We start from the raw sequence: 59,981 nt of genomic DNA on the forward strand, positions 1-59,981 counted from the left end.
ACATATCAGGAATTCAAATATATGCAATAATATTATGGCATAATAACACCATTCCAATAATAGCATGATATACAAAAAGCTCATTTCGGTGGGTTTAGGTTATAGGACAAAACAGATCAAATGGTTCCCTTTTTCCAACAAACAAAAAACACAGAAGCACAAAAATACACACCAACAGTAACTAACCATTCTCCCTAATTAAAAATACCCTCCTCCAATCCACTCACGCAACAAACATACACATAAGATTCGTCACAAAGGCAGAATAATCACAGTTCAGGCTTCACAGGGGATATTATAGAACTCCTAAATCCATTACTGAACTGTAAATTGAGCACAAAATGCACAGAAAGAGATGAGAAATTTGGTGGAATGGTGTATGGAGAGCAATAAGGACCGTAAACTCTGCATGAACTTCAGCTGAGCTGTGGTTCTACACTGAAATACGGATAATGACACAGTGCTCTCTCAGTCACGGCACGCTGCACTACGCTTCCATTTGACCCTTATCTGTTAAAAAATTATTATTCTTTCTTCTTGTTTGACTCAATGAATGATTTCAATGACAATGACATGAAGTGACTTGATCAGAAGGCAAATGAGCAGATTCCCTTAGCACCACACACCAACAACAGCTGGGCCACAGTGATGCCAAAATAACTGTGTGTGTGTGCACCTTAAAAAGTACTGCAGGAGGTACAACAGAGGGAGCAGCGTTAGAATCGAGGAGAGTAAAGATGCAGAGTATGCAGAGCTTATGGGGACTCACAGTCGAGACAGAGCTTCGTTCTTCTGAAACAGCAGCTCAGGGAGTTGGCTGAGGCGGTTCTTGTTGAGGCGACTGGATGGACAGAAAAAAAAAACAAAAAACGTTGGATTAAGAAATGTTACAGTCAGCTTGGAGGAAATCACCTTCATTCTAAATGCATGTGTACAGTATATGTGTGAAAGGGTGCGCTCTCACAGTCTTTCCAGCTCCTTCAGTTCATCAAACGATCCTCTCTCAACAATACTGATCTGGTTCTCCATCAGGTGACTACAAGAAAAAAAAAGACAGACATAAAGCATAAATGCAAGCTGTAATGCACCACCATCGATTCAGGGACTTATTCATATTATGGTCTTCAAGCAGCACAGACTTTAAAGTTTATCCTGTTTATCCTGAGTAAAATATCAGGATATATTAGTAATAGTGCAGAATAAATTACAGTAGTTACAGCAAGAGGGTGGCATCAATTTTCCATTTGTAGATATTTATGTATAATATTGGTAATTATTTTGTGTGAATCTTGACGCTCTGCACAAACAAAAATGAGAGACAGGCTGTAACGTCATTCACCCTCTCATTAATCAAACTGAAAAGACAAAGCATGTTATTTCTCCCATGGTTGCTGCTGGGATCTTATACTTGATAAATACACTCCACAGACTTCCACATCGTAAACCACTGGTGTAACACTCAATCCCCTCCTGACAGCGACGAGCCCCGGGCTCCCAGCGGGCTGCTAATCTGTTTTGAGAAGGCCTCTGGAGATGTCATTAGTTCCTGGCATGTCATCCTATTCACACCTCATGTCCATCACTGACACTCAGCGCGGTCCTAGTCCTCAGGTTAACACAGGAAACCACCATGAGTGCAGCCTCTCCCAGAGGGCACCGTGTTTCCAGGTCAAAAGGTCACAGACAAACCCCTCCCTGTTGTAAATCTGACTGACACTGACACCAAACAAGCACCTGAGGTCAGCTCATGTGTCACTGCCGAGCCTAAGCGTCATTCTGTTCCCTCCGGCTTTTGATGGCACCGCAGCCGTGATTCCCACATTCTTACGAGACCTAAAACTAGCAAAGAAATGTGGGAAAGAATCTCTGCTGAATGCATCCGACCTGTTGTCCTGTCAGCAACAAGCCTGACAGATGTGAGAAGATAGGGCTCTTCATATTCCAGAAATGTGTCTGTGTGTATTTTGAGCTGAAACACAACAACACAAAACAGGTAATGACTGATTTAAAAAATGTTGGCTGTGACTCACAGGACTCTGAGGTGTTTGAGACCAGAGAAGTCTGTCTTGCTGATGACTGTCAGGTTGTTTCCGTTCAGATCCCTGAAAAACAGAGAGGACAACAGTGGATTAGAGGGCAGCAAGTAAACTGTGGATTAGAGGTCAAATAAGTCATGACATTAGGGGTGGGCAAGATAGCACGGAAGAGAGAAATGTTCATATCAGGACACACAAAATATACACAAAATGTACAGAAGTTACAAGAAGTGCAAGACATCCCATTTGCTTCCTTGACTGGGACATCACATCTACGGCACCTTGAACACTCACATTCTCCTTGGTCTCCGTTGATTTTGGCTTGTAATATAATCTGTACAAATATATTCATTCTTAAACCTCCTTCTTTCATTTAATATATCTTATTCTTTTATTTATTTGTTTTTCCTTTCTTCTTTTCTTTTCATCACTCTTGAAATTTAGAACCTGGCTTCCGGCTCCTCATTGCACTACTCTGGCACAGAGTACCCTCTTATATTTGGACTCTCAGCTTGTTTATGGGGCTAATGATGGTGGAGGTTGGGACTAAACATTGTTCTCTTCTATCTATTGTACAGTACCAATTTTCTGTGTAGAGTTTGTTGACTAAATATAGTCTAGAGGAAAAAAAGAGCAGCCACTTTCCTGGTAATCAGATATCAACTTCTGTCCTGATTAATGTCACAAAGGCAGCAGATTAGGCTCCAGCTGAACTCACTTTCTGCAAGTTTCATTGGCTGTAAAAAGAAATAACACAACCAGCTCTCTTCAGTCACGTTCTTCCACTTTTTACTCTTTCCTCGAGGACACTTTTTCTGAATTTATACTGTAAAAACATTCAGCACATCGTTCCTGCTCTTTGAAGTCATTTTCGCTCAGTTGCAGAAAGTCTTTTCAGAGGGAGTTCACATTCAGGACAATAGCCAGAAAACTAAGGAGGCTGTTTCTCCCAGCCGTCTGCTCAGACATACACTCTGAGACTCCTTCAAAGATGAAACAGCTACTGTTTGACAGGAGTGTCGCGCCGCTCCTCGTCTCACACTGACATACTCCAATCACTTTTTCAAAGGCTCTCTGGGAAGTTTCATGCTACTGCTGCACTCGCTCCGAGTCACTCAGGCAGAGGCTTCAGAGAAACGGCTGAGTTTCCAGTCATTTTGTACACAAACTTTAAGCGTAAACTGTTGCCAGTGTGTGTTATGTGATATTGTACTTAGGCAGGCACTCTATCCAGCACAGTCACAGAGGCTGCTCCTAGCAGGGGGGGGGGTTTAACCCTATGACCTCATTGTCTACTTTGATGGACGGTTGCGAAGAAAGAGACGGGGTGATGTCACTCTTCCCACGAGGCTTTGTGGAAGGAGAGGTAAACTGAACCCTGTGCTCATACCTGTGTGTTGTTTGTGTGTGTGTGTGTGTGTGTGTGTGGAGTGTCATGTTCCTGTACTACTGTAAAGGGTGGAGCAGAGTGTGACCTTGTCCCGTCCTGTATAAAAGAGAGAGAGTGGATGTTGTGGTTTGGGTGTGTGAACCGGATCTACACTTCACCAATGGAAATGCAAAGAAAACACCTGGCAAAGCGGGAAAAGAGAAAAATAACAGAAAATGAGCTCAGCGTGAAAAAATCTTTCAAGCGCTTTCATTTTCCATTTGTTTCCAGTGTAGTTTCTCTTGTATTAAGTGTTTTTTAATCAATTCTAGTTAACTTAAGTTACTATTGAAAGAGTTTTGGTTGCTACAGTCTTTCCTGCTCTCCTCTGGCCATGAAAACTTTCCCTCCTGAATGAGACTTTTTACGATGGAGTTCACACAAATTCTCCTTTGTGTGCAAAAATGGATTCTAAAGTTTGGCTGAAGATGACTTGAGGCGTTAGCTTTCTGACTCACATAAATCAAACAGTTATCTTCCAAAGTTACATTCTTTTGAGCACAAATTTTTTGTTTCCCCAGTGTGTCCTCACACTCAGAGCAACTGTAACACAGGAGGGAATTTTGTGCAAAAAGACGAGAATCTCGATCTCAATCTCTTGATTTGAATAACTCAGACAGTGTGTGACAAATGTGTGTCTGCACACTTTGTGGGTGCATGTAGGAATAAAAAGTATATCTACTGGGACTGACAATGTCCTCCTTGACAATTTCTGATTTTGCCAGGGGAGCAAGTAAAAATAATTTTCATTATCGATGAATTTCTAATCATTTTCATGATTAATTGATCATCGTTTTGTCTATGAAGGGTGAGAAAACAATAATGTAGCTCATTATAACTTCCAAGAGTTCAAGAGCAAAAGGGTCTGTATTCAAAGCCTGTTGCCATTGTTTTTGTTCAGTCTGCTGCTGATCCATCCTGATAAACATCTCCCACCGTTAAGGGGCTTCACTGTATTTTGAGGACGATTAGTTTTCAGTTTTTGAACATGGTGTCCCCACCCTCTCTCTGAGGACTCAGCGGGATTAGAGAGTAGAGAAGCATAACCGCAGGAATTCACGGATGCACAAAAATAACTTCTTTACAGTGAAATTGGTGCCGTCACAGCTTCCTCCTCCTGTCAGTGATGGATTGTCGATGAGCATTATACAGGCCAGTATATCAAGTGTTCAATATGGGCAAAAAAATCTGGTAGAAAGACATGGCAGTCTGTGTTACTTTGGCTGTGACAGCTGCTCAAGAAAACCATACTCTCTGTTAAGTAATTGCCTTGTTCTGTACAACATCACACAAGCTGGTGAAGCAGATTGCTGCACTAGAGTCAAGACGATGCAGGAGGAGGTCGTTCTGATGGACTGGGAGGGAAAGCTGAAGCAGCGGATTGGCTGGGATGGAGGGAGGGAAGGATGGCTAGAGACGGGTCGTGGCGGGGGGTCCAGAATCACTTGCCGGATGTGTGTGAAATTACCCCGACAGTTAGACAGCACAGGCAAAACAAGCATCAGGAACGAGAGAGACGTACAGCGAGCGATGACCACGTTGTCACACATTGTGAAAGAGCGTGTGCGGAAGTTCAGAAACACACCGAGTCTCAAAATATCAGATGTTAATTACAAAGGTTTGTCTTGTTGTATGAGGAGAAGGAAAGAGACACGAGGGAAGAGAGTAACACAAACGCAGCCCTGACGAGGCGTGGTTAATTGAGTTTTGTGCAGCATGGCGAGGTCAGGGGTCAGCTAAGCGACAGACTCCCCTCGAGTGGCGACTCTGCCAAACAATGGCTCATTAAAGCAGAACGCGTCTCACACACACACACACACACACACACACACACACACAATCCCAGCCTCAGTGGGCAGTGAGGCAGTTGATCTGCTCAGCTCTGCTATCCACTGTTAGATGTGACATGGAGGGAGAGCAGGAGGGGAGCGATGGAGGAAGATGATGAGATACGCGCTGTGGGCAGAGAGATAAAAAAAACAGAGATAAAAGACGTGCAGTGAACAGAAGCACTGATCCTGAAGTAGAGCTGAAACCTCGACAGGATTCTCTGTGAGTGGGTCCATAGAGTCCAGTTTCAAACACTGTCAAAGATCAAAAGATGCCGATCGACACTTGGTCTGATTCTGATCTGAATCCTCGCTTATGTTAAGACAGCATTAAACGCTGACGTCATGATGAAATTTTGACGTTTCTAAATGCAAAAACGTTTACAGTCCTCAAACTAAGGTATACGTACTGCTTTGATATGAGTACCAAAACTCAGGCATTATATTGGCACCAGTATTGGAAAATATTTCAAACACTATCACGCCCTACCCTGGAGAGAGCGGACATGTGAATAAATATTATTCTGAGCCTTCAGTACAGCAGGCCCCTGTGCAGACAAAGCCAGACCAGTTATACAGAGTTTAATAAGCTGTCAGCCCTTCTTTCAAGAGCCCAGTTTATACACAGGAGCGTACAGTTACGAGCCTCATCCAATCATTTTGTTGTGTGCATGGAGCATATAATAGTTTTCCCATATCCCTGTATTCTGTTTGAGTATCATGGGTTCTAAATTGATTAGATAAAAATCAATCAAAAGGTCAAAGCTAAACAATATCCAAACTTACACAGGTTTGTAACATCAAAGATACTGAAGAGGAAAACAGGAGACTTGTCTGCAAAGTGGTTAAATATAATGATGTCAAATATCAGCACAAAATATTCCAGCTTGCACACGTGAGCACGCGTGTGGCCAGTCAATGCAAATGGATCATTTTAACCTGTTTTTCAATTGAGCATCTATGCAGGACGAGTGAAGTAACAAGACACACACACGAACATAAACAACATCTTCCATCCCACACAAGCACAGTCTCTGAAGACAGAGACAAACACAGCAACAGTTTTCAGTCTCAGCGGGTCTGAATAAACAAAGAAATCCAACACTTTCGTGCTCCATCACCTATTTTCCATCCAGCAATTAAAACATGTTTCCCTATAAAACAGAGTGTTGGTTTTGTCGAGGTCCACGCTGTCTGGCTACAATGGGCGGATCGACAAACGCCTTGTTTAATGAACAGTTTAGGGATTGAAAATAAATCAGATTCATGAGTTTGTTTAGCTCCGAACGATGGGCTTTGTCTGCTTGGCATCAGTTCGTTTTATTATTTCTGGTCGGCGTGAGTTTTAACCACAGTGTACCAGATGTGAACAACCATGACACACAGTGGCACTGAAGTAAAGCTCCTGGAACCAAGCTAAGCTAACATCGTTTAAATGCAGAGCTGCAGCACCAGCTTAATCTGCGCCCCCTACAGGCAAGTGAAGGAACCCCTGCTGCAGCGGTAACACTTGTGCCCCCTGTAGGCCATGAGAGTCACAGCTGCAGCTTCATCTTTTCTTCAGCGCTGCTGTTCACATGCATGTGCTTGATGTTTCGTATATTAACACAGTCTCACTGTCTGACGGTCAAGTGCATGGCTATTGATGTTTCAAATGGAAATAAACATTTGGTGTTTTAGATCATCAAACAGGAGCACGTTAATATTTTAGTACTAGTACAACGGATATCCATTTCTTCTTCATTTTAGCAAACACATAGTACTTCAAAACTGCACAGACAGCAGTTATAAAAACACGCAGCTAGAAGCCGGGAGTCCGACTGTGTTAAAACAACCCAGAGGGCTGTGTTGTTTAAGGCACCAGTGAGACAGGAAACACAATCTAGAAAGTCCAGTTGGAGTGACAGATTAATGTGTTTAAAGGCTCATCAGATGGCACACTGCACAACCATTTATACTCACAGACAGGATTTTACAACTCTGGAAAGTTAGCATGCCAGCATCTTATTCATCTTTCATCTCAACGGTCCTCAGCTTTTATTGCTGGACGGCCTTGCGTTGCTGAACAGGAGTCCCCTGCATTGGCAACCCAACTGCGCCAATGGACCGGCTCTATTCAAATGAATGAGAGAGCTGAAATTTGTCAGAACACGGCCTGAAACTCACTGTCGACAGCTGCTGACGGATCTGCTGGAGGTCTAAGCTGCAGCTTTTCTGACTTCGCTGTAGGTGGTGTGGTGTTTGGCAGGTGCAGAGCTGGTCTGACAATGACAGACAAATCTACAGCTGCTAAAGGTCAATGAGTGAGTTTGTGAGGTGCGACCCATGAGCTCCATGAGTCACATTGAAAAACCCTGTTTCCATAGTCAGTTTGGATTACATTTAGTCTGGACAAACCACACTGCAGCCATAGAGGAGGTGGACTGATCCATGATCCTAATCACGTTGTCAGGATCTTAGTGAAAACCAGCATTAAAATGGGAGTATCCTGACCAAGACAAACAAAGCAAAGGACAGAAATCTACAAATACCATGGCAACCACTCCAAACACTTGCCACTAACCATTTTTAATACATATTCAGAGCAATTCTGTGCAACCCCGGTGTGGTTTCTTTCTTTGTTTGGTCATATGAGAACAGAGCGATCAGTACAAGATGTTACTGAGCAGGAGGTTTGTCAGACCTTTCCAACCCGAGCCTGCTTCATTTGGACCTAGATCTGACCGTGACCAATATCCCACCCAGACACACGGTAAAGGAGCCAAAGAGTGGCAGCAAATATTCTGCTGCTCGGAACAAACTCATTTCCTGACCAGGAAAGAAGAAGGTTTCCAAGCAGCTTTTATCAATAAATAAAAACTGAAATTAACTGTGTGAAATATGACCAAGTCGACAAAAGACTGCACTGCAGATGTTAAAGCAGTCTTTGTTTTCACCATCACCTCCTTCCTCCTCCTACCCTCAACAACACCTCTTTCATATTATCATCCTTCCCTCTTTCACCTCCATCCTCACCAGCTCTCCTCCTTCATGTTCACTTCCCTGCTTTCTCCTTTTCCTGACAGCCTGAAACAACTCTTCCTCCTCCTCCTGCTCCCTTCTGTTGTTCACTCTCCTCATCCCATCTTTCTCCCCAGACAAAGCACAGTGAATGTGACGAATATTAGCAACCACACACGCACAAATTCAGGTCTAATGACACTTCATTAGCGGCATCTTTCCCACTGAGGGGCTGCAGGGTAAATGGTGAGATGATTATAAGAGATGGACAGAAAAAGAAAGAGAGGGAGAGGCTGGGGTTGGTAATGAAACCGAGAAGTGTGTGTGTGTGTGTGTGTGTGTGTGTGTGTGTGTGTGTGTGTGTGTGTGTGTGTGTGTGTGTGTGTGTGTGTGTGTGTGTGTGTGCAAGAGAGGGAGGGAAGGAGGACTGTGAAGCGATAATGAAACAGAAGAAAGTAATTCAGCTACGGAAAGAAAAGAATTTAGCTACTTTACAACTGGCAATTGACTGAGGTTTTAAGATGCTGCAACTATGTCAGTACATGGAGGTGAAGGTTTTTTTGTTTGTGCATCTCACAGCACTGGAGAGCTATAAGAAGAGACAGCAAGAAACAATGTCCAGGTCACTCAGGATGATCCACAGACGTCGCTGTGTTGGAATTTTCCAGTGAAAAAGGTTGACAGTGATATAACAGTTGTGCAGTGTTGTCATCCCCAGTGAAACCAGTTCCAATCCCCCGCATTAACACAGTAATTCTGAATTTAACAAAGATTTAATAAGCTCAGAGTTGTACTTCTGCACTGAAGTTCATCACAAAATGAAAAACTGATGATCTGCATCTCACACTGTGGGGACCTATAGCTGCCATGTGGGGACAGACATTTAAGTTTTGAGGAGGTTTTTGGTTGTTAGGTTAAATCTCCAGTGAATTAATATAGGACAATGCAATGTCCTCATAAAAGTACTGTATGCTGTGTGTGTGTGTGTGTGTGTGTGTGTGTGTGTGTGTGTGTGTGTGTGTATGTGTGTGTGTGAGAGAGAGAGTGGCTGGTGTCCAAGTGTGCATGTGGCACCTCAGTTTCCCGCTCTCTGCCCACTGGGTCAGGCGCTAATGTTAATCCTCCACACACTCAATTAGCTGCCTCACTGGCAGCTACGCATGATGCTGTGCATGCATGCAAACACACACACACACAAACACACACTTGATTAATATTTTTCTCAATGAGTCATGGCCAGTTTATATAATGATGCATCCAGAGGCAGAAATAAACAGTCTGAGAGCGCAGTGTGTGACTGACTGCTGTGCATTTCAGATGTTTATGTTTGAGTTGTGAGGAGCCAGGAGCTCTGCAGAGACGCCACAGTAAACACACACACACACACACACACACACACACACACACACACACACACACACACACACACACACACACACACACACACACCTGAAATCGATTAGTCAAGTAACATTATTGAACCGATTTGCTGTTTTATGTCTTGTATTTCTCCTTGCAGGGGATTAAACACTTTTGACTTTTTGATCCTGCAGATAATCCAGGTAAAGTACTGTGAATTTGAAAGCTATGGCAAATTATCACAATATTTGTGTTGCTTCCATGTTTATTTACTGTACGTATATTCTGAGCTGGAGTAAAAGTAATACTTTTTTAATTTTTAGCAATACTTTTTACAGTGCAACCACTAAAGAAGTCATAATATGTAACTGATTTTTAACATATTTTGAGGGACCATGAGGGACCAGAGGAAGACAGCCCACAGTAGTTTATCTTAAACGTTGGTTGAGAGTGTTGTCTTAGAGCAGGAAATAACAACTTTTGGATGAGCGGTAACATAACCAAACCGATGATCCTTCAGTCTACGGTTAACACTCTGAATTGCTAAATTGACAAAGACCACCAGCCATCTTTCCTCTGACATCAGAGCGTATACTCACACACTCATAAACACATCCTGAGTGCATTCACACATGTCCTCTCTCGCTGTCTTTCTTGCGCACTTTCCTCTTTTCTCGGCTATAATAACCACGTTCATCAGGGCCCAAAGGGGCATCCATTTTTCAGTGTTGCCATGACAATCCAACAAGGAGGGGGTGGCTAGTTTAACTGCTGCAGTCACCTTGATAAATGACCCTCTTATTGCTGCCTGTCTCCCAGGGAATACTGTGTACACACACGCACACACGCACGCACGCATGCACGCACACACTGACTCTCTCTGCCAGTGGCTAGCTGTCCAGCTGACACACACACTCAGATCACTTTACATGCTAATTGGGCGACAAGCCCTCTAACAAATAGCTGTTTAATGAGTTCCTCCTCTCCACTGCAGGGCAGGGCCTGTCTGAGTCAACAGGATGGTAGAATAGAGATCTGGGAGGAGAAAACAAGGGTTAAAAGGTCACACTAGCTATGTTTACATGCACAGAGTGACCGGCCATTGGACAGTGGTCAGGGCTGAGTTCACACAGATCATAAAAATGCATATCAGAGTTTTGCAGTAAAGGTCTTTAAATGATGTTAAAGCAAAATTCTGAAACTATTTTACCTTTAAATAATAGATTCAAAATTATTCCAATGGTACACTGACCATCGGGAGAATAGTGTCTCTCTTATTCCCATTCTGTGCCCAAATGCCTGTTCTTGTACTATGTAACATGAGTTGCCGGGTGCGATCTGCCGAACAAGTGCGTAACGCTTCACGGCACTATGCCACACACCACCAACTATGTCACCGATTTTGGTGAAACTTAACTTGCTGCTAAAGAAACCACTAACTCCTGCTAACCATAGCTGCTGTTAGATAGTTAGCTCAGTTAGCCGTTCAGCTAGCTGATGCTTTCAGGCTTAGCCGCCTGTATCTTCATGACAGAGGTCTAGAGAATGAAGAGGATGTTGACGAAGGATGCTAAGAAAAGAAAAAGAGAGCTTAACTGTGCAAGAGTAAATCTCAGACTGCCTCTTTGTTCGCATCGCAAAATAAAAGGCTGCAAGACAGACGTCAAGCTGGCCCTCTTGCTGTTTGACTAGTAGGTAACATTAGATGGCTTACTAAGTTATATCTTGTGTTGTTGCACTTGCTTGATGTTTGGATGTGTTAGCAAAGATGTCCACTGGCTAATTTGTAATCATAAGTAATGTAATCGTAAAAAATGCATGGGCACAGCTGTTGATATTCACGACAGGGGTGTATAAAAGAATTGGACTCAGAAGCTTGAAGAGCACCATATCGCAAAAACACCAACTCTTGCATAATGTTGCACTGAAAAACTTAACAAAATGTCTGTCCAGAAACAATGTCTCTGCTGCTCAGGACACTTCACAGATCAACCATGAGTTTACACATTGTTTCTGTTTTGCTTTTCATTTGTGTGAACAGACCCTTTAAGACAGTTGCTGCTTTTTGATCTGAGAACACTTAAAGTCTGAAATTTGGGAAATGTTTTCAGTCTTACTAATAGTCAAATTATCCATCCATCCATCCATCCATCCATCCATCCAGATCAATAACAATTTCATTTCTGTTTGTCAATTACAGATATAGGACATGTTTAGCCCAGCTTAGGACGGACCAGGAACAGCGGCAAACTTTTAACCTAGCCAGAATAAAAATGGAAAATTTGCTTTAAAATGGGTAGAAATTGAAAGTGAAATCAAGACGGGGTATCATTCAGGCATTGCAGCTGTCCTGTGATAATGCCAGGTCGATATGACATATGTCCCTCAATTTGATCACCATGCCAGTTTATCTGATCACGGTGTCGTCAGCTACCGCCAGGATATGTTGAGACCATGCATTGAACAACAGGCCAATCATTGTTTGCGATTTCTAATCAAACGTGAACCAGCAGGTTTGGCCAGTGACCAACTTCTGGGATCACGAATGTCAACAACTGTGCCGTCCGAATGGTTACAGCTGTCAAACTGGGTGAGAGAAGGTAATAAAACTCTGGCATTCAAGTCTTTTGTGCCTCGAAAGGTGTCCTGAATGCCAAATGAGTTGTTTTTGGGATGAATGACATATGATGCTCATTTTGCCTGCTGATACAGGATGATAACATGATACCACGTAGACATGTATAACATGTAGATGGATCCTCGCAGAATCTGTCAATTCTTATGAATTTGTTTCAACTTTTACAACATAAATGACACCTTTCTGCTCTACTAAATAAAACTGTAGGTACATTTATGGCAATAACTTATCTGTCCAGGGTTTTTTTTCATGTCAGTTACTATTAGGTTGTACAGCAAGGAAAACCTTTAGCAGAGAACAGTTACTCTCTCGGCGATGTAAAAAGACAAACGAGGCAGCGGGTCTGCAGGCTCAGGGTTTTTTCCAGGCCATTTCTCTTTGACCAGGGGGCTCAAGTCTTCATCCCTGATCATAAAGCTATCAGCCTCAGAGGGGAAAACATCCTCCACGCTACAGTAAACCAGAGAGGAGGAAGGATAATGTGTCTCTGCTGGCACCCCTGACAATCATCAATTATTCACACACAGGCACTCTAGAACCTGAAATAAACACACACACTTACAATGTACAAACACATACATGTTCACTCTGCACTGAGAGCCCCGTACAGCACAGTGCATACACTTGGAGAGGGACAGAAAGAGACAAAGTGTTTCCTTATTTATCACATGCAGTCCATAATGCAATGTTCGTTATGGTTTTTTTAGGTTTGAAGATGAAAATTTCTGAAGGGAAATCTCCAGTACAACATTTTAAGATGTCTTGGGTGCATCTTCCTTATTTTTTTTAATAATTCGCAAAAAGCTAGATAACTGACCTGATGTCAAAACCCGATATTTCAGTCAGAGTTTTCTGCCAGTGGCCGTTTAACGGAATCAAAGAGCGAGGGATCATTTCTAGAAACGCCAATTTGCACCAACATTCAGCAGTCACACAGGGACAGCAGAACAGGCAGAGAGACCAATTAAGACACCAACGGTATCATCAGCAGACCAGAATGAAGTCAGCGATATTACATTAGGGTTTTTTGAGAGAAGAGTAATAGTATGACCATCACCAAAATTGGATTTGTTCAAGCTGCTTCTCTGGCCATTAAAGGCCAGATACAAGAAACCCCCAGCTGAGGCAGAAATAAACAAAGATGGGTTGAAAATAACAGCTGGTGCATGTACTAACATGATCTAAGTGCCAGTTTCAGTGTGTCAGTAAGTGACAAGATGTTCGATTCCTGGAAGTTTCATCAGAATTAGATCAGTAGGTCAGCAGTGATAGTCTTTCAAAGTTAGACTTTCAATTACAGCGACGTGAATCATTCCTCAAAGTGGCATGAAAAATGGATCTGCAGCGCCTCAGCAGAAAGTATATAGTTGCTTGCAGGTTTCATTTTTTGACTTTTATGAGATGCCATCAGACTTTTTAAATGTTGGAATGCAGTGTGAGCTACACCAGGAGGACAACATGTTTTCCCCTTTGTACTTTTAAAATAGACCTGTTTTACAGGAAGAGGAGCAACATCTGAGGAACAACATACACCAACGAAGAAGATTATATTACACTTTTCTGAACCTTGTGCAGTTACACTGTATAAGCTGAAACACGATACAGAGAAGGACAGAGTAAGAGCTGACAGCGAGAAGAAGAGGATATCTTGGCTTTTTTCACTAAAAGGTGCTGAGGAATTCGCCCACTGTGTGAGATGTGAATTTTGAAAAGACGGCGCTTGAGAGAAAACGGCGATGCCGCAGACCCTGAATCCTGCGAGTCAAGTGGAGAGTTGAAGTCTAAGTGTGTGTGTATGTGCATGCTTGTGTGTGATATGAAGTTAACCAGGCTAATGGGGAAGAGAGCTGGAAGAGAAGAGACACTGCAACAAGCCAGGAAAGATGCTGAAAGTGTGTGCACACACATACACACATAGAAACACTATGAAATGAAACACAGGGTGAGTCCCACTGATACCTCAATCGACCAGCACACTCATTTTCACCCACACACACATAATTGACTCCTTCCTCCACATAAGATGCATGTGTGTAAAACGTGTGTGTGAAAAACAAACACAGATATATGCATGTTTGATTATACTTGTGAGGACCTTCATATCATAATCTATAACCAATCCAAGCCTAAACCTTAAACCTGGTCTTGACTACAAACCCAGAACCAAATTGCTCCTTTAAGTGAGGAGCAGCAATATGCCGTCACTTTGAAGGATTCCCCTCATCTAGCCTTCTGTGAGTATGTGGTCCTCAGAAGTATAGAAAAATATGAATACACACGTGTTCAGTATGACTACTCACAGCCTCTCAGCGCCTCTGGGGATGTTTTTGGGTACGGAGTGGATCCCCAGGCTGTGGCAGTCCACCGTGGTCCCCAGGCAGCTGCAGGGAGCGGGACACGCCTCCACATCTCCAAGTCCAGCAATCAGCACCAGGACACCCCACGCCAGCACCGTCCGCAGACTAGATCGAAAAGCCCGGCCTGGGACCGCCGCCACTGCCGCCATCCCACAGCCTCCTGACCCAGCATCATCCCCGCTTCTCCCAGCAGACACCCTGCTCTCCTGCATCACTCCACCACACTGCAGAAGCCAGCCGACAGATCCTGTCCCTTCCTTTACCGTCCTCCTTCCTGGGATGACTGACCAGCACCACTACAACCGCCTCCAAAAGTGGATGACAATGCTGTAGTGCAAAAGTCCAATGAGCCAAATGCTTGAAGGGGCTGAGACAGACAGCAGCACAGCCAGGTGAAGTTCAGCTCAGACTGAACAGCTGCCACTTGATCCCAAAGTGGCCTTTCAGAGAAAGAGAGACTAGCAAAAAAGACAAATCTATCCTCCCCTTCCTCTTCTTGTCCCCGGCTTTAGAGCTCCCTCCAATTGGCTTCTCTTCTTCTACTCTCCTGTGTGTTCTCTGCTCTCTCTCTCTCTCCCTCTCTCTCGTGCAGGCGTACAGTGTGTTTGCCTCTCCCCTCTACTTTTCATTGAGTCATTGTGCACTGAACAGTGAGCCACTAGAAAAAAAAAAAGAAAGGGGGGGACTCCCTCACTCCCTCTATCTCACACACACAGAGCAATCATCCATCAAAAGCCTTTACAAATAACAGCACAGAGACTCCTCCCACGCCACCCCCCCACACACAAGTCACACACATATATGTACACACACACTCACACACACACACACAGCAGCACCCAGAGTGAACTCACATCTATTCAGTGACAGCAGTAGCAGGAGCCGCCACCTCCAGTGACGGCAGCCTTTTTCTCTCTCTCTTCCCTTCTCCCTTTATCTGTCTATCTCTCTCGCCCACATGCGCTTTCCTCCCTTGGGGGAAGAAAAGAGCCCAAGGCTGCATGGACATGATGAGAGGAGAGAGAGAGGGGAGGAAGGGAGAAAGGAGAGGAAATCATGATCACACTGAAGCATCCGACTGGGAAGCTCCAGAGAAAACGCGAGGGCAGAGAAGGAGAATCAGTTTGTGCAGAGAAACATTAATGAATGTGACATAAAGGATGCAGCAGGGAGTTCTGCTGTGTGTTCAATGTGATCCCTTTTTTTTTTGTGCCACAGCTCAGCGCCAAGACAGCACACCGGGCTGCAGGAACTTGGGTTGGCTGGAGAGGGAGGGGGTTTCTTGTGAGACTGGCATAACTGGAATGCCATAAGCTGCCACAGAGCTTACTCAGAAGTCTATTATGAATTCACTGGCAAGGCTCTGAAATTCAAATGGAGCCTGGCTCAGTTTTTTTTTTTTTTTAATCTCCAAAGAAATGCTGGTTTCAGCTTCTGTGACTGCCAAATCACCAAGGAAAAGAGAGAAGAAGAAATGTGAATCATGAGGGATGTGCTGGAGGGTAAACTCACCAAAACCTAAATCCATCATCCAAACCCATTTTCACCTGATTTGGGTAAAAATAAAAACTGCAGGGGTGCAACACAAAGATTTTTAACCATCCATTAATCTGTTTTTCAGTTGAATCCATCAATGGTTAAGATGTAAAGTGAAGAAAAAAGTGAAAAATCAACCAAGGTGATCCAAAGTTATTCAATTCACATCAATATGAGAGAAGCACATAATCAGATTTGACAACCTGAACTAAACAAATATTTAGGTTTTTTGCTTCATAAATGGACTGTATCAAAAATGTAAATTGTAGCAGTTGTCATATCCATCACTACATCATCAGTGATGCGTTCGCTATATCATGGCGTTATGTGGAATATAATTAGATTTTGTCTGAATAAGAGATTTAGTGTTTGTTTGCTGTACGCCGACCAGCGACTGCAGGGCACAGTTTACCCAGCTTTTTATTTACCACCATACTTGAGTGATTATTGCTCGTGGCCTCACTTTGTCTTCTCCCTGCAGACCCAGTGTGACGGGTTAATTTAACCAACCGCTCTTCACAAGTGATGGAAAACAAATTGGCCACAGGCAGAGCCCGTCTGCAGCTGAATTGAATGACTCATTCGGCGATAATCTGCAACAAAGGGAAGGACGAGATGTTGACATCTCCGGGGGGGTGGACCCTCTTATTTCTGGGGCCATAATAGCTTTCTGAGGCAGGGGTGGGTGGGGAGGTTGGGGGCTTTTCCTCCAGACGCGTCTGAATTGATTTCTGGAAGGACAGAGCAGATGCTTTTGTCTCAGCTCAGAAAACCTTTGGATTTGGAACAGTCCCTTCATTTAGGACGATGATCACAAGAACTTCTAATCCGTCCAACGGGAGAAGACTCCTCTATTCACGAAATTAGCCGTGCTGACAAATGTGGTTAATTTGATCAATTAAGACACCAGATTAAATGGGTGCCAACTGCCCTCCTTATGTGATTATTGCGTTACAATTTCACAATTACAAAGCAGCTGTAAGATCCAACTGTTTCCAGTGCAGGTGTGAGGAAAAACATTGTAATGTGAGATGCTGCTTTATGTGCGAGTACAGCAAATTAATTTGTTAATCTGAAATGATCAGTCAATCAAGCAATTTGTCTATTGACAATACTGGGAACCATTTTGAAAAAATGCCAACCATCACCTTATTGCAGATCCTCAGTTGTGAGGATCTGCTGCTTACATGATAGTAAACTGAACATCTTTGGGTGTGTTAGCCAAACATAAGAAGCTGTTTGGACTCTTGGAAACCGTGACCATGATCTGACATTTCATGAATCAAATAGAAAAGTAACCAGCAGATTACTTAATTATGAAGACCTGTAGTTTGAGTCCCAAAGAGCATCTTTTCCGCACTTCAAACCTGCTGACCAAATGCATAGCTATAGAGATTAAAAACGTGATTTCTGCTCAATTAATGTGCAAACATTTGATTTTTACATTGCTCTTTAAATCCAGGTGGCACGGTGGGATGGCGGTAACACTCTCGCCTCACAGCTAGAAGGTCCCGGGTTCAATTCGAGGAAAAACCGGCCTTTCTGTGTGGAGTTTGCATGTTCTCCCCGTGTTCACCTGGGGTATCTTCCATAAAAATACCCCCACTAAAAACATGCAAGAAGGTCACCACCTGACCAGTGGTGACGAAGAGAACTGGGTCCCCGGCCGCCGGTCGGATGGCAGCTCACCGCTCCTGGTCTGCCGCAGAGGAAGGACGACCAGGATGGGTCAAAGGCGGAGGAAAAATTTCACCAGTGCATGGCGTGTGTGCATGTGGATGTTGCTGTGTGACAAATAAAGGGGATTGTCCCTCTGATTCTTCTTCTTCTTTAAATCGACCATCTCTTCACACATGCCCTAACCATGCCGAGGTGTTAGCTTTAGATTGCTGCTGAAACCAACAAATTAAGGTGTGAATGATGAAAAGATAAATAATTAAAGGAGCATGCTGCGTGCAATTAACTTCACATTAAGTATCATATCAATGTTGACTTCAGTGAGTAGAATGTTCTTTCAGTGTTGAACTGGATTTGTATATTTTATTAAGCAATAGACTTGACCTAAATAAAAGCCCTGCCAGTGTTTTACTGCAGTGGGAAACCTAATGCCCAGCTCTAATTAACGGACCTGTCAAATCAGATTCGCTTTCAATGCATATAGTTATAGTTAGCTACAGGTATAGTTCATTATACTAAGACTAGAGATATAAGTACATGTACGTGTAGCAACAGCAGAGTTTTAGCCATCACTTGGTGTGCTTTGCTTCAAAAGTAAAGGTGACTTAAAGGGAAGCAGAGGCTTAAGAATACTCTAAGGTCAAGATGGAGCATCTATAAAGCAGAAGCATCTCTCAGTACTGCTGAATGCCTACCAGCTCCTGGGACACGTCACTGGTTGAGCCTGACCTCTGACCTTCCTGGAGGGGGACAGACAGAGTTTCTCAATGGGTATCAATATAACCATTAATGTCAAGAAAAAATGTTGATTAAAACTCGATCATAACAGAACAATAAAACCAAACTACAATCTGTATATGAACATGGCTATCTTAAAATTACTAAGATTAATTTTAAAAATGTAAATATACGATACATAATGGATTATATTTCTGCTCATGGAACGTGGAACCAATCAAAATAGATATCTTTAAATGATGTCACATTTAACTGAACACAATCTTGAAAATCCAAGACATGATTTAACTGTTATAAAACTGGCACATAAGGGATTTTATGACACAGGTAATGGTTAGAACAGTTACAGAACCGTTTGTGACGTTTTTCATCACACTTACAACTCCATGTTATCAGATTGCACCCTCTAGTGGGCAAACACAAGCACCACATTGATCTGAAACCTTCTCTCCGGTAGTCTGTTACTGAATACGGTTTCTGATGAGCAATTAATTCCTGTCATGACCTACTGTAGCATTAACACTGGAAAATTCAAAGATACAACGGGAAACATTGAGAAATAAATTCAACGCCACACTTTCTGTAGGAAACAAAAAAGTTTTAATCCAAAGCGGTTCGCCAAGGAAGCCAATGTACATGATTAAGTTATTTTACACTAAGGTATAAAAACAAAGGTTACCACAGTTTAAACCAGATGGTACATCAGTCACAGATGAGTTCACTGACACACTGGAAAAACTGTGTTTTGACAAATGAGAAGACAGAAGTTGGATTTGATCGTCTTTGATTAACCTAATTGATAAGAATTCTGTGTAAAAGTGATGTCGCTCCACAACACTTTCATCTGTTGCGCTCAGTGCACAGAGGAACTCATCAGTGACCACGTACAGCACACAAAGTTAAGATCAGTAACTAAACGTTTCACATTTATGTGAAGAGAAAAACAGACACTTACAGACAACAAGGCTCTGAGGGTCTTTTCAAATATAAAACAGTATTTCACATCATACAGACTGAAGCTGCTCAGGTCTGGGTGGCAAAAGTAAATTTTAAAAAAAAAGGGAAAAAGTGTACCTTAAATCTGGCTCATAAATGTCCCCAGCATAAGACGTTTTTGTTTACCAAAGAGCAATAAATACAAAAGAATCTAATTTAGGTCTCCCTTTAAGCAGGTTTGTAAAACTGCAGTCTATGAAGACTGAGCTGAAAAGGACGAGAAGACGTCATGAGAAGAGGAAAAGACAACATGGAGAAATCCCAATCCAGCGTCAAAATGCTGTTTCTCTGCTGAGGTGAATTCAGTCAGGTTAATTAAGGAAGGAAAAAAAAAGTCCTGCGTACACACCTGTACAATATGACAACATAGTGTAAAACAAAAGGAGGTAAGGTCTTCAAATGTCCATGTGCAACTGACATGTCAGTCACGTTCAACACCTCAATCACTTTCAACAAACCCATCGTTACAACATCCACAACACCTTCAAAACAGGATGCACCAATAACAGATTCCAGTAGCACAAGGCTGAGGGAGGAAAAAAACACAGGTATGGTCTAAGGCAAAAATTCCAGCATAATAATATAACCATGGCACGTATGTTATACATGACCAATAACAGCAAAACTTGACTCCCACAGCTCTGCAGCTGACCTCTGACCTCCCTGAGGAGGAGTTTGGAGAAACATGCAGTTCTGTTTGGGAAACCTGATTTAGTTCCCATTGCTGAAAACCTGGTACTGGTGCATCTGTACTCGCTACACAACATATTGAGCAGACATCTGTTAAGTCAAGCCATGAAGAGTAAAGCTGAAGGAACTGAGAACATAAAAAACACAGTGCCAATATTTAAAGGGACATTAGTAACATTTCTACTCTCTGCAAACACAAAACCGACAATGCAGCTGTGTTTGGAGTGCGTATAGTGCCTAATATTATTATATTTACCCCTAATATTCTTTGTGAGACATAAGGATTTGAATCAGATTTTACACTGTATTTTAACCAAGCAAAAGACTGCACAGCTGTTTGTTTCAAGAGGTTATTGATGCACTTCAAACATTCAGTGTACTTCGCAGAGTTTTATAGAGAAACATACTCAGCACAAGGTCAAAGAAAATACTGTCTCTTTACTCGATCCTTATGTTGTTATGAGTCCGTCAGAAACCTGCCGGAGCTGGTCCAGTCCTCCTTTACTCACACATAATGCTAAAAAAAAATCAAAAATCAATGTCTAGACTCATATAAAAAATAACTCAATCATCACTTATGAGCCACTAAAAGTGTGTGGAGGCGTCTGTATCTGCAGAGGCCCTGCCCTCTACCTGTATTGGCTTATTTTGCTCTGTTCCAGTTTCTGAGTGTCAACCTTGAGGGCAGGACTTTATGTAATGCTTCTGCCTTTAAACAGTTTGGGATGGCACACATTAAATTTAACACTGAGAACAAACAGCTGTGCTGAAACAGAAACGGGTGACGCTGACTGACGTCCAACCAGTTCCTTTCTTACTTTACTCAGATTCATGTCATGAGTATGACCTCTTCTTAACACACTTCAGCCTCAGAGGCTAGAACACACATACTGTGTGAAGAAGAGATGTGACTGTAACAGATTACTGCTCACTTCAACCAGAGTAAATTCATACAAAAAGCCCTTTTTCCACTCGCTTTCTCTCTGCCTCATAATCATCAACATGACAAATCTCTCAACCACTTTTGTTAAAACGCAACAAATGGAGCTTCCATCATCCAACTGGAGAAAAAGTAAAAACAAAACTAAAATGTTAAAAAAAATATTTCATGTCTCATGAGATAATCTGGGAATGTAACGTTTGACACAAACAGGGATCCCATTCGCTGTTTTCATGACAAACAAGCCGGTGACAGTAGTACATGTGATTCTTATTGAATCCTGCTTTTCATATCAGGAGACATTTGAAAAATAAAGCGACTTCTTCATCGATTCTTCATGTGCAGAAATGATCATCCAATCATCACCCAGTTATCAAAGAGTTGCAACTTATCGTACCAAAAACCAAACAAAGCAGTTCCCAAATAGTCTAAAAGCACACACACGTGCACGCACACACACACACACACACACACACACACAACTGTACAACATGTATAAATATTCTACAGACTGTCAGCTCAGTTTGCTAGTGGTCATAGATTCTGATTCAGTAGCTAACAAAACAAGTTTAAAGTGACAACTAGCATAAGCAGGTCTGAGCCAGCGAAGCCAAACCAAAGCAAAGACCCCGGCTACTGTTTAAATGATTCACATTCAGGTGGCGCCGAGTGAGTGTCTATTCAGAACCAGGCGCCATGAAATATGATGAGTGTTGTGATAATGTGTGAAGAGTTTGGTCCATTTCAAAACACAGACTTTCAGCAGATCATATGGTCCCAGACGGTGCTGTCATATTGAGGTTACTACGTAAAATTATTTTATCATGTGTCCAACCCTGTCCTTGGAGTGAGAATCTAAGACTAAACTGGATCAAAATTTAAAAAAAAAAAAAAAAGTTTTGAAAAAAGTTCAATTAAAAGGATGACTGATCAATAATCTGACATTTTGCATTGCTTCTTAACTGAATCATGCTGAAAATATATTGTCTATTAATTCTATCATCTGAATGCTAAAATAATTTAAATTAATAATGAACAGAACTGAAAGAAATTGAGGACTTCGTGAAAGTATTTCTGGAAGTAAAAACGCGTCACATGTTGAAGTCAATTATTATGTAAGACTGATTTGCTTTTTGTATTAATTTATCCCAATCAGATAAGAGCAAAGCTACAGTGGATGATTTAACTGTTAACTGTCCGTACCTGTTTGTAACAGCAGTGAAAAGAAGAGAAGAAGAGCTCCTGGCTTTGGTTTGGCTCTTCTGGCCAAGACGAAAAACTGCTATATATTAGTCACAGTTAAAGTAGACTTACTACGATGAAAACATGATGACAAACAAGAGGAATAGTAATATTAATACTGCCAAAGTCCTGTCCGAGACCAGGAGGAGGTGTTGGGTGTTACACTGAGATCTCCTGAGCAGGAGAGAAACACACCTTGACCACAGAGGGAGAGTCCTGCCGAGATGAATGGGGGGAGCAAACAGAGGTGGGAGGATGGGCAGATGGGGAGAGACAATCATAAATTACACTTAAGCACTGGTGGCTGAAACATTTATCCAAAATTAGAAAAAAAAAATGAGAAAAAGCACAAACCAAATTTTACCATTTGGATTGACTTTGTGTGAATTAATGAACTATGGAGGACACAATAGGAGTCTATGTCCAGTGCAGGCAACACTGTGGAGTCTTGGCTGATGTGTATATTCAGCGGTTTCAACATTAAAAAAAGTGAGAGTAAAAGAGTGTTTGTGATTCTGTTTTCAAGGCCTGCTTTATTTGGAAAGAGTGAGTTTAGTGAACTAAGAATACCGCGGCCGGGCAAAAAGCATGTTTTCACAGATTGGCTGGTACAAAGCAAGTGTTAAGTTGGATGCCTTGAGATGTATCAGCAGCCTCTGGACTGTAATTTGTCTGATGTCAGATGAAGAAGAGCAGAGGAAAACTGTCCTACCGTGGAAACCTTCACAGCTTTTTCTTCCTTGAACATGAAGTCTGGGTTTTTTACGACCAGCCCTGCTTTACCCAACACAGGACCATTTAAAGGGCTGTTCACCTGTACACACACATACATACTCCAAAATAAGATTCTTACATTTGATAGCAAGATAAAATTAAAATTTTGGGTCAGATGAAAGACAAGAGTAAACTATTAGAACTACTATAATACTGTATTATATACTGTGAATTTCCCTTGGGGATGAATAAAGTATCTATCTATCTATCTATCTATCTATCTATCTATCTATCTATCTATCTATCTATCTATCTATCTATCTATCTATCTATCTATCTATCTATCTATCTATCTATCTATCTAACACAAATTCAGAGTGAAGAAAACAGAGATAAGCTAACAGAGAAGATGCTAAGGCGCTTTGGATATTGACATTAGGTATTGTCACCCTCACTGTGGTGAAGAAGAGAAAGGCTCACCATTTGCTTGAGGACGACGTTCTCTTTACCAGATTTTCGTCCTGTGCTGGTGACAGTATCAGGGGAAATATGTCTGAGGCGCCTCTCTGCTGTCACCTGCTCACCACGAGCTTTGCGCTGTTACCAAAGCATCAGGGTGGTAAAAACAAGTCAGAAAGATGAGTTTGGTTTAGAGATTGTTACACACATTAGTTGTTTCAAGGTCCAGTGTGTAGGATTTAGTGGTATCTAGCAGCAAGACTGCAACTCCTTGCTTCACCCTCCTCAGTGGCGGCTAAAAAAAAAAAGCACTCTCTACAGTCAGTGTTTGGTTTGTCCGTTGTGGGCTACTGTACAATCATGGCAACGCAACACAGCGGTCTCAGTGGAAGAGGACCTGCTCCTTCTGTATCTGTGAAGAGCTCATTGTAGGGTTACAAAACTAACAACGATGTTCATTTTCATGTGATTCCAATGAAAACATAACTATGAATATTATGTTTCATTGCTGCCATATTCTGAAAATAGATCCACCTAAATTTTACAAATGTTTACATTTGTGAGGCTAGAGTTAAGGACACAACACTGTCTTCCTTCCATGTTCTTTAAGTTAATGAAAATGAAATGTGGAAAAGATCAGGGTCATTTCTCGATCTTAATGTCTTGATCTTGTCCTCATCCTGACTTTCTGGGATTGGTTAGTACCTTGATGAGACCACCAAAGGAGCGGGACCGGGGATGTTTCTTGCTGGGAGGCGGGGGCGCCTCGCTTGTAGGCGTCCCTGAGGTTGTCTGTTTGACTAACTACATTGAGGAAAAAGAGAGCTACGCTGTTAATATTGAAGATATTTAACATACAATCTCTAAAACAACATGAGTTGCATTTGCAAATGAATGTTTTCAGTTCAGCCAACTGAAGTCTAGGGCAGTCAAAAAGACCGAGAGATGAACCTGTCGGACGAGTTTCTTCTTCTTGGCGGAGTCCGGCATGTTGTGGTGGACATGTCTGAAGAGCTCCTTCAGAGCCTCTTCTGTGTATTGCTGAGCCGGTGATTGGCACTGCTTCTGAGAGCTGGGACCCAGAACAGCTGTCCTCTTCAGGGGCAGCACTCTGCGCTGCGCAGGAGAGCCACTCGACGCCAGCAGCTCCAGATCGTCCTGAGTGAAGAGAGTTGTACTTTAAGTGGAAATAATTTGATGATAGAAAGAAACGCCGCTAAGCATTTTGTGGTGTGTTTATGCTGCATGTTGGAAAATGGTGCTTTGATGCAGACTCCCTCCACTAGCCTTGATCTGCAGGGCCTTGGTCCCAGTGAAATGCACTCTGGCATAATCTCGCAGGTAGACAGGAGCCTGAACAACACACATTAGACATGTCACTCATCCATAGGTTATCCATCAAAGCAGTCACAAGGCCCAATCTGTTTCTGTGGTTCCAGACTTTATATGCATAATGAACAGCAAAGCCAAGTTCATTTTTTTGATGTTTGGTGTGTGTGATCAATAATCACCCTGAAGAGTTTCTGTGAGTGTTTAATGAGGAAGGCCATGCTGTTGTTCAGTTTCTTCAGATTGTCTTTCAGGTCACCGGCTGTCATCTGGAGCAGGACACAATGGAAGAAAAACACTTAATACTGCATGCAGAGAAATTTGATCATAATGGGAAGGAAAGATTTAAAAACAATCTCAATTTAATCTTCAAGGTGCATCAACTGCTAGAAATACATACACTGTGTATCCCTTTCTTTTTTGTGAATCATTTGTATCACCTACCTTGTTCACAAAATATAGTAGAGAACTTCTCATGAACCTGATTTTTCTCAAATCACACACATAGTGGCTTTAGGGATAATGCATGTCGCAGGTTTCAGGCAGTTTTCTTAAAGGGGGATAAGTATTTGTGGTAGACAACAGTGGTCCCAAAAATTTAGCAAAGTAGTCCCGACTATGGATAATTGGTTAACCACGAAGAATATTTTGGACCTTTTATGCAAGTGGGCTTATACATCAAAATTAACTGAAACTGACATCCACAGCCTTGATCTATGATTTTTGTCGTATCTGAGGCCCTTGTACCTGGAACACTTATTATGTAGTTATAAGTTATAAATCTTACATGTCTGGGCCAGAGGACATGTGGGGAAAACATCAGGGCCAGGTTGAAGGCAGACATTTTGTTCTTGTCCTGCTGCTTGGCGGTGTGGTAGAGCAAGTCCAGCAGCAGTTTGAGCAGTGAGCGGTTGGCCTGAGGTAACAGCAGGAAGAGCAGCTGCAGGGCCTCTATTTGGCGCTCCTTGTTAGGTATCGCAGTCTTGTTGCCGTGTTCATCGAACAGAGTCATATCTGGAGGAGGGACAAGGATGGAGGAAACAAAGTCATGAACCAAAATCACCACAAAACAACTGTAATCACATGAGCATTTTAAATCTTCCTTTTGCACTTGTATTGAAGAAAGGCTTGTAAGGACGAAATCTTTGGCATTTTCAACATCTTAACAGATTCGTTTCAGGGGTCAGGCCTTCAGATTGTGCTTTTCAAAATATTTTATACTGTAATGTCTTGCAAACATTGAAAAAAACATAGCAATACTGTTCAAGTATCATCAAGTAAAATTACACCAAAACGTGTGTGTGTGTGTGTGTTTTCACACCAGCTATCTTAAGATGTGCATGGAAGTGTCTGTGTGTGAGCAGCGGCTCGGGCAGCTCTCCCAGGAAAGTCTTGAGCAACGTGGCCACGTCATTGGGATGAAAGTCTCCAGACTCCAGGTCGACATCAGCCCCGCTGTTGAGGAGCTCCTTCAGGGTCTGCTGCCGAACGCTGTTCCCCGGCACCCGAAACAGACCCTCCACATGCAGATCTGAGTGTGTAAGAGCAGGTGGGTAACAGCATCAACACTACTTCCACAAATAGATAAATAAATAAAATGGATTGATTGATTAAAAGTAATTATGTGTATTATGTGTTAAAATTATATCAGATTTTCAGAGGATTCTGTTCTTTCTCCAAACACCACAAAGGATTAAGGAATCTGTGGGTTTTATTTCAATGACTCACTTTTGGTGAGGTACTCAATGAGCTGGTATATCTGGGCAATGCTGCTCTCTGTCAGTGGGGTTCCAAACACAATGCCTTTATCTGTAAAAGCAGGAGGAGAGATGAGAGTGAGCGATTATATTAAAAGCTCCTGAAAGACCCCTCAGAGAAACACTGCTTCCATTTCTACTACATGTGCCTTACAATAGGACAGTCTCATCACAGACAAGCAGGGACACTAAAGTCTGATGACATGTCAGCCAACATATTAAAGAACACACTGGCACAGGAGACAAACAACAACAATCAGGTTATAAAAATATAAACTATTTCAGAGGCAGCTACATCTGTTGGTGTGTGTTTAGAGCCAGATGTTAAATTTCAGCGTTAAAATGTGAAGCGGACTTGAAAGGAGGGTCGGCTATTCCCTGAGATGATCTGATTGCTGCCTCGTGTCTGCGTTCACCTGATCTGGCGCGTTGTCTAAATCAGACATGATGGACTCTGGTCTTTCAAATTCCATAAATATTCATTTATATACAAACATGGAGAGGGGCATTCACTGTGGCTATTGCTAGAGGGAACATCTAGATATCACCTCATTGACCTCTGACCTTTGCGTTTGAGGAAGTTGAAAGAGCGAAAGAAGCCTCCATTTCCACCTGTTGGGGTCTTAGGACCCTCCTCACCAAGGAGCTGAGCAAACTCTGTCCCGGGAAGATCAATAAGGCGAGTGATGTTACTGAGCACCAGCTCCAGGAAAATATCGGGGTTCTCATGGCGGAGTTTCTCCACAAAAAAGTCCGGGTTGAAGATGACTGGTGGTCGGCCAGCACGAGAGCCCCCCGGTGATTCTTCTTGATTGATCACCATATTGCACTCTGTACCTCTGAGGAGGAGACACAGGAAGACTGTAGTTTCTACTATTGTTATATTTTTTTTACTTATTGTTATATTTTGGACTTTTTTAATAGCTTCTTTTTTTAATAGATGTGTCATGCACCAACCTCACCAAAGCAAATTCCTCATATGTTTAAAATCGTCCTTGGCAATAAAGCTTTTTCTGATTCTGATTCTGATCAGAGAGCTATCGGCCTCTCATAGTGTGAGAGAGGACATCATACACAAGTAATGCTTAGGTCAACTATTAAGGCTAAGTAGCCTTTTCACAGTCCACTCAGTCTGAAACGATGATGTCTGCTGCTTGGTGGATATGCTTAATCAACTAGTGGACCTTCATAATTAAGGATCTTTGTTGTACATGTATCTGTAAATCAATGCCACTGTCAATTATAATGAATGTACACCAAATAATAATGGGGTGGACAAATTCCCTGTACACATGTCAAGTGTATTAGCCCAAGATGATATAACCCTGGAGACTTTGCCCTTGCTATTTTTTTTCCCACCACACAACTGTTTTCTCAATCCAAATTAACATTACTCCACATAAAAAGCAAATTGAAATTAATGTATAAAATCATCATAGTGCCCCTTTAACCCTTTCCTCGTCCTCTTCCATGCAGCTAGTTCTGATACCATTAACGTTAGCATTGTCGACCTCACAAACAAGCACAAAGTTGAATCTACGTCTCTAGCAATTTCAGCAAAGCTTGAACATTACAAGCTGAACAACGGCACAAAAAAGGGATTTTTTTGCGGCTAACAGACCATTCAGCTAACAGTGCTAACGTTAGCTGAGTCAAGCAAATAATTCCCACTAACGTTGCTTAACTTGTTTTCGAAATAATCATTTCAATTGCTGGCAAAAATGTCTGACCATAAAGCTAACTAACTTTGTTAACTTCAGCGTATAAATGTATGTTACGCAGCTAACGTTAGCTAACGTTAGGTAGCTAGATTAAATGACTTCGCTCGGACTGACGGCAAGACAGTGACAGTCCTTGATAATCAGTCTCACAAACGTTTATCTGTTTCAAACCTCCCAAGTTCAGCTTTAGCCGTGAGTAATGCTAACTCTGTGTTCATATAAATACCATTCAAAACGTAATCACGCCGGTCTCAATTCGTTCTTACCTTCTATTTTGTGTGTTTTCACCGACATCTCTACCCGCAGCCATGTTCAGTTTGAATCCTCCGCTGTTGTCCTCCAGGCACCGCCTACCCCATCAACCATTGGTAGTTCATCGAAGATAGGCATGGCTATTCGGCTCTGATTTGCATGTCCCTCACTGTGATTGGTCGGTTTGAATTCAGTAGCAGTTTCAAGATATAAACAACATCTGTATGCAAAATCTAGCTGAAGGAGTAAATAATGCATACAAATATACAACAAGAGCATATTTCATCACAATATTTCTGTTCGATATTTATTTGCAAGTATCACACGCATTCCCTAAATTTTATGCCCTCTTGTCTCTTTCCTGTCCACCTTCGTTAATCATTTCATCTGAATTTTCTCTTCATTGCGCATTCATTTCCATCTTTATATATTTCACTAGTTTGGAAAGACTGTAAAATCAGGTTATCCATCACAAAAGTTTATTTACAACTGCAAAGCACATTTGTCTTGTGAGAACAAAAACAACAGTTCATGAATGAATATGTGTAAATTTAAGTTCAGTTCAGTGTTTTATTTAATTAATTCCTAAAATATTTTTACTGCGTGTGTCTTTCTCCAAGTGGTACATTGAGAGACAGGAGATGATATTGCTTTATCTACCGTTAATGTTAATGTTAATGAACAATGTTAACTTTAACTGAGAGAGAAGTATAAGTGATTTAATCTTTAAAAAGTTAATGTGGGGGGGAAAAAAAGAAATGCAAATTAAATAGTATTATGTGATTATCATTATTAGTACCATATTTATTTAACTACATGTTCCCAGTCTTTTACACATGTGACATATTACCCGGGGGAATGTTTTAGAAATTCATGAGTTGTCAGCAGTTCCACCAAACACACATTTCCCGTCTAAACTTCTCAGATACTCTAGTTTAAACAACAGTTTGAGGCTTAAGGAGGCGAATGTATCCAATATTTCACACACAAAAAATGAATACATATTTGTGAGGAAGAACCTTGTTTGTCCTTCTTTTCTCCCCATTAACCATCTCATGACCCTTGAGATTTATTTTGTGACCATTAAGAGGAAGCCCAGCCCCTAGTTTGGCAACAGCATGGGTCATTTACTAAACTGTGTATAAAGTTGTGAAATCCAGCTCCACCTCAACCAGCTACGACAGCAAAATGCTGTGTAAATATTAAAGCATAAGGAATATTAACCTAATGTTATATCGAAAAAAATAATACTCATCTGTGCCATTTTGTCTGTTGAATGAGTACTTTTACTGTTGACACTTACATATTGCTGATAATACTCATAATACAGCATTTTACATTGTAGTCAATTAGGTGAAGGATGATAGTACTTCAGCCAGCACTGACTAATTTCCTGTATGCAGGATTCCTGTCTGCATGTATTTTCATTATGAATGACCTCACTTCTCCTTTCTCTTTAGCACCATGTGTTCTCACGACCACTCCTTTCCTCAGTAGCCCACAGCAATACAACCTGTTCTTTGCTACTGCAGTGACTGATGTCTTGTAAAACATCTTTCTTATCTCTCTCCAGTGTCTCCACATGGGAACTGTGATTCATGTTCATGTGGCTGTAACAACTTCATTTCCCCAGCGTGGGATCAACAAAGCTTTTCTTTTCTTTTCTTTTCTTTTCTTATGACCATAGTTGGTCTTTAATATGATGTCATGAACTGAACTGACAGATAAAAAACAGTAACATATACTTGCCTTTATGTATTTTCCACCGTACACACTGTTAACTACACCCGAACAAAAGAACAATTGCAGGAGAGAACTTTTCTTTAAACATTCTCATGTGCATTTTAGATCAAATCAAATCACATGACACAAGCTTGAGTTACATTATTTTGTCATCTTTCAACAATTCAGCCAATAGAATCTGTTCAAAGTGGACACAATGACCTGAAAGCACCACATTTCACACCATGTTTTAAATAAGCTGAAGACAAGCTTCCCTTTCAAGAGAAAAAAAAGCCAAAACATGGGGAAAGCATGAATAAAAATTGTCTGCTGACAGAACCTGAAAAATTTACTCAGACTTCTTGAACAAATAAAAATATCTCATCTCAAAGAATCCAGGTGTACCTTGAAGATAGAGCATCCAGACTAAAAACGACAACAATTGTCTAGATACAAAGAAATTCAGAGTTCAAAATTGTATTAAGATTTTTGTGTTTAATATTCGGAATAAAGTTTGTATTTATCAGAAATGAACTCTGTAAACAGACTCTGTCAACAGTCTGTTCAACAATTCATCAGTTCAATAGTCAAAAATGCCAAAGAAATTAATTGAAAAAAAAAAAAAAAAAAAAAAACCCAGGAAGGAAGTCACATCACTTCTTTACTCTTCAGTGTCTGTTAATGCAACCCACAAAGAGACGAAGTGTCTTCAAAGATCAGACGTCCCTTTTTCATCAAGAAATGTTCATTGTAATTAACTGACATCCATTTTTTCTCAATATGTGATCGATCTGCTGATTGAACAGAGACGTGAGGAGAAGCTATGAGTTTTACAGCAGCAGTGAGCGGATTTGTTGTCTTCCTTCTCTCTGTGCAAGGTACTGTACATCTACATTTATATTGTAGGTTAGTTCACACACTCCAGACATTCAGAGGAAGGCAAGTTATTTTTAGTAAATGCAAAGATCTGATGTGTGATGTTATGAATTCCCTGCAGCACCAGACTCTCCTTAGACTGAAGTCTTCACAGGACACCACAGAGATGTGTTTGTTTTTAACACCAGCAGCATCTCCACACACTTATACCTGAACATGAGAAACTTGAAACACTGAGGTACTGTGTACCATTAGAGACAGCAAAGCAGTGTTAATTTTGACAAGAATTTAGTCTTAGTCGCTTACTGGAAATAATTTTAAATTTAGTTTTAGTCTTAGTCACTTACTGAAAACTGAAGTTGGTTTAAGTCACATTTTAGTCTTTTATTCTGTTTTCATCAAGATTTAGTCCGTGGAATCCAGTTTTTGTTTAATTTTAGTCAAATGTTTTAGTCACAATTTTCTTAGACAGTTTCGTGATTAGAACATTAGAAACCTGAAAAACTGAGGTACTGTGCACCATTAAAGACAGTAAAGGTGTATATAATTATAATTACTGTACAAAGAAGAAATTCTCGTTATTATTTGCTGAATAAAATTTGCCACCCTGTGGAACTTCCTTCATTGCTCCACAGTCCTACAAACTCCACTTTAGTCTGTTTAAATATCCAGGCTGATAGCTCTCTGATCAGAATCAGAATCAGAAAAAGCTTTATTGCCAAGGACGATTTTAAACATATGAGGAATTTGCTTTGGTGAGGTTGGTGCATGACACATCTATTGAAAAAAGAAGCTATTAAAAAAGTCAAAAATATAACAATAAGTAAAAAAAATATAACAATAGTAGAAAATATAACATTAAGTAAAAAAATATAACAATATAAATATATATATACAAGTCTGTTTTGTTTTGTTTTGTTTTGTTTTGTTTTGTTTTGTTTTGTTTTGTTTTTTTTCTTACAGAAGCACAGTCTGTTCTTTCAAAAGGAAGTCCAAGCAGAGCGTTAATGTAACAAAGGGTTATGGCAATGTCAGTGTGACAAGTAGAGGCAGAGGTGAAGTGTGAAGAGTGTGTGTGTGTGTGTGGGGGGGGGGGGGGGTCAACCACAATGTTTCCTGCACGCCTCAGGGTCCTGGAGGCGTACAGGTCCTGGAGAGACGGGAGATTGCAGCCGATCACCTTCTCTGTAGACCTAATGACACGCTGCAGTCTGCCCTTGGCGGTGGCAGCAGCGTATGGTGATGGAGGAGCTGAGGATGGACTCAGTGATGGCTGTGTAGAAGTGCACCATCATTGTCTTTGGCAGACTGAATTTCTTCAGCTGTCGTAGGAAGTACATCCTCTGCTGTGCTTTCTTGATGAGGGAGATGATGTTCAGCTCCCACTTGAGGTCCTGGGAGATGATAGTTCCCAGGAAGCAGAAAGACTCCACAGTGTCAATAGTGGAGTCACAGAGGGTGATGGGGGCAGGTGAGGCTGAGTTTTTCCTGTCGTCCACAACCATCTCCACTGTCTTTAGAGCGTTGAGCTCTAGGTTGTTCTGGTTGCACCAGGTCACCAGATGGTCAACCTCCCACCTGTAGGCGGACTTGTCACCGTCCGAGGTGAGTCCGATGAGGGTGGTGTCGTCCGCAAACTTCAGGAGTTTGACAGACTGGTAACTGGAGGTGCAGCTGTTCGTGTACAGGGAGAAGAGCAGAGGAGAAAGAACGCAGCCCTGAGGGCATCCCGGTGCTGATGGTCATTGCGTTGGAGACGTGTTTCCCCAGCTTCACGCTCTGTTTCCTGTCAGACAGGAAGTCTGTAATCCACCTGCAGGTGGAGTCAGGCACGCTCAGCTGGGAGAGCTTCTCCTGAAGCAGAGTTGGGATGATGGTATGAAAGGCAGAGCTGAAGTCCACAAACAGGATCCTGGCGTAGGTTCCTGCAGAGTCCAGGTGCTGGAGAATGACATGGAGGGCGAAGTTGACTGCATCGTCTGGAAGACCTGTTGGCTCTGTAGGCAAACTGCAGAGGGTCCAGGACAGGGTCGGTGATGTCATTGAGGTGTGAGAGTACAAGGCGCTCAGCCGCTCACAAGGCGCTCGATGCAACCCTGTTTCCAAAAAGGTTGGCATGGTGCGTGAAACATAAATAGAAAGAGAATGGGATGATTTTCAAAAGACTGAAATAGAAAAGAATAATTCTGTTCATATCACAAATACTTTTCAGGCCTCAGTGCTCTGCATTTCTCTACAGTTTCCACTCACACTCTGCAGCAGCATGACCACAGGAAGAAGAAGATGTTAAAGTTTTTCACACCCTTTGAATGTTTAATCTTCAGCTTTTTCTTTTATTCTGCTCAGTAAGCACTGTGTTGAAGCACACAGTTTCAATACACTGCTGTTCCTTCACTGCAGCCTCTCCATGATGTCCTGCCTCAGCGCTCCTTGACATTAACTGCAGAGATCATGTGCACACCTTTGACTTCCTGTAAAACTGAATGATTTGCAGATGTCTCCATACTTCTGTTCACTTTGGCCTGAACCAGAAACAAAATTAAAATTTGATTCACAGTATTTTTACAACACAAAATCTCAGACAAACGTGTGATACAGAATAAGCTTTCAGCTCAGTTCTAGTTAAGACAACAGAGACTGCAGTATTTTGATGTTTGTCCACGGCCCCCTCCCCATAAACATCTTGGTACAATGAGATTATCTTTGTCTCACACTGACTTAAAGTCGGATGGCACGAGAGCCAAAGTAGTTTCTGGAATCACACACTGAAGCCCCTCCACTACAAATGAAAGTGTGTCTGCTGATGTTGTTGTGAGTGTGACTGTAGTTTCTGATGTGCTCTGTGTTACAGTGGTACAGGGTCAGTGGGGCTGGGGAGTGACTTATGGCTCTACTAAGATCTGTGCCTTAAAAGGATCGACAGTGGAAATACGCTGCACATACACATACCCATCCAGCACAAACAGACCTTATACCAGAGTTCAAAACAAATTCTGGTTTACTAAACTCAATGGAGCTGAACCTGTGGATCTGAGAACAGACTCACAGTATTCAGGTCGTGTGGAGTACAGTTATAATAACAATGACTGCACTCTGAGAATCACAGACCTGAGAGAGAGCGACTCAGCTGAGTACAAGTTCAGGTTCATAACAAACCAACCAGGTGGAAGCTATACTGGTTCATCTGGAGTCACTTTGACTGTAACAGGTACGTCTTCATTTGTCTGTTAATTAATTCCAAATGTTCAGCATCTAGAAAACAATAATATGAATGTGTCTGAATTTGCATGTGTGTACGTTGACAGTTTTGTCTGAAATAACGTTCCTGTTCCTTCCTCATGGATCCAGATCTCCAGGTGGAGGAGGAACACGAACCATATTCTGGCTGGATTAAGTGTTGCAGCATTTGTTATGAACCTGATCATTATTCCTACATCTGGTACAGAAATGGAAAGAAAATTTGGGGAGAAACATCTAATTATTATGAATATTTCGCCTACCATAAGTCTGCAGACAGTTATTCCTGTGCTCTCAGAGGAAATGAGGATTTCCCCTCTCCTTCAGTGTGTGAGTTCACTCCACAGTCTTCCACTGACATAATGGTGGTGGAGCTGTGTCACTACATGTACGTGTATTTAACCAAGTCTCTTTTAAAAATGGACAAAGGTTGTTTTATCTTTCAGGTGTCCGTGGTCAAACATGCAACAAAGTGACGTACACTCACAGAAGCATCTGTGCATGCAAAGGCTCATCAGTGGACATTTCCTGCATGTACAGTAGTAGCTACGGTCATAATGTCACATCAAAGTTCTGGTTCAGTCCTGTTCGTAGTCGTCAGTGGCAGAATCCCTCACAGCCTGAGGACCTCAGTGAAGACTCCCAGTATGCAGGTCGTGTTCGGGTCTTTGAAACAGAGAGAGGACGCTCCACTCTGGGAATCACTGACCTGACAGAGAGTGATTCAGCTCAGTATCACTTCAAATTCAGAGCAGGAAGCTTTGAATGGAGGAGTAGTTTACCTGGAACAACTCTGACCGTCACAGGTACTGATCAACACAAACTGATGTTATACACACCAACACAGTATATTTAAAACACTGAACATGTTGACAGTGATCAATCATCACGAGTTCACTGTTGTGTTGTTACTTCTGCTCTCTACTACTTCTTGAATTGTAACTGTTGTGTAGACGTGTGTGTTCATCTGTCGTGCATTTCTTTTACAACCAGTGATGATAATCTTGTTTCTTGTTCTCATGTCCAGCTCTGCAGGTGCAGGTGACCAGAATAAAAGTCCACCAGTCTTATACACAGGCAGAGCTGAAGTGTCACAGCAGCTGCCGTCCAGCTGGTCAATTTTCCTACATCTGGTTCAATAATGGAAAGGAAATCACAAGAACGCAGATATCCTCTTATGAAGGCCAGTTTTATCCTGGAGACATCATCTCTTGTGCTCTGGAAGGACATGAAACTTGCGTCTCTCCCTCAGTGTGTGAGTTTACTGCACTGTGTCAGGACAGAAAACACACATACACACTGACATTACAACACAAACACAGTTTCAGATATATGTCGTGATACAACACTCTGAAGTTCTTTCCTGTTGTGTGAATTTTTTGTCATTCAGGAGTATTAGAAGTATAAAATACGTTGTTGCTGCATTCAATGTTTTGGTGGTTATAACGTTTCTGTAGTTGAGACGCTTCATTACTTTTATGATCTCATGGCCGATTGCTCTCAAGTGGAGTTCATTGATCAGTTTCTAAGTGAGACAGGATGGATGTTGTTAGTCTGTAACTTTTCATGTTTCATAGTAACACTTTCAAACGGAGTCACCAGCTTCATCATTTATTCATGACAGAGTCGACAGACAGACGTCTTAAACTTAGTGAATCCAAAAAACAGAAGTGCTGCTGGAACCACAAATCTGGTCGGTAACATTTGCAGAATATTCAAAAAAAACTAAAACAGGATCTGAACACAAACAAGACTGAAGACTTACATTAGAAATTATTAATGACTTGTTATTGGCTGTCAGTTTCCAGCAGCAGGACTCTGACCAGGGACAGCTCCAGGATCAGCACTCTGGACAGCCACTGTGACAAATACACGGGATAATCAAGAAGAATCAAACAGAAAGAAATTGAAATTAAAATAGTCACTTGTCTGTGAGGACTTATTCTAATCTCAGTAATTCCTGTTGATCTCTTCTCCAGATGCTCCAAAGCTTCCCTCTGTGTCAGTGAGTCCCTCTGGTGAAATCATGGAGGGCAGTTCAGTGAATCTGACCTGCAGCAGTGATGCTAACCCAGCAGCTAATTACACCTGGTACAAGAAGAGTGTAAACGTCAAAGCTGTCAGTGAAGAAGCACAGCTTGTCTTCAGGTCCATCCAGTCCTCTGACTCTGGAGAGTATTACTGTGCAGCTGAGAACGAGCTGGGGAGGAGAACATCTCAACACATCTCTGTTGATGTGAAATGTGAGTCAAACAGCTTATTGAAAAATAACAAATCTGTCCAGATTTTACTGATCATATCTACTTTCTTCAGCTTGAAGTGATTCATATTCACAATCTGTCTCTGATTCACTGACCAACATTTGTCAGATAGTCTAAAATGCTGCTACACACAGCTTTTAATTTAAATACCATATGTGCTACAGTAGTAATACGCACACACAAACTAAAGTAATCTCTGTTAACACATCTCCTTCAGATGCTCCAAACCTCCTCTGTGTCAGTGAGTCCCTCTGGTGAAATCATGGAGAGCAGTTCAGTGAATCTGACCTGTAACAGTGATGTTAACTATGACACTTATTGACCGATTGACAGTCTCACCTGGTAAACTGATTCATGAATCAAACCCTGCTCATGAGGTCCAGTACAGTATAACTAAAAACATCAATCTCCCTCCTTCAAGGGATATCAGTGATGATGATAGATATCATCAGGCTGACTCTGGTGGTTGTGATGCTGATTCCTCTGCTTCTGATCTGTCTGTGGATGAGGTGAAACTATGAAAATTAATCAGTTCCATCACTGATCTTTTACTTTGAATATCTATTTCAGAATTTTCAAATAAACTTCTTATTTGTTTCTTTGTTTTTGGATGCAATTCAGGAAGAAGAAAACTCTGAGCTCCAACACTGAAGCAAATGAACCCATGGAGACTATGGAGGTGAGAGAGATTTGTGGCCACACTGACAGAACTTACCCCACCAAGGGATTATCATTTTTTATTTATTTTTTTATTTTTTTTACTTCAGAGGCATTCATTTTGTTCTTATAAGGTCATAAAAACAATTTACATATAATTAAATTATTACTGTGTTTCTTGATGGTACAGTGTGTAAGATACAGCCAGAATTTAGTTTAAAACATTAAAAAAAAAGAGGATATTATCAACAGAATGTGAAGAAGTAACAGTTCTGACGGTGCATCAAAGACTCCGCCACATGTTGCAGAGATATCTAGAGACGTTAGCATGCTAACCAGCTAGCTGCAGCCTGTCCTGTCTCCTAAGAGAACGAGCTCTCGGTCCAGGCAGGCTCAGTCAGCTAAAAGGGCCACTAGCTGCACAGCTAACAGCCAAAGACAGCGTTAGCAAAGAGTACAGTGAGCAGCAGTTAGTTACTCTGGTGATTTGCTGCCCACTCTTTGTTTGGAGTGACCAGTTCTTACACATTGTACCTTTCATCGAAACCATTGATGTGTATTCAGTCCCTTCACACATTTTCCGGCCACATTTACTGCAGAGGTCTTTTGTGCCTTTAAACAGGTCTGAGTACATTTTAATATCTAATCTAATCGTATCCAGATTCCATTTGAAGCCTCTGACTCTCATCTTGTTGTCTGTCCCCATCAGTTGGAGTCTGATCCCAATTATACAAACGTCTCAGCCACGAACAGCGACACTGCAGCGTGTAGCAGAAGATTGGAGTAGAATGCAAGCTTTATTTTTACCTGTGCAGGTACATTACACATGTTAGGGACTGTAACATGCTATTTTAGATATTCATGTGGTAAACTGCTTTTAAGAAATACTGTCACATCACACCTGTCCTGACAGAGAAGGCCAATAAAATTTGTTGAAAACAGCGTTGAACTGACAGCACAATACTTCACAGCATGTACAGTATATTTGAATACAGTCGACTTCCACATGAGCCAATCTCTGGCACACTTTGCTTGCTATAAACATTTTTCAAGTATTGCAGCGACTGATCAGCAGCTATTCAGTTCCAAAGCAACTCTGTGTGTATTTGAGTTCCCTCCCACTGCTGCAGAAGGCGACAGGGTGCAGAAAGTTTTGGATTTCAGCTTTAAACAAACTCTTTTTGTACTACTTATTCAGACTAAAGATTGTATTGATCATAAATAAAGTCAAATACAAGATGAATCAGTTTGTTTGCTTTGTCTTCTCACCTTCCCATTTTTCGTCCATCAATAAAACAATGTAATAAACTGGTAATGCACACCCTAAAACAACAAGCAAATCCTCTTCTGGATGGCGACTGTCAATGTTCAAATCCCATTTCACCTGCACTCCATGTTAACTTCCTATAAGTGCCCCATACAGGTGAAGGATATCCCTGTTTTCTGTACTGTCACCCTGTCTGATGAAATAGATGTACTATAAAAACATATCTCCAACAGATATAGGCCTGCCATAAGGAGAAGAAACATATCTTTTATTATCACATCACACAGAGAGCTAGTTGCACACTACACGCCATGCTTCATGTGAAATTATTTTCTCCGCATTTAACCCATCCTTGGTCCGTCCTTCCTCCGTGGCAGACAGGGAGCAGTGGGCTGCCAGCCAACAGCAGCGCCCGGGGACCCAACTCTCACTTCATCACATTGGTCAGGTGGTGATCTTCTTGCATGTTTTTAGTGGGGGTATATTTTATGGAGGATACCCCAGGTGAACACGGGGAGTACATGCAAACTCCACACAGAAAGGCCCCTTTTCCTCGAGCAGCAGGCACCGACGGCATGGTGGAGGACACGCCCCCCGGTGCCCACAGCGAGAATCGAACCCGGGACCTTCTAGCCTGTGAGGCGACAGTGTCACCACCGTTCCACTGTGCCACCATAACTTTATTTTTTTATCTAAAGAATATTTTTTCTTGAATATTTCTAACCAACCCAGGAAATCTGGCCCACAACCAAAAGAAAAGCAAACAAAGGATGGAGAAGTTTAGTAAACAACACTTATACAGACCATACTGCCTGAAATCAGAAGAGGGAAATATGACTAAAAGAGAGAGAGAGAGAGAGAGAGAGAGAGAGAGAGAGAGAGAGAGAGAGAGAGAATAAATTACAGTTGACATATTGGGTCTTTTCGGCCACTGACCATGGAAGTTTGTTCTGATACAAGATAGTTTGGCTTTGAATATATGGGCCCTGTATGCGACCTCAAACTGTAACATACAGTAATCAGCTATAGCTTAAAGGCTTGATCCAAAAATCCTCTGACAGTGAGAAGTTTAGACCCTGCTCTCGGGAAATTTAAATTTTGTCGAAACATCTGCCAGCTCGTCAAAACAGATATTAGATCTTGTGTAACAGGTGTAAACTGAGAGTGGAGAAAGTGCCTGGTTTGCAGATACCTGAAAAACTAGGTGTTTGGTAGGTTGAAACTGAGAGGAACCGCAACATGAATTAGTGCAAACAGGTGTTCAGCATGTACGCAGGCGACGGTTAGGCCTCTTCCAGTCTGTTCAGTCAGAAGGATCCGCTGTATGAAATATGGACACTCCTTCAGGACGTCCTGAGGTGATCAGCGGCCAGATGCCAGAGAGGTAACCACACCTGTCTCTAAAATCTCTCAAGCTGTCTCAAGCTCTGTGAGGGAATTTAGGCCGGGTTAAGTGAGGCCACCTGTTAAACTGAGCCTGCCTGGACAGGGCACTGCTGGAAATGACTTCCTACTCTACACGGAAACTAATTTTATTCATCCTACTCAATCTGTTTATCATGGTGGTCTAATTAATCAGCCGACGAGTTGTAATCCCTTGTGCCATGACTTCATATTAGTTCACTTCTGGTGAATGAGGGACTTGTTTTTGCTTTGCAGCATAAGACTCATTTTCTTCACAGTGGCTTTGATGACCATTTCCCTTCATTATAACACTTTGTACACATTATAAACTCTCTGTTCAAGGCCAAACCATATTTTTTAAATATTTTGCATTACACTACTTTTTATGAGATGTCCAATAATATATGGTACATATGCATCAAGTACACATTCATGATCATTAGAGTAATAAATCCAATGGTATGATCTAATTTGGTGAAGTTCATGGATGTGTCACTATTTTTTTCAATCCACTTTTAATTTGACCGTGTGTTACTTGTGGGGAATTTAAGGTGAAAAACTTGGTTTAAGGTGAATTTGAGGGTAGGGGTTAGGCATGTGGTCTCCAGGGATTAAATGTAAGTCAGTGTGGGGTCCCCTGAATTTTTGTGTGTAACCTCAGCTCATGAAGTACTAGAAGTACATTTTCCTTACTTAGAGGTTGCATGTGAGAACGAGATAAACCCTTGAAGGTGGAGGAATCGGCCCCTCCTGCCTTTTCAAGGTGTAAGGCCTCCGTGGGGAGACACTCAGGCTCCATATGCTGGTCTAATCCAGTCCAGGTGGTCCTGTCTGCTCCTATTAGAGGAGGCTGAGACCAGAGTGAGCCTTCACCAGGCTGACTCTGAATCAAAGAGGAAAGCTGAGCAAAGTGGTGATATTCTGCTTACCCCGAGATTACAGGAGAACGTTCTGCCTCAGAGCGCCTGACCCCAACATTGGATCTGAGGCAAGGAAGCATTTTTATGCACAGAAGTCTGGTTGGGCCAGTCAGTCGTTGATCACGAGGAAACAGAGCGCTGATGAGACAATCAATGGCACTTGATCCCTATTAACCTGCCGACATGTCCTGCTGTGGTCAGGTGAAGGAGCAAGAAGCAGAAGCTGTGAGAAGCGGTGTGAAGAGGTGTTTGCATGTAATTCTGCTTACAAACAGATGGCACATCACACCCAGTGACATGTTGCTGTTTTGTGAGCAAATATCACTGATATTTGATTTTCATCCTTGAAATGCCCTGTTTGCTAAGTGAAATAATCTTCTAAACAGTTGTTATAAACTTTAATCAAGGCTTCCAAACATAATTCACAACCAGTGATGCATTGAGCATAACCATAAATAAATAAATAAATAAATAAATAACAGTCAAACAAAGTCAAAAACAAGTTTAGATCTCCATCAGCCATGTTGGACAGTCAGACTACATCAAACTTGTGTCTGATAACATTTGTGGGCTTTGTTTTAACACCCTGGGAGCCTTAGATGGGTGGGGTTACCCACATCCGGATATGAAACACTGAAATGTGTATGAGGTTTCCTGTGGTTTTCTCACCCAAAATCCTTAACAAAGTAGACTCGCCTAAAATTGGCTTATTGCCATACTTCAAACTCTAGCAGTTACACAGAGGTTGAAAAACAGTGTGTGGTGGCAAAAAGAATCAAAAATGGAAGAATTCGTCAAGCAAGTGATCAGCAGTGCAAAGCTTGCAGGACCGGCTGATGACAGAGTGTGGCACCGCTGCATGTTAAACGTTTATTCCAGCAATAGCACACTGTACTTCTGTTAGAGACTTGTGAGATACAGATAAAAAAGAGAATAGAAAATACTGAAGCAGCAGAGGCTTCGTGGTTTCCTTTTAGCCCCGTCTATGAGTGAGGCTCACAAATCTTTGGATACTACGCTTCCCAAAATGCATCTTGATAGCACCTCTCATTAAACACCCGCTGCTTTCAAACTCTACTCTCCCAGTTTGTAACCAAGACTTTCTGCTATCAATTTAAAGTCAAGCTGCAAGTGAGCAGCGGTCAGCCTTTCAAAGGTTTGCGGCGGAGCCACAGAAGACGCTTTAAAACTGCTCGTAGTTACAGGTAACCTGATGGCTGTGTGAAACATTTCCCACTCACACTTTCCCTGACAGTCTGGGGGTTTGAACAGGAATCTTGTGAGCCGCAAACCTGCATTTCTGAGCTTGTTGTGGACCTCGATTTGTTGTACTGTGTGGTGATAATCCCCACCCATCTGGCAGCTTTGCACACATGATCTGACCCAGGTTTGCTCTTACACAGCTGTTCACTTGAATTCACAGCTCTGCTCTCCCATCAGACAGGTGATCTTCCTCCACCAGGTCTCCGAGAGGCTCTTGATCTTGTCGGGCGTCTTCTTGCTCAGAGTCAGCCTCTGCTGCTGGACGCTACAAGCGCCTGTCGGCTGAATGCTAGCCAAGATGGCTGAATCGAAAGCGTCCTTCAGGTTCTTCTGGGTCAGCGCCGAGCACTCCGCAAAACTCACTGCCCCGAGCTCCTGTGCGAGCTGCTGGCCCTCCTCTGTGCCCACTGGCCGCTCCTGGTTCTGTGCCAGGTGAATCAGCACCTGGACGTCCTCCCTCAGGTCCAGCTGGGTGCCAACAAGGACCAGAGGCGCACCGGGACAGTGCTGACGGATCTCAGGGACCCACCTGTTAGTCAGGTTGCGGAAAGAGCAGGGGCGGACCACGCTGTAGCAGAGGAGGAAGACATCTGCGTTCTTGTAGCACAGCGGCCGGAGGCGCTCCAGCTCATCCTTTTGATTCAGAAACAGATACACCAGATTAATCCCTCAAATAAGAAGATTATAAGAAGCTACAAACTATAAAACATGGATGCTTCACACATCTTCAACCCAGCAGCACAGAAGAACTACGATCTACAGTTTGAAGGTTAGTGTCACCCATTCAGTGTCTGACCATAAGTGAAATATGGTCACAATCTTCCAATCTGTTCCTGAGTTATGGTGCTGAATAACGGCCAAAAAGTGTTTCTACAGAACATTATGACATCATATTTCTTTGGTTAAATCCACAACATACTTTCCTCTGAAGAAACATTCCCTATATAAACTGCTGACAGTGAGGTCTGTGATAACCCAGATATACATCTACAGAGGCTCCTAATAGGAAGGTTTGGATGATGGATGAGAAATTCTACTGAAAGTGGACGATGGAGCACAGGATGACAGAGGGGGCGGGTGAGTTGCTTTGTCCAGCAGGGGGCGCTGTAAACTGTGGAGTTACAGGACTACGGGGGGCAACTTATACTAAAAGGGTCTTAAAGGATTTCAGTCCAGGACTAAACGCAGGCTGCAGGGGGCAACCAACACAAACACAGCAAGAACTGTAAACGTTTGAGAGTACCACTAATTACTAACAATAAGTTATTGATCCCTGATCACTTACATTGATTGATCCATCAACCAGCCCCCATTTCTATCATGAAAAAGCAGGACAGGAAAGAAATGCGACAGTGCAAAGTTGAAAGATTTCCACAATGGAAACCTGTGTTGCATGCACCTGTTCTACAGGTGCCACTTGGTGAGGTGTGCTGATTGTTCTTTATGTATTTATGACATTAAAATTGGGAAAGAGAGAGGCGCAGCTCACCTGTCCAGCCATGTCACAGAGCTGCAGTCTCACTGGTTTTCCGTCAACAACAACCATCACTGAGAAGATGAAGAAAGCACTTACAGTATGTGTAACATTTGATTCATCATGAGGTAAGAAAGCCGACATGAACACCATCTACAGGCTTGTAAACAACTTAAGGAAAAGAAGTTCGACAGAAGCCTTAAACCTTAACTTTCAGGTGTGCCTAGCACCTGTGCGTAACGCTTTCATTCAGCTACATCCATGTCAAAGATTACCGGTAAAGTTGTCAAACGCTGTTGGAACATATTCTGTCGGGTAACCGTTGGTGGTGTAGCTGACGATGAGGCTGGTCTTGCCCACCGCTCCGTCGCCTACTAGGACGCAGTTCACCTTGCGCTCAGGTGCGGAGCCGGACCGCCGGCGCTTCACGCTCAGAGGGAAGTCCCGGTTCTTTAAGCGCCGAGGAGGGATCGGGGAAACATCTCCACCGCACATCGGTTCCGACACACGGCGCGGCTTCTGCTTTCCGACATCCTGAGGAAGCATGGCTCTGCCTTCGGACAGGGATGTAGCTGTCTGACGCTTCAGAGACGTTGACGACTCCATGCGCGCTCCATCCTCTTGACAGCTCACGTGTTTTCTGCTGCTGTTGACGTTTGTAAACTGCAAACATAAAGCGCCAGACGACACTTAGATGTGCTTCGTGTGAAGCGAGGCAGAGATTTGAAGCGCGCAGTGGCACAGCCGTCGCGTTTCTCCGCTCAGCAGGAGCTCCTGATTGGCATTCTCCCTGCATCTGCTGTGGTCGTGATTCCTAAGAGGCTTACTGAGCAGAGCACCATATGAAGCTCCAGAGCTTTCCAAGTGAAATGAACTAAGCCTTCTGGAAAGCTTTATCCCATGGAGCAAATATACAGTATGTCACCCTCTTTAGCCAATTAAAAGATAGAAATAAAAGTCTACATAGGGGGTTCACACTTTGCAGAGTATCTTTGTGCGACAGAGGCAGCACAATAAATGGGTTAATTTTACATTATTTTTTTTAAGTATTACAAAAACTCACGAAGAGGGATTACACACAGCACAGCTGTCTGACAACAGTGTTTTTAAAACAGATTATATTCAACTCTAAAAATCTTCCCAGATGGAGCTTCGTGAGACACAATCTGCCCCCTGTGCGGAATAAATTTGAATAATGATAAACGAGCGAATACATGGCAATCACACACAAATGATAGACTGGATTTTCTTTTTTCTTCACCGGTCTGACTTACTATTTCTGTCCTATAACATCCATTCAATCAAACAACCCCATATTTGACTTCCACCAGCCTGTTGAGGGAAAATACTGTATGTACATGTGTGACATCTACGATGTGGCGCACTGACGCCCCCAAGTGGTGGAATCAGGTTAACTGTGGGGGACTGAAGGACTGGATGCAGCATGATTCATCTTTTCTTATCACTGTCACCAGCAACGAGAGAGAGAGAGAGAGAGAGAGAGAGAGAGAGAGAGAGAGAGAGAGAGAGACTGGAGCTGAAAACAGATTGAAGCATCAAAAGAGGAGAAAAAACACTGCAAAACCTCAAGCAAGCAGAAAAACATCATTTCTGGTATGAGGGTGTTGTTTTTATGATCCTCATCAAACAGGAAATGAATGAGGAACATCAACAAAATACACCGTTTCCTGATCCAGCTATTACATTGTCTCTGACACATGAGGGAATTTTATTTCATGGTTCAACTAATATGGAGTTTTTGAGGCTCAATCAGCTTCATTAGTATTCAAATCTTTTTTTATGCTCTTAAAACCTTCCTTTTTAAGGTGGACAAACTTCTGAAACAGCTTTCTTTAGCATCTCAGGAAACTAAAAAATGCCTGAAACAGGACGTCCTGATGATTTGAGTGGTTAGAGGACTGTTGGCAGCTCTTTCAGACATCCACCATATCTATCTGGTGGCATGAAAACACTGATATTGAATTATAATTCAGTATGATTTATAATCATATGATAAAATGCTATAATCTCAAGAGACAGAATTTAATTTACCAAAAATTGAAATTTATTGCAGGTTTCACCAAGCTCACAGTTTTTCTTTAGCTGTAATCCTTGATCATTATGATTGATTCAAAATTATAAAGTGCTCATAGCAGCCTGATGTATTAAATTAGCCTTGTTTTATTCCCAAAACCCAGTGGGCGTCTTCATCACTTCTGCGGGAGGCTGCAGGGCGACACCATGGTGAGAGAGCAGCAGTCTGTGTGTACTGTGTGTGTTTGTGTGTGCGTGTGTGGGAGGCAGAATGCATTGCCATGCATTGAACAGCACCAGAAACACCAGTGAGTGGGAGTGAAACCATACGCACTAGCAAAGAACAGGACACCTTTTCACACACACACACACACACACACACACACACACACACACACACACACACACACACACACACACACACACTCCAATTCAGATTGGTTGTGTCTTTCTCTGATATTTAATATTCCACAGAAATCAGTGTGTTTTCCTCATTTTTCACTGGAAAAATGTTTAATTGAAGATTGCCTCTAAACTGAACCACATTTTACTTTCTTTCACTTAATCTCATTGCTCCATTACTTAAGCCTCATTTATTTTTCACTTGATTGTGTTTTGTGTGTGTGACGCTGTGCATATGAAAAATGTGAATAAATAAATTGGTTTAAAAAATCCTGAATTACATCTTGTAGTAGTGACGGCCACAGCAGGAGTCATACTGCTGACAGCAGTGACGATGACGGTACCAGTTTTTGCTTTGCAGTCCTGGCAAAGTGGTTTCGGTCATCTGTTTTTTTCAATGCTGTGAGCACCAGTAAGATAATTCTCTTTGCCTTCAGGTACCAGGAGTCCCAGTGGAAGATCTTCTATGTTCTCTTCACATGAACCAAACTTGTCTCCATTTCTGTACTCCACCAGAGATAAGGGGCGATATGTCGCTTTATGATCAGGCCCTATAGACTTTTATTCCTCCACTTACTAATGCGCTCCTAACCTGAACCTTAACCTCAGACTTGTTCTAACCACTAACACTCAGTACACCTTCAAAGAAGTGACGACTTTAAAAAAATGCCCTCAATTCCCAAAAACCTGCGAGCTTCAGGGGGCAAGCAATACAAACACAGCAAGAAGTGCCAACGTTTGAGAGTGCCACTAATTACTGACAAAAAGCCTGAAGTCGGTCCTCATAAAGACAGACGTACAAGAGCAAACTGTCTCTCAGCTCCTTGATGGTGTAAATATGCTAAAAATAATCTTTAACCAGGCACTGACATCGCTGGTTAACAGGATTAATGAAGAGTCAGTGAGAAACAACAGAGATCTTCCAGCTCCGTGAATGGAGACATCGGGCAGCCCTGCCTGGCACAAAACCCAGAAACCCATAAACCCTGACAACACACACACACACACACACACACACACACACACACACACACACACACACACACACACGGAACATACAAAGCTGCTATTCTACTCATGTACAAACAGTCCCCCTCCTCCTCCTCCTCCAACATCTGATAAACTAGACACCTAATCAGAATCTTTGGGGACCCTGGGCCTCCTATTGGAGTTTGCAGACCAGGCAAATACATTAACTCAATTTAGAGTTTGGGATTAAGGACCCATCCCTCCTCCCTTATAACACACATACACACACACACACACACACACACACACACACACACATAGATACAAACACACACCATCAACCCTCCTCCTCTGTCTTTCCTCCTTCTCTCATCTCTCTTTTTGATGGGATCAGCTGAGCGCTACATTCTCTTCTTCTCCTGCACTCTCTCTCTCTCTCTCTCTCTCTCTCTCTCTCTCTCTCCCTCTCTCGCTCCCTCGGGGGACCGGGGTGCTCGGACTCTATAGTTATGGGCCGGGGCCATCTGTCACCGTGTGCATTCACGCAGCCACCAGAAGGCCGCAACATGTGCAGATTTAAATGGAGAACCCAACTTTCCCAGGACACACAGGCCTGACCCCGGCAGCCGCGGCAACCCCCCCTTCCTCCTGCCTCCCCATCACCCTGTGCCTCCCCCCTCCTCCTCCACTCTCCCCCATCCCATGACCATCACCACCACCATCCAGCATCCTGAAAACCCAGACCCCACCCACCTGCCACACCCTCCTCCAACACCAACAAGAAATACTGTCTGCATGTGAATCAGTGAATTAGAGCCCCCCCCCAAACCTCCTGGACCGATCATCCCCCCCACCCCCAAACACACCCCACTAAGTGTGTGTGTGTATGGTAATGGCTGTGCAGCATGCACGAGCACCTTCTTTACACACAATGATGGATTTCCACCTTACATAGCAGCTGATGGTACAGGGGGAGGTGATGGAGGAGGTGGGGCGAGGGTGGGAGGAGAAGGGGATGAGGGCAACCCCTGGTGGATGTGTGAGAAAGAGAGAGATCAGCTGATTGGTAAAATTGATTGTGAAGGAGAGGGAAAAGAAGAAGGGGAGTGTGTGTGTTGAGCAGCAATACAAGTGTGTGTTGTGGTTTTTGTGGTTGCAAGGAGGGGTGGGCGAGGGGGATGAGGGGTGGGAGGGTAACAGGATTGGTCTTGTCTGTGGGACCCATGGGGAGGACAATAGGACCGGCGGGGGTGGGGCGAGTGTCACACGCTTTTGCTTTGTGGCTCGGTCAACAGGCGTGTGCCACGGGTGTCGTCTCGCCTCCCCTCGCCTGCTGTCCGACTCCAGGGAAGGACCGGCGGCCATGAGAACCGGGGCCCCGAGCCCTTTAATGAGGGGCGTGCTGTTTCTTATCAAAGATGGACAAGCCATCATTACAATCATCATTAGAAGCTGCACAATGGAGCACGCCTCCCTTAGCAATGGATGGGAAAATCCTCCTACAGAGCTGCGGCGGAGAAGGCGGTGGCAGTGGGGGATCAAATCAAAAACCAGCACAAAAACGTCTGAGTGAATGTGTCTATTTAGTGAATCTGCAACAGTTACGTCTGGTGAGGCGGCACGTCTCATCAGGTGCAAATGAAAGATTTTAGCTACAACGAAACATGAAAGCTGCAAACAAAAACATGAAAACCCACAAATGAAATGATACACTCACTGGTCCAGCTCCATCTTCTTCTGTCGCTGCTTCTGAGATGTTTCCTCTCACTGGGGCGAGTTTTTCATTAACGACTGGGAAAGATTAAGACTATACAACTCAAGATGTATGAGTGCAGAGTTGGTTGTGTGAGGGTTAGAAATACTTTGTAAGGTCAATGTAGCATTACAACCATCACATTTGGCCATTATTACCTTGAATTGTGGACTTAGGCTGATGTCAGGTGTCCATATTTGTTTGTGTTTATTAATTTGGATACATCAAATCTGAGTGTCCCTGTTGGTGTGAACAAATCTGAAGCTGGTAATTATGGTGACTCCGACATAGCACAAACATGACAAAAGGATAGAGGGAGTCTTATCTTGTTTGGATCCATTGCTAGAATGAATTAGTGAAACTATTATCATGCTCTGTGACAAAAAAAAAGCTGAACAGACCCAGATCTCAACCTAACTAATCACTTATAGGAGATTTTGGGCTGACATGCTAGACTGCGCTCTCTAACCCCAACCCTTAGCCATAAAACACCAAATGAGGGACTAACTCTAGGAAGAATGGTGGTCATCTGTCCACCACAGACTGGGAGAATCTCTGCCAAGAAGCACTGAAGCTGTTCTGAAGGTTTGTTTAGAGGCCTACACCGTATTAAGACACCTCATGTTGGTTTTCCTTTTAACTTGTCACACATTTGATAGATTCTGAATCTGACTTGATAAGACCACTATCAGTGCTTGCAGGACAGAGATGAACTTTGCTACTTTTATGGTTGAAGTCTAAAGGCTGAAGTCTGCGTTTGATTTTATAGACATTATTAATATCTACTTCTGGCTCGGAAGAGCTGAGAGGAAATTCTGCTGCTGGGATTGTACACATTTGAAGCAAACAAAAAGGACCATAGTGAATCTACAATCGAGCTTCCTCCACTACAAACTGTAGTAAGTTTTGCACCATTACACAAAAACAATGATCTCTCTTTCTATCATTAAGCTTTCTATTTCATTTGCTCTGAGGGGGCTGGGAGTCACATGTCGTGCTCTGTAACCCCGCGCAGAGTTTGTCATCATCAATGTTCAACCAAAAAACGTGTTGCTCTGCCGTGGCCTTTCTCAAGAGTCTCCTCCAAGTCCTTTTTAATGCTCTCCACTGGCCTGTGGCCCTGGCCGCAGGGAGCATTGTCATGGTGCTGAAGGTGGAGGGGATACTGGGAGGAGGTGTGTGTGAGTGTGTGTGTCGGGGGGTAGGGGGGCATGACGCTGCAGCAGTGGCAGCTGGCGGCCCAGCTTGCAGGGGCCATCTCTTCACAATGGAGAGCCTTCCCCCTGGGGCCAGTGATTTAGGACAGGGCTCTCTGGACAGGCCCCTGGAGAGGAGAAGAGAGGACACTGGCTTTGGAGGAACGCACCCACCCTCCCTCCCTCCCTTCCTCCCACCTCCACCTCCCCTCCTTCTCCTTGTCTTGTCCTGTAAAGCTTCCCTGCTGCCTCCTGTGCCCCCCCAGCTCCTCCGCACACACTCCTGACACCCTCCCCTCATCCCACCGTGGCTAAGCTCTCTCCTGGGACGAGCAGTCAGGCCTCTGGACAGGGAGCATTCCTGAGGTGTAGCACGCTAATGCTAGCCGGACACAATAGGGGGACGACAACAGGTGCGTGTGGATCCTCTGTCGTCCAGTGGCAGCTGAGAGATAGGGACGGGGGGCTATTATGGTGCCATTATCCACCACTGCTCTACCGTTGGGCTGTTGGACCTCTTTTCTTGAACAAAAACAAGGCTTTTTATGTGTAACCTGGTCTTGTACCCACCCTGCTCTGACAAGCCTCTCTTTCATCCTCTACCCCAGCTAGCACCTGCCACCCCCGGGCCCTCCAAACGAGCCCAGTGGCCACTTATCCCAAGACTAGATTCAATTCAATCGAACCCCAACTGCAAGAAAACCTGAGCCCACTTGTTTAAAACACTCACCACTTCATATTGGAGCCATAGAAATTATCCAAGCAGCCACCGCTGTACATCACCCAGCCCCCCTCCACCCTCCCTCCTCTGTCCCTCTGAATTATGTTATGTCTGAAATGAGCAGTCATACAGCAGATTGTTTGGTGCAGCCACTTGATATAACTGGTGACAATGCCTCTAACAGAGCGAGTGTCCTGGGGGGATAGGCAGTATTTGGTTACTGCATCCCTGATCTCTCCCCATTGTGGTCGGCTCTGGGTCCCATGGAAGGTTGAAAGGGGGTTTGGGGAGGGGGACATGTGCGCATATGTGGGCCCACAATGCAGGTGCCTACATCTGTTCATTTCTGGGCAGATGCTCATGGTTGTAGAGATAGAGAGGGAGAGTTAGAGAGAAAGAGGGGAGGGGAGGGGAGGGGAGGGGAGGGGAGGGGAGGGGAGGTGGACGTCTTCCATTTACTCTTTCATCATTCATACTGGTGATTAAACCTTGATGGAACAAAATTAGAGTAGAGCTAAAGGTGACAAATGGAGAATTGCACTTCTAGTTGGAAAAAAGACGAAAGTCAGCCTTGTGTCCTGTTTTTTCAACATCAGACACACTGCATGGATAAAAGTATCTTGGCCGGGGGTTGTCTTTCATGGTATGGAAGCAACTATTTTGATAATAAATAAATTATTAAAATCATTATGGACCAGAAATGTAAAACATTCTCTGTCCAGCTTCAAATATGAGCAATTGCTGATTGTGTATGCTATGTTTTTGTGACATTTTATAGCTTAAACAATAAATCAATAAATTTATTGTGCTGACTGTGAAGCAGGCCTTATCACCAAACGTCAGTGTTGGACATCACTGATGCTCTTCTGCTGCAGAGCCTGAATCCAGAAGAGTATAAGCTGTTACTGAGATGAAGCAGGTTATTGTCCAATGAGATGTTCAGAATCACATATGGGTATAATATTTGGGTGTCCACATACTTTTGGACATGTAGTGTTTATGATATGGGCTGCCCATCTGAAATTAGCTGCTGGTCATGGCTGAGCCCTCAGTAGAAGTGAAGTGATTTTACTGTTATATGATTTTATTAGGTTTGGTTTGATTGTGTTGTGGTGCAATAAAACAAACAGAGCTCAGTGGACTCACCCTCTCCTAATTTCATCTTCACATACGATAATGTAATGGTTGTTATCACAGTCAATTAATCATTTTTCAACCTGCAGCCACTAGAACCGCTTTCCTGTAAATCACATCAAGTACTGTAAGTGATAAATGAAATGAAGACAAGATGAAGAGTCTACAGCCAGGATTTCAGCCACATGCTAATACCAACATACTAACATGCGCACAATGACAATGCTAACAAGTGTATTTTAGCAGATAATGTTTACCTTGTTCACCGTCTTATTTTAGCATGCTAACATTTGTTATGTAATGTGTTAAGTTCTGCAGGTACTTGGTCATAAAGAAAACAAATTAAAATTTAGATCTAATGATAGCGGGCTGCACGGTGGCGCAGCAGGTAGTGCAGCCCGGCCTTTCTGTGTGAAGTTTGCATGTTCTTCCCGTGCATGCGTGGGTTCTCTCCGGGTACTCCGGCTTCCTCCCACAGACCAAAAACATGCTCATTAGGTTAATTGATGACTCTAAATTGTCCGTAGGTGTGAGTGTGAATGGTTGTTTGTCCTTGCATGTGGCCCTGCAATCGGCTGGCGACCGGCTCAGGAGTACCCCGCCTCTCGCCCATTGTAGCTGGGATAGGCTCCAGCCCCCCGCAACCCCGAAAGGGATAGGCGGTATAGATAATGGATGGATGGATCTAATGATAGCGTGTTCGTAGTTATTACAGGTTCATAGTTATTACAGTTCATCCCGTGGGGGGCATGAATACCAGTAACATTTCTCTAAATAACATACAAACGTCAACCTCATGGTGGCGCTAGAGGCAAGGTTAGAGGCTTGCCAAAATTAGACTGATTCATCCTCAGGGAATAATGAATGTATGTACCAAATTTCATGGCAATCCAGTCCAAGTTGTGGAGATATTTCAGTTCAGCAGTGGAACGGCTGACACATTGCCATCTCTGTCACTGTGTCACTATACATGGCTAAAAACACAACGGTGTTCAGATGATGTTGGTCAAGAGCCTGAGGCTCCATAATTTCCCACAGATGTTCAAAGGGGTTGCAATCTGCTGATTGTGAAGGCCACAGTGAGTGATTGACATCATTTTCACACTCATCAAACTAGTCAGCGACCCCCTGCGCTCTGTGGTTGGGAGTACCTTTTCTTTTACACCTTTTCCTCTTGCATCTTGATCCAAAATCAAGGTCGACAGGGTCTCCTCAGCATTTTCACACTCAGAGCATGACAGGATGTTGGTTGCTTATTGTATCATGCAGAACCAGAAGCATCTGCATTTCATATGTTTCTCTACTCACTTTAGTGTGTTGGAGTGAGAAAATACAGTGATCTTTTAATTCAGTTCAGATTCTATTTGTATATATCACCATCTCACACAAAAGTGCTTTACATAGAAACAAAACAGAGTGCTTATAAGCAGATACATCCATGCGTTCAGGGACCATAGGAATTTTTTCTACATTTAGATGGACTTGGATGGATTTTTACACAAACTGAAGGTATGTGACACTCACTGAGCTCACAATGACCATATTTGCCTCTTTAATCTCCTGTAAGAAAATACAATGTTCAAAGAAGAATGTCAATACTCAAACTTGCGTTTTTACCTCATTAACATATTTTTCCTGTAATGAACTTAGGAAACACTATATTTATTGAGCTGTATTTTAATGTTTGTTTAACCCTTTAGCTCGACATCATTGTGGCTGGTTGATCTCTCATCGGCATTAACTTAAGTATTTGTTGTGGGTAAACGTGTCGCGCACAGTATCAGTTGTTGAATTATCGATTTTATTCATAGGGACCCGCATATGTTGTGGTGCGTCACCCCGGGCGCGCGACAGATGTGTTTTCATAAACATTGGCACGCGACCGGCCACGTACAGCTCCCTCTTTACCTCCCCCTTAGATCCCCAGTGTCTCTGCACACACACACACACACACACACACACACACACACACACACACACACACACACACACACACACACACACACACACACACACACACACCACCCCCTCCTTGCTCACACACTTTCAACGCGCGCACACACACACACACTCGCAGGCGCGTCTCTGGGCCCCCCACGTAATTACTGCGGCACTCTTCCCATAAACTTAAGCTCAGCACGTCTCCAGTAACAGCAACGTATGCAAATGAGACAGCAGCCCGGACCGGGAGCCCCAAGGAGCCGTGGGAAGCCGTGGGGAGCCTCGCGGAGCCCCGAAGAGCCCTGGGGAGCCGCGGATCTGGCCTGTGGCCCCCTCTTCCAGCAGCTGGCCACAGTAATCTGATCTGAACACAATGGGGCCTGTTGATCGCCGCGTTTCAGCAGGTAAAACGGGCGAACCAGACAGAGAAAGACGGCCCAGGTCTAGTCTTACATCAGGAGTCTCGAAAAGATACAAAACTTTAAGGACAAGACGAGACATGACGTCAAAAGCAAATCAGAATATAAAGTTTTAAAAGTAGTACACTGAAGTACAATAAAGCACATAGAAACTCTTAGCGTGTAGCATGGAATAATTGTAATTTCCCATGTGATTATTAATTAGTGATTTTTAAACTACAGCTGTTTTGTGCGTTTGCATCATTAAGGACCAGGGGGAGGCGTGCGTAAAAGCATCTCCTGAGAAAGTGCTGATTCAAAACCTGCCATTTCCTTGAGGCTTTCAGTACCAGCCTACATTTAGCACGACTGGCCTCGAAGACAACCCTCCCTCACTTCCCTCCTCCTCCTCCGTTCAGCTCCATCCCACCCTGGCAGTGATGGTCTAGTGACTTGCTCCCCCCTGCATTATTCAGGGGATGGAACCACCATCACTGGCACCATCATGGGCTCGACTCATTGCATTGTACCCGGGGTGGAAGCGTTCACTCCGGGTCCGTCAATATTTTCTGCAATGATGAGGTATCAGTGGAAAGAAAGAAATCAATTGATCATCACGCAGTGCACCATCACTGCCCCCCTTTTCCCCCAATCACCGCTTCATATGATCGATATCGTGTGATGCGCGCCGTGTTTACGTTCCCACGAGTGACCATGTGGTGTCTCCTCTTCTGGGACCAAAGAAGGAAAAAAACCCTCCTGGCTTCCCCCTCGCCATATGGCCCCGGAGGGCCCATACCGTTACAGGTCCTTTAACATGCTTCAAGTTGAGTGTAGACGGAGCCCGGTGGACAGAGGCGCATAGAGACGTGCGCTTCAGGCCGGAGGAGGGAAAGAGGGAGGGAGGGGAGCAGGGAAATAAACGTCGTTTTCTGGATGTGGAGGGGGGGTGGTTAGTGGCAGATGGCTTGTAAGGGTCTGTCCGCGTCTGAAGGCGTGTCGTGGTCCTTCACTGGAGACCCCCTTCCTCCCTCCCTCCTGCATTCACAATCAATGGAAATTAAAGCGCAGAGAATGGATGAATAGTCAGACCCCGAGTCACCCTTTTTTGTTTGGCGCAGCTACTGGTGGGCAGGAGTTAAACTACAGCAGCCCCCTACAGTAGCACTTTAGTTAAACAGTCAGAGCTCAGCCAGCAGCATCTTGGCCAGAAGAGAAAGGGACAGAAAATATACTGTAAGAGGGACAACTGTGTCCAAACTGGGCACAGTTTTCTTCTTAGTTTCAGCTCCTAGTTGAGTTTGATTCATTTCTCACTACTTTCAGCCGATTACCCCTGTTTGTCCATCTGACTGTAGTTCAGTTTATTTGCAGTACTGTTCAAGTTTAGATGCATTAACGTTTGTTTCTTCTGTAGGCAAATGCACAAAAACTGACAGCAAAGGGCATTAATAACACTTTGATTACTGATCGAGACCTGTTCTAGAATCAAATCAAACCACTGGAAAACGACTGACGTTTAGTTAGTAAGACTTCTTAATCTCACATTAGTTTTAGTTTCTCCTATCGTGTCTAGTTTTTATTCCAGTTGATATACTTTTCGTACATTCATTCTAACTTTGGTCTTCCTGTTCAAGTGATACCACTAATGCAAACTCTACATGGATATATACTGCAGGATGCTCCTGCAACTCTTCAGGATTTTACTGAAAGTCCAGTAACTTTAAAGCTTCAAAGCGGCACCTAGCTGAGATTTGTTCTGCGCAGACTTTATTGAAGCTGTAAAACATTTCAAAGCGCCTCCCTTAAAGACTAAAGATTATTTCCCGGAGTGAAAATATAATTGACTCTCTTGTCTCGAGCAGATGTTAATTGTGATGGTCACGGCTCAGCCGACGTTTGGGTTGAAAAATAGCCCGGTGTGAAAGGAGAGATGGACAGGTTTATTAATGGAGGTGGACTTTGTTTGGATGTTGCTGCCATTGATTAGAGGTAATAAGTAACTACGGGCACATCAACCATGTTATGTGACATCAGAAGTGAAGGTAATTTGGATGAGAAAGGGAAAGCATGTCATGTGTTGGGGGGCGCTTACCGCTCCCCCAGCCGCGGTGTGGAGAACGGATGACAGCAGCAGGTAACGGACACCGGAGAGACGCCAGAAAACAGGAGCCGTGATGCGCATATCTGAACACAGTGACGCAATGTACGTGCACAGCACGGTAGCCCGCGCGTGCAGCTTGCTATTGGCCCCATTATACAGCAAAAAAAAAAATCACACTTCTCATGAACGACCTAATTAAGAAACAACCCCCACCTCCTGCTCCTTATTCTGAGGTGCGCGCACATGCGCGTGCACACGCCACCATAAAACTTAAATGATGGCCTCTGTTTTTTTCCTCCTCGTGCTACACAGGATTTGTTCAAAGAAGAAGAAAAAGCAAATGTGTGTGATATTTGTCTGGTTATGTTTGTTTGATTTGAAGTGTGTGTGGGGGGGGGGGTGGAGGTGGAGGGAGAGCAGAGAGTATTATGTACGGACTTGCAGGCGCGCGCTCGGGCAAGGGAGGCGCGCGCACGCTGTTATTGAGGGGAGAGCAGGTGCTGGCCGAATTACCATACAGCTGAGGGGGGAGAGAGCAAACTTATTCCTTCACCACACACACAATAACAAAAGTTGCCCCTCATGTTGGCCACGTGAGCGACTCCGGTGCACGCGCGCACGCTTGCACGTACGCACACACACGCGAACACACATCTATATACATGCACACGCGCGTTTTTTAATCTTAGCCCGGAGAATGAGAAGAAGGGGAGAGCAAAATGGAAAAGCAGGAGTCCAGCCCCTCAAAGTCGTTTACCTCACCACGCAGCTCTGCCAAGGAATGTTTTCTTTAGTCTTTAGACTCGATTCAAAGCATCAAATTCTTCCCACAGCCAGAAATACCAAAATTTAGAGGGTGTGTATGCTGAGAAGGAGAGAGGGAGGAAGAAAGGAAGGAAGGAAGAGGAGGGGTGTAAACAATTAACTGAGTCAGGGTCTGACCAACAAACATCTTTCTCTTTTTTTCTTTTGAGAACTCTTTGAATAACTTCACGCAATTTATTTATTTATTTTTTTTTTTTTTTGGCACTTTTCCCAAAACATTTTAAGACGCTAAACAACAAATAGATTTGTCCAGTGAGGCAGAAACTGGAGGAGTGAATTAAACCACATGTCAACAACATCCTGTCAGAGGGGAACGGTGTGTAGGTGGTTCAAAACTCTTTACATTTTGGTTTAGTGCAGTTTCTTGAATCTACAGAGATTAGACGACTGAAACGTTTCCACCTTCTAATTTATAGAGAAGATGTATGATCTCCAAACAACCGCAAAAGCAAACAAACAGTCCGTCTTACGTCCCCCCAATCCTTTAAATGTTCTGGAAACCGCCTCTAAGGATCCTTTCCCAAACCTGTGAATTCATTTGGCATTTCTGGAAGGTTTTATTAAAACTTAAAAGGTAGAAACACCTTTAATTTATCTCTTTCCCTCAACAGGTTATCTGACATCTTTTCCACCGCCTGTAGGAGTCACAGCCTTCTTTTAAAGTTTCACTTCCCATCTGGTGGAAATACTTTCACACGTCTCCATTTTGGGCTCAGATATTAACGCTGTTGTGCAGCACTGCTGCTGGGGTAAAGGGAGACTGTTGGGGTACTTGCATGGGATCCCATTGTGGAGAGCCGGGCCAGATTGGGAGGTGAAGTCAGGGAGGAGGAGGAGGAGGGCCATTTGCATGTTATTACCATAGCATGTGTCAGGCCGTATATAACAGGCTGCAGGCGGCCTTGGCTGGAGACAGACGCACAGTTCACAGTGAGGAAAGACATTAGGAGATAGAAGGAAGCATGTTGGACCAGTGACAAATCTGTCCTTGGGTTAGACCAAGACCTTCAGACAAAAAGCTACTTCCTAAAATTTGCCACTTTCTTCACAAAACAACAAACAAACAAGGAACCATCTTTTTTCCCATCTCTCTCTCTCTTTACGCATTGGATTAACGCTTTATAACGGAACTGGAGGACTTCTTGTTTTGTATTCACCACCGCGCACTCGCAGAAGTTCACGTTTGGTGATTTAATTTTTTTTTTATTATTATTATTTTGAAGGTTTGGGATTTATCCTCTTTTGTTGCTCGGGACATGAATGAGAGCGGCGTGGCTGACAGCGGCAGCAGTTGATGAGAAAACCCCGTGAGGCAACAGAAACGTGCTCAATGCATCTTCCTCAGAGGGATTGAACAGGAGGAGGCACCCTGAGGACAAGCCGAGCCCCGAGACTTTTTACTCTATTTATTTATTATTTATTATGTATTTATTTAATATGGGGCGCGTCATCCTGCTGACTCTTTCCGTCATGTCCATGTTGCTGTGCCAGGTAAGATACTGATTCTCTATTTCTTCCAAACAATGAACCATCAACACCCCCCCTCCCCTCCCCTTTTCCCTCCTCACCCACCACAACACTCACTCATACAGAAGCGTTACTGTGCGTGTAGTTAAGACAAGTTCCTTTCCTCCGCAGGGGTTTTGTTCTGGAGTTTTTGAGCTTAAGTTGCAGGAGTTCTTAAACAAGAAGGGAGTACAGGGCAACAAAAACTGCTGTAAGGGAGGCTTGACCTCGTCTTTCCAGCAGCAGTGCGAATGTCAAACCTTCTTCAGAATCTGTCTGAAGCATTACCAGCCCAACGCCTCCCCGGAGCCTCCGTGTAACTACGGCGGCGCTGTGACGCCTGTGCTCGGTTCCAACTCGTTCCAGGTCCCCGATGTCATCCCAGAGAGTTCATTCACCAACCCCATCAGGATTAACTTCGGCTTCACGTGGCCGGTAAGTGCAGCCATTCATGTCCATTTTTCTTCAATAGAAGTGCAGGCATCGATGTCGCGCCTTTTTCTTGGTAAATCCGTGCGTAAAAACGCACTGCGGCACGACTTCTGGCCGCAACTTACGGCCCTTAAGAACGCACAAAGTTTGCAGGTATTTAGTTTCATGGGATCAGTTTAGGCAGTTTGCACTGAGCACAGTGAGTGTATGGCACAAACGCCTCCGGCCTTTGCTTGATGTTATCGCTGCATCTCCGCTGGCCACCTGTCTCATGAAGCCATTTGTGTTCCCAGGGGACGTTCTCGTTGATCATTGAGGCATTACACACTGACTCCAAAGACGACCTCTCCACAGGTAGGAAACAAACACCCTTCCCTTTTCAGTCTTTATCGCATTCACGCACTTCCCCATCCCTTAACCCCTCATTTTCCATCTCCACGTGTGCACTTTAGAGAATCCAGACCGCGTTATTAGCACCATGACGACGCAGAGGCATCTAACAGTGGGAGAGGACTGGTCTCAGGACCTGCACACCGGCGGCAGGACGGAGCTCAAGTACTCGTACCGCTTCGTGTGCGATGAGCACTACTACGGGGACGGCTGCTCGGTGTTCTGCCGGCCGAGAGACGACGCCTTCGGCCACTTCACCTGTGGAGAGCGCGGGGAGATTGTGTGCGACGCCGGGTGGAAGGGACAGTACTGCACTGAACGTGAGTGACAAAACTTTCTTGCATTAGGAGAATGTGGACACGTGTGTGTGTGTGTGTGAGAGATGCTGAAAACTGT

At 43.3% G+C, this 59,981-nt stretch overlaps 4 protein-coding genes and 1 pseudogene across 5 annotated transcripts in view; 2 read left to right on the top strand and 3 right to left on the bottom strand.

Annotated features, from left to right (window-relative positions):
* The window catches only part of LOC139343749 (slit homolog 1 protein-like), a 56,518-nt gene extending 41,248 nt beyond the window's left edge, over positions 1-15,270 (bottom strand). For both annotated transcript variants that reach the window (XM_070981531.1, XM_070981539.1), the window contains exons 1-4: positions 14,592-15,270; positions 2,031-2,102; positions 965-1,036; positions 770-841 (exon numbers count right to left, since the gene is read on the bottom strand). In XM_070981531.1, coding sequence (XP_070837632.1) covers positions 770-841; positions 965-1,036; positions 2,031-2,102; positions 14,592-14,860 — 485 coding nt within the window. In that variant the 5' untranslated portion in view covers positions 14,861-15,270. The remainder of the gene's footprint in view (positions 1-769; positions 842-964; positions 1,037-2,030; positions 2,103-14,591) is intronic.
* Positions 15,271-22,546: 7,276 nt separating this feature from the next.
* On the bottom strand, positions 22,547-28,783 carry arhgap19 (Rho GTPase activating protein 19). Its single transcript, XM_070984931.1, has 12 exons — positions 28,714-28,783; positions 27,291-27,565; positions 26,698-26,778; positions 26,291-26,500; positions 25,757-25,983; positions 25,152-25,238; positions 24,928-24,993; positions 24,592-24,798; positions 24,346-24,444; positions 23,662-23,778; positions 23,180-23,281; positions 22,547-22,683 (listed from the first exon to the last, which is right to left on the bottom strand). The coding sequence occupies exons 1-12, from the start codon at positions 28,755-28,757 to the stop codon at positions 22,627-22,629; spliced, it is 1,572 nt and encodes a 523-aa protein (XP_070841032.1). The 5' UTR covers positions 28,758-28,783; the 3' UTR covers positions 22,547-22,626.
* Positions 28,784-31,218: 2,435 nt separating this feature from the next.
* On the top strand, positions 31,219-37,117 carry LOC139350313 (B-cell receptor CD22-like; annotated as a pseudogene).
* A 4,307-nt stretch (positions 37,118-41,424) lies between these two features.
* LOC139343557 (rho-related GTP-binding protein RhoU-like) lies at positions 41,425-44,647 on the bottom strand. Its single transcript, XM_070981283.1, has 3 exons — positions 44,056-44,647; positions 43,796-43,854; positions 41,425-42,939 (listed from the first exon to the last, which is right to left on the bottom strand). The coding sequence occupies exons 1-3, from the start codon at positions 44,384-44,386 to the stop codon at positions 42,451-42,453; spliced, it is 879 nt and encodes a 292-aa protein (XP_070837384.1). The 5' UTR covers positions 44,387-44,647; the 3' UTR covers positions 41,425-42,450.
* A 13,518-nt stretch (positions 44,648-58,165) lies between these two features.
* dla (deltaA) overlaps positions 58,166-59,981 on the top strand; it is a 6,447-nt gene continuing 4,631 nt past the window's right edge. The window contains exons 1-4 of the mRNA XM_070980665.1: positions 58,166-58,748; positions 58,896-59,198; positions 59,489-59,549; positions 59,648-59,905. Coding sequence (XP_070836766.1) covers positions 58,680-58,748; positions 58,896-59,198; positions 59,489-59,549; positions 59,648-59,905 — 691 coding nt within the window. The 5' untranslated portion in view covers positions 58,166-58,679. The remainder of the gene's footprint in view (positions 58,749-58,895; positions 59,199-59,488; positions 59,550-59,647; positions 59,906-59,981) is intronic.

This window comes from Chaetodon trifascialis, chromosome 2 (assembly GCF_039877785.1).
Source record: "Chaetodon trifascialis isolate fChaTrf1 chromosome 2, fChaTrf1.hap1, whole genome shotgun sequence".
Taxonomy (NCBI): Eukaryota; Metazoa; Chordata; class Actinopteri; order Chaetodontiformes; family Chaetodontidae; genus Chaetodon; species Chaetodon trifascialis.

Coding starts and splice junctions, on each gene's coding strand:
- arhgap19 (XM_070984931.1), bottom strand. CDS start 28,757: ATGGCTGCGGGTAGAGATGTCGGTGAAAACACACAAAATAGAAG. Junction 26,501..26,697: donor CATTGAGTACCTCACCAAAA/GTGAGTCATTGA, acceptor TTACACACTCAG/ATCTGCATGTGGAGGGTCTG. Junction 23,779..24,345: donor CCTTTGGTGGTCTCATCAAG/GTACTAACCAAT, acceptor CTTTGGTAACAG/CGCAAAGCTCGTGGTGAGCA.
- LOC139343557 (XM_070981283.1), bottom strand. CDS start 44,386: ATGGAGTCGTCAACGTCTCTGAAGCGTCAGACAGCTACATCCCTGTCC. Junction 43,855..44,055: donor AGCGTTTGACAACTTTACCG/GTAATCTTTGAC, acceptor TCATCTTCTCAG/TGATGGTTGTTGTTGACGGA. Junction 42,940..43,795: donor TCTGTGACATGGCTGGACAG/GTGAGCTGCGCC, acceptor CTGAATCAAAAG/GATGAGCTGGAGCGCCTCCG.